The sequence below is a fragment of the Eptesicus fuscus genome, chromosome 22, assembly GCF_027574615.1.
Source record: "Eptesicus fuscus isolate TK198812 chromosome 22, DD_ASM_mEF_20220401, whole genome shotgun sequence".
Classification (NCBI taxonomy): domain Eukaryota; kingdom Metazoa; phylum Chordata; class Mammalia; order Chiroptera; family Vespertilionidae; genus Eptesicus; species Eptesicus fuscus.
The window spans coordinates 8,639,649-8,709,507 of NC_072494.1; the positions used below are offsets into that span (position 1 = coordinate 8,639,649).

The 69,859-nt window shown below is 55.6% G+C and overlaps 1 protein-coding gene across 3 annotated transcripts; it reads right to left on the bottom strand.

The window, feature by feature from the left end:
• Nucleotides 1–3,120: 3,120 nt before the first annotated feature.
• On the bottom strand, nucleotides 3,121–50,543 carry SYT6 (synaptotagmin 6). Of its 3 annotated transcripts, none has more exons than XM_028154110.2 (7): nucleotides 50,381–50,543; nucleotides 39,080–39,407; nucleotides 37,176–37,734; nucleotides 13,906–14,026; nucleotides 9,520–9,691; nucleotides 8,186–8,336; nucleotides 3,121–3,192 (listed from the first exon to the last, which is right to left on the bottom strand). In XM_028154110.2, exons 1-7 carry the CDS (start codon nucleotides 50,541–50,543, stop codon nucleotides 3,121–3,123), a joined length of 1,566 nt encoding a protein of 521 aa, XP_028009911.1. The 3 variants fall into 3 exon arrangements, with proteins under 3 accessions (XP_028009911.1, XP_054567968.1, XP_054567967.1); XM_054711993.1 differs by lacking the exon at nucleotides 3,121–3,192 and adding an exon at nucleotides 4,594–4,822 and having other exon boundaries at nucleotides 8,207–8,336; XM_054711992.1 differs by lacking the exon at nucleotides 3,121–3,192 and adding an exon at nucleotides 4,594–4,822.
• Between the last annotated feature and the right edge of the window lie 19,316 nt (nucleotides 50,544–69,859).

The following is a 69,859-nucleotide window of genomic DNA, read 5'->3' on the forward strand; positions in this document are numbered from 1 at the left end:
GGCGCTGAACAGCTGAGGAAACAGCCCTGCCCGGGCCCCAGGTGCCGAGAGCCCCCAGCCTGGCAGACACAGGTGGCTCCAGCTGAATGGGCTGTGCACGTGTCCTTGGGCAGAATCAAAGCCACCAGCCCTCTTGCTGTACCGTGAAGGGAGGTGGTCACCTCCGTGGAACAGAGATGAAAAATAAAAGCTTTGCAGCGTCCTGTGTGCGCGCTGACGGATAGACCCCAGGAACGCACAGTGACGAGAGAAATGGGCAAGAGACAGAGATTTAATTGAATAAAGACTCCAGGCTGTGACGGGTAGGGAGATGCGAGGCAGTAATTAACAACATAATTTTTTAAATGACGATGCAATTAATTAACATCCCGAGTACGGGGCGGGGGGTGAGAGGAGGCACGTTTCAGTCCAGGAACAATGCTGCAAAAGGAGCAGGCAGCTCTGCAGTTTTAAAGAAAACATCTTTGTGCCGAGGCCTCAATTATCCCAACGTCAGCAGAGCTCACGTGAGCAGCCCAAGAGGTTTCTCATGGCGGAGGAAACTAGCAAACGAATCAACCCTGTGTTTTATTTTATTCAGAAACTTGTAATTCATTTTATTCTCGTCTATGGGAGGAGATATTGGGCCAGATAATGATGTTGGCAGACGTTCAGGTTTCATTCAGGCTTCCGGTCAGAAACAGTTTCTCCTGAGGACGGGGAAGCGGGGGTGTGCTCCCAGCCTGTGGAAATCTACCAACTCACCAAGACTGCAGTTGGTTAGGCTGGTGTGGGTCTGACCATAGTCTGCTCAGGAAATGATTTTCCAAAACCATGTGTGAGAGAGCTGCTTGGACAGAAGGGGGATGGCTGAGAGCAGTAATTAGTCCAAGTTTCACGCCAATAACACTCCCTTCTCCAAAAGTTAGGAGTGGTTATCTGCAAGTTCCTACAGGTTTTAAATTTTTTCTTTTTAAATGTGTTTTTATTGATTTCAGTGAGGAAGGGAGAGGGAGAGAGAGATAGAATCATCAATGATGAGAAAATCATTGATCGGCTGCTTCCTGCACGCCCCACACTGGGGATCGAGCCCGGCAACCCAGGCTTGTGCCCTAACCGGGAATTGAACCGTGACCTCCTGGTTCTTGGGTCAACAACGGCCAATCACTGAGCCACACAACAGGCATGCCTACAAGTTGTGGAGGACAGCTGGACGTGCATGCACTTGACCTCACGTCTGGGCTCCTTCTGGCCCAGGAAACTCAAGTGTCCCCTCGTGGTTGCAGGACCCACAGCGTCTGCTCAGTGATTGACATGGCCCTCTTGATGGGGTCAGTCAAGAAAAATGAAGTTTATGGCTGGATGTGAATCTTGCCATGACCTTGGGTTTTTTTCTCGTACTCTCAAGAGAACATCCGCTGCAGAACTGCCTAACTAGGAAGGCCTATCTGTCCATCACAAGACATTTGGGAAGAAAATGTATCTTTATACCAATGACTCAATTGCCCCTAAGTTGAAGGCTCAGTACAATGGGGAGTTGGGGTTTATCTACATTTACTTTCCTAAGCTTAACATGTCTTCTGCCACCATATCCTGTTACCTCATGCCCAATCTGGTCATTTTTAGGACTAGAACACACTACCCAAAGGTATTATCAGCAGAGAAGCCTGGTAACTTGGCTTTGAAAGGAGGGTTGCTTTATTGAGTTGCAGCTCCTACAGTATGTGGCATATATAAAGAATAAGACACAGGGTGTGTGAAGAGCGTGTACGTTCTTGACCTCCCGTGGTTGAAAGAAGGGGTTCTTCAGCAGACCTGCCTTTGGGACGCCACACACGGCTCTGTCTGAGCACAAGCTGAAGGGGAAACTCCCCTCCACCATTGACGAAGGCTCCACAGACTGAGCTGAGCACGTCAACCTAGTTCTGGGGGGTCGGGGGTGGGGAGGCCAACTCAACAGAAATGTACTCTGACAATACAGAATAGTTTAAATATATTTTTCCTAAATTGAATTTGGCCTAAGGTAGATATCTAAAGGAAAAAACAAAACAAAACACCTTCATTACCACTGAAACAAACAGCAAACACAGAAGTACTCAGTAGTTTATAGAACTAAAGTTCGAGATGAAGATTGCCCCAGAGTCAAAGGGGCTGAACTAGGTTTAAGAGAAATCAAGAAGACACTCTTCATAGAAAGATGGGCTCCCACTATTACTTGGACTTCACACCTCCCCATTCAGAAAAGGACATTTTACCTAGGGTTTTCTTTGGCCTCTATAGGCTTTTTAAACAGCTGCTTGGTACCTGGTGGAATTACAAAGCCGTGTATAATACAGAAATCCTTCCAGAACACACGTACCTCCTTGACAAGGAAGGGTATTTTCAAGTCCAAAGATCCCGTTTCCAAACAAATACGGTCATTAACGGTGGGGCGCACGAAAACACAGGGCACGTTTCATTGCAGCAGAATCATTCCTAAAGAAAGTGACTAAGTTCCCAGGAGGGGTCAAGACCTTTTCAAATCATGAATGAAGCCCATGGGGAAGGGGAGTGAGGAGCCCTGTACAACCTCCTCAAGGTCCCCAGACACCGCAGGGCGCTCGTGGTTTCCACAGGGGACCAGGAGTCTGCATCTCGGCTTGTGTCACAGGGCGAAGAGCTCCAAATTGTCTCATAGAGGCTCTTGCATGGATTGGCACCTGCAGGCCACCGAGAGGGAGGACATAGCTCCATCCCATGTCCTCCTCCAGGGTAGTGGCACTTGATGGAGACACAACATTCCAGAAATTCACATCACCTTTCCCCCAAAAGACGACTATTTTACACTGTATTTTACTGAACCGACTTACGGGCTCTCCACTCTGTTTTTGCCTACTTTCTTTTTTCTCCCTTTCTTGACAGCAGATCCATAAAGAGTGAAAACCACACACACACAAAAGAAAATCACCTTGGGAGACAGAAAAGACTAAGACAGATCTGACCGCAGGACAAGTGTCTCGGCCTTGACCTACGCAGGAGCAGGTAGGACCCCGCGCGCCGCGCTGTCCCTGGTGCGCCGTCTGCAGGGCGCTGTGTGGAGACGGTTGAACAGGTGCAGAAAGAACGGTGCCGAGTCCCGTTGGTGTGGCTCGGCCGTGCGGCTCACGGTGTCGGAGGTGGCTTCGGAGAGGGGCACGAGCTCTCGCTGTCGAAGCTGGCGGCGCGGCCCTGCCACTGCTGGGAGGAGAGAAGTCGGTTATTGATTGCGGCGGAAACTGACAGCTCAGCTTCCAGAACTGGTCTGGCTCATGCACTGAATTCACTCTTGTAAGCTTTCTTGAGTGTTGCTGTCAGCCATGCAAAAAACGTAAGGGCACAGCTCTAGTTGGGAATACCTGATTTTGGAAATAGACCTACTGCAGAGATCATGAAAGCGTGCTTCAGTGTGAGTGTGTGTGTGAGTGTGTGTGTGTGTGTGTGTGTGTGTGTGTGTTGAGGAGGTGCGGTGACTGGGCCGTTTCTGAGCTTCCGCCATTTCTCACACGGAAAATCGGATTATGTTACTGAGAGAGGCAGTCTGCAGAGTATGCCCTCCCTGCCAAGAGCCCGATCATGAATTATTAGCGATTTGTCTGCGGGCTGTTAGTACAGTTAAAAGCCTGATGTTGCTCTAGCTCTGGGCGTTCTTCAGTCTTAATGCTTCCTCGGGGCATCCACGCTGACTGGTGGAGAGGTAGGAGGTGGAGGGCCGGCAGCCCCTTCCCCTTCCAGGTGCCCGCCTTTGCTCCCCTCGGCTCTCTCATCTCGGGGTTGCCTCCTCTCAGCCCGGCCCTAGCCCCGCTGTGAAAGTGGGTGATGTCCTGAGGCAGGATGGGGTGAAGGAGAGGTTGAGGCTGATGGACCCGCCCTTGAGCACCTCGCCCTTGTTTGCATGGGAAAGCCAGCCGGTCATAGCTACAGCAGTGTTCGCTGGGCCAGGAGCTGATCCTGCGGATGAATGTTCCCAGCTGCCTGGGGGCTGTGGGCTTCAAAGGGAGACAGTCCAGCCTTTCTGTGAGCTGAGGAGACCCAACACTCTGCGAGGTGCCGCAGGACCAGGCTCCGGGAGAGTCGGGGAGGGTAGGATGGTCTTTCCGAAACGGAAGTGCAGCCTGTGCTGCTGTGAGCCTCAGGGTCTCCCCGTGGAGTGACGGGGCTGAGTGGGGACTGGATATGCATTTGTGCATGTGGTGTGTGTGGGGGGGGTGGGGGGAGAGGACACAGTTCCCCGCTCAACATGGCCATTTCCAGACAAAGCCGAGCCCCCTAAGGAATAGACCACCTGCTATCAGCATCTCCTTTGGACAAGGGGGGTGGCCCTGGTGCTGAGGAGAGACCCAAGCCTACCGAACGCCTTCATGCTCCCCATTCTCAGGAAAGCCAGCTCCTTCATTCAGCTCCTCCCCCAGCTCAGCGCCTCGTGGCCCCTTCGCGCTTCCCGTCTAGGCTGAGCGGCAGCGTTACAGCCAACCACGGCTGGACAAGCAGTACTGACCACTGTGTGACCCAGCACGCCAGACCCGAGGCAGGCCTGGGAGACCATGCCATCTAACTCTCTCCTTCTTGAAGATAAGAAAACAAAGACACAGAGACGTGAAGACACAGCTAGCTCGGGGCAGAGCCAGGATCCGAAACCAGGTCTCCTAACTCCCAACTCGGCGCTCCTTCCACGCCACCCGGCTGCCATCCTGGCCTCTGGCCGCGCCAGGGGAAGGAGACAGGGAATGCAGTAAGACGCCTGACCTCTTTGGTACTTACTCCTAACTCCGGGCGGCAGTCTCTGCTCGCAGCATCCACGTGAATGCACTCACAACCGAGGGTTTCCCTGGTGAAATATTTTAGATCAATAAATGCCTGCTGTCGGACGAGCCCACTGTGACTTCTGACTCAAGGGTTCCTTAACCAAAAGGTGACATGGCGTGAGACGGTGACTAAGGCTTTCACTGAACAGACCTTCATTTTAGAAGTTCTCCTTTTTCTGTGATGACCATCAATGTTGGTACAAGGTACCTTGTAATTACTGGCTTCTCCCCTGGGTTCCCATGCCACCTAAACCACCTGACTGATGGGCCAGATCAGAGGGGGGAAATGAAATCTCTACACAGAGCGCCCATTTTTCCTTCTGTAACAGCCCACCGAGAAGGCACACGGAGCATACTTGTTTATCCAGGGCAAAGGAAGAAGGCACACGGCTCCCCGCCAGCCCCTGATTTTCCTGTGACGATAAACACAGAGGAGACGGGTTCATGGACAGTGGGCAGGCGAATGCATGACCCAGGAGGCTTGCTGGGGGTTGTGAACTGGCGGAGACCTGGTCCCCACAGGCGGGAAAATAGTCGTTCCCGGGGAGGGGCGGGGGCTGCACTCCAGGAACCTTGTACTGTTCTGAAAGGGGTCACATTCCAACAGAGACCTCAACTCTCTGGCAGGTGATCTGAACTTGGCCCTTCAGAATAGAACGCCTTGGAGAAGGTTGCTGGCCATCCCGGGCGCGGTAGGTGGTGACAGCGATGACAGGCAGCGAGGGAAGGATGCTGGCTGTGGCTTAATCACTTTGTATTCATGGGGGGAAAAATCCCAGCAGGAAAAAATGCCTTTCAGTTAATTTGCTCCCCTCGACCTTATGTAAAGACCCCAAACAAGCGAGCAAGTACTGTTCTCGTTAATAAAAAGAGAAATGATCACAGCACTCAAACTCCTCTGAGAAAAGTACAATATAAATACAGATGCTTCCCAGGTGCGATGCCATCTATCTTCCCCGGAGCTGGGGAGCAAGATTTCTTCACGGATTATACAAACGGGAGAAAGCGGTCCCGGGGCAAGATCTCTCCCTCAGTGTCCAGAACAGGACGGAAGAGAATGCAGGATGAGAGCTCCGAGGATGACTGAGATAAGCGTTCAAGTACAATGCGTCACATGAACCCAAAGAACACGGCCTTCATATTAGCCCGGTGGGCTTTGGATCCTTAAACTGGGGGTGCTCACGGTGTAGGTGGAAATTTTATACACGTTTGTACCGATGGAATCCTAGGTTGCCAAGCCGCATGTCATTTTCAGCTCCTTCATTCAGAGAACCCATCAGCTGAGCAGAAGACGGCTTGACGGTGCGTGGGGGAGGGGCGGTCTGGGGAGCTCCGTTGGTGAGGCCAAGAAAAAAGTAGAACCCAAAGGATATAAATCAATTTATTCTCTTTTCGTATCCCATATACTGTTCCTTTCCCTTTACTGTCTCATCGAATATTCATTTTCAAGGGCTTGATTCTACTTTATCTTTCTTTCTTTTGTAGTCTGAACGAGTGAGTTGGACTCACAAAAGACAGGATTTGGAATCAATTATTTGGCTTAATTAGGTTGCATTCATCTCAAAGAAGAGGGATTCTGGGTCGGACCACCTCTCCGCTGCCCTGCACCCACCCGAACCCCAGCCTGGCTGGTTACACCCAGTTTATGTGGGCAGCCCAGTTGGGTAACAGTGATGGGTTATTGCAGATTGAAGGTCAGAAGGGGGCTGCAAGATGCTGGCTCCCCTGCCCAGTCGTCATGGAGGGTCAGAGTTGCCTAGGAGGAGCCTCATTCATCAACCAGGAAACTGAAGACCTGGGTGGGAACCGTGAGCTGCCTGAGCCCATCAGAGCCTCTCAGCTCCCATCGTATGCCCCGCCCCTAAACCACGCAGATCGGTTTGCTGTATTCTTAAATATCACCAAAGGGTTTTTAAAGGGGAGGGCACGGCACAGTGAGGGGCCAGTGCTGTCCCCGAGTCGTCTGCTGTCAGTAGCTGCCTTCTGTGTAGGTGGAGGCTGGTTGTGGAACCTCACCTCCACTCTCCAGAGAGAACCTTCTGGAAAAGAGGGGGCAGAGGCTTCCCTGAGGGCTGGGAGCTGCAGAGCTGAGGAACCAGCCTCGCTCACTCAAGCTCCACAGCTGTGGTCAAACCAAGGCCACAAGACGGAAAGGCGAGGCCGCAGATGGGCAGGAACTTTGCGTCTATGTCTTACCCCTCTTGGGGGCCCCAAGGGCTGCAGGGCGGGAGCTTCACAAGGCCCTCACCTACCCGGGAGGTAAAGCAATAGCCTGGCTCCCCGAGGCGCCGCTCCCCCAGGACCGATTCCACTCCTCCAACCCTCAGCTCCCCATCTCTCTGGAGACACCTCACTGCTGGAAGCCGCTGGGAAAAGGCTTGTCCGCTGAGAAGGAGGCGGCAGGTCCTCTGGCTTGGCTGCCACACCTTCTCTGTGTCCCAGAGTGTGGCGACGAGATGACTCTGTTTTTTAGGTGACTCTGCTTTTAAGGGCCCATGTGGTGGGAGGGATGACGCTTTATTTTTTTATTAGCAGATTTTCCAATTTTATGCAGCTCCCTAGACTTGTGAAGCATGAAGTCCTTTGAGATGAGTGAATGATCACCCGGTTTTCCAGGATATGGAATGGGGTGTGAGGCATTCAGAATGAGGCTGAAAGCCTGCCTGGCTACCCCGATGTCCCAACCCACGTGAGAAAAGCAGGCTGGGACCACCAAGGCGATAAATCACAGGATCTTACTCTGGGGGAGGCCCGTGGAGGTGGGGCAGAGGAACTGTCACTGGAGAGAGAAAGGACTGGCTCAAGGTTACACAGCAAGGCAGGAGGGGCCAAGTTCGAAGCCCGAACCCTGGGAGCCCCAGGAAGTGCCCTGTCCACTGCGTCTCTGTTAGACCCGCCAGGAAGGGAGACCCTACAGCCGAGCTCGTGAGCACCCACGTGTACTAGAGCAGCGCCGATCTCTGGCGTCTCCCTCCGTGTGAAAACTGCCCCGACTGCCCGGCTGCAGCCTCGGGAACTTGCTGCTCCCAACAGAGGTCGAATTTCTTGCCAAGTTCTGATCTCACCTCCGTGGGGTTCGCTCCTCAAGGGCTGTCTTGGCCCAGGGCCTGGGTGAAAGCATTCGGGGCTTCTGGGAAGGCTTCCTCCGAGTTTTTATTTTCCAACTAAAACTCAGTGTTGCTTCTGTCTGCCCCACATCAGAGGCTCTGTCAGGCAGCTTCCCACGGTCTTCCTCCCTGCCCGTCACAATGGGGGAGAAGCACGTGGCCCCACGCCCCCTCCCCCCAGGACCCACAAAGGCGAGGCCTCGCAGCAGCCCACGGCCATTCTCCAGCGCGCGCTGCCATGCAGCAAGCATGCCAAGGGCCGAGGGCGACCTCACCCACCTCTTTGAAGGATTTCTTTACCTCCACCAAGGAGTGCCAGTGCGCGATGGGCTTCCGCGGGTACGCCAGCATCTCGTTCCAGTGGTCCCTGCCCAGGCCTTCCGCGTTGATCCCCACACGGCAGACTCCTATGATCTCATTGTGGCCCACTCTGAGGGAGAGACAAAAGGCCCGGGATGGGGGCCAGGCGCACCCTCTGAGAGGGTGGGCGGGGGCTGGGACTCTGTTGGCAGGTCTAACTCGGAGCGCTGAGCTCTGAAAACAGGTGCCCGGCAGGGCCGCAGGGTGCCAGCAACAGTGATGCTTTGCCCCGCCTCCTTGGGCGGACACTGGATACAGACAGATGAGCAAAAGGTTCTACACTCGTTTGGAGTCTCAGGAAACGATGGGCAGATGGCCTGACTTGGGGGAGTTGGAGGGTTCAGGTCTCTTCCCTTCCTGGACTCGGCTTGCACATCACCCCCACGCTTGAAATGCTATCAGCATTTGGAAATAAATCAACCTGCTCTGAGCACCATTGCTCCATTCCCCCAGCGGCTGGGAGGTGAGTTACTCACTCAGCAAGGACATCAATCATCGCTCAACTATGTTCACCGAGCACCTACTGTGCCTGAGGACTTGTGCTAAAAATCCCGGATTGAGGCTTTCCCGCCTGGTTTCCTTCTCCCTCAGCAGAGTGACAAGTGGAGAGAGGAGTGCTGGTAGTGAGAGGAGTCGGAAAATTCTTTTGAGCCAGTCTGGATGGAGGAGTGGGACTGGATAAGTGGAGGAGAAGAAATATCTCCAATAAAGGAGAAATGGAGGATGGATGTGCTGGGTCCAGATGATGGAAATCCTTGGGAGTCCAGGGGAAGAGCTGGACACCAGGAGCCATGGATGGTTCTAGAGAAGGGCGGGTCCAGAAAGAAAGTGGTCCCTTATGAGGAAGGCGTGCCTTTCGTAGGTTGGCTGGGTGGCGGAGGGAGTGATGGAGGCTGCACAGCCACCCCCGAGCGGGAGTGGTAGCGGCAGCGGAAATGGAGAGGCTAGAGAGGCTTTTTCAAGGACAGATGACAGGACTTGGTGCCAGAGGGAGGAATGGGAATAGTCAGGACTGAATGCAAGGGAACTGGTGGGGGGAGCTGCCCCAACGGAAATGGAGCAGCTGGGAAGGGAAGCTTGAGCTTCTGCTGAGGGGAAACCCAGGCTCTTCCTCAAGCTCCTGTACTCTCCGTGGCTACGGCCAGGCTTGAAGCCGGTGGACACCTGGGCTGGGAACCACAAGGTCCACGGTCAAGAAGCCCTGTGCTGCCAGGAGACGTAGGGAGTCGTGTCCCTCCGGGGCCCGTACCTACCGATCATAGTCCATCACCGAGATGAGCAGGCTGACTTGGTCCATGTTCTCTGGCGGGATGTCAAAGATGATGGCCTCGTTGTAGACAGGATTGAGCGTGTTCTTCTTTATGGTTGTTTTCTTCTTCTTCAGCCTCCGCCCGTCACAAAGCAGGGACACTTTGACATAAGGATCTGTGCCGATGGGGGCGGTGGGAAGGAAGGGAAGGCAGCGTGTTAAACAGATGTCCTCTAACACCATTTGCACCAGAGGGGACAGAAGCCCTGTTACATCTACTGTTGGTCATCAGCTGCCACCCGTGGGTTGTTAAAACAATTAAAGCACCAGTAATTTATGGAGCACGCCTGTCTCTGAGGACACTCCATGCTTCAGAGACCTCAGGATTCTTGGGAGAGCGCTTAACAGACCTGCACTAATGGGAAGGCTGGCCCCAAATCAGGACACCTGCCCGTGGGTATGCAGTCAATGCCCTAAATCTCGGCTCCGTGATGGCCAGCTGGCTCCCAAGGGTAGTGAAGAGGCACTCAATTCCTTTCACCTCGTTGGCGTCCTTTTCTCTAGGGGGCTTGTCAGCATTACTAACCAAAGAGTAAGGGGGTAAAAATAGAACTCGATGGCACCCAAAGAGAAGCAATGCTGTCAGGGTAAATGAGCAGCGACAAGCACAGTGTGTCCGTGTGCTCCACACCTGGCAGAAGGATTTGGGGTCCCGTTGTCCGAGCAGCACATTTCCATCCAGCATCAGGAAGGGGAGTGGTAGCCCCTCTCTCTGCTTCCTCTGTGGCCGGGGCAGTGAGGGCAGCCACTGGCGATTCATTTCTCAGTGGGATCTTGGATTCTCTCCATCCCGCGAGAAGATGTCCTTTTACTGAACATCCACGGGCCTCCCATCTTTGTCTCTTTACTTTTCTGAATGGGTGTTTCATGGTCATCTTTCCACCCTGAAATTTTCTACTCATCCCAGTGAAGTGACGCCTATTGTACCCGTAGCACAGGTGTCCCGGGCGGCATCGTAACTGTTATTTATGCGGCACAGCCCGAGAAGCGGGAGGGCGGCTCGCGGGTAATAGCAGCTTTGGAGACACTGATGTGCAGAGACACCCTCTTGCCCGGGTGCCAGGGCTCATGCGAATCTGTCAGGAGGTGGGGGCCGAGTAGCCGCTCCCCGACTCCTGGATTCACAGGTGTATTTCATCCCCCAGGCGCCCAGGCACCCAGCAGGCCTCACGCTTCCGGGCATTGCTCGGTGGTAGCTGAGGCACACAGCTACAGGGGAGCTAGAGCGAGCTGGGGCCCTGGTCAGAAACTCCAAGCCTTGAAGGCATTTCCATAGACAGATGAGCCACCGACTAGCCAATGTGCAGTGGCAGCTGTGCCTTAACCACAGGGACATGGAGACATGGATTCACGAGGAACTGGGAGACGATGAGGTGTTTAATCAACCCTGTTCCCCCAGTCCCCCCTCCATCGCCCATTTGAAAGGGCCCCCTCTCAGGAGGATTTTCAGTAAAAAAAAGGAAGAGGCGGCCTGGGCACCGAGCACCGCTGCGGGACAGTTTTTGGTTTCGCCAGCTCCCTCCCTATGCATATGTCCGGGACAGAGTTCAGGTCCAAGCAGAGAAGAGGGAAAGCTAGCGTCCAGACCTGTCGTTACCATGGCAACCCCGAAACTCCGAGGGGTGTACATTGCTTTGGAAAGTGTCTTCAGGCGGAGGCTGCCACACCACCTGCCATGCCTGTGTCCATGCCTTCCCATGGCAGGCCACATGTCCACGGCTCCAGGCTGGGAAAGAGCCACCTGTCCGGGGGCCGTGCCCGGAGCAAATGCCTTATGACTGGCGCCCAGCTTCCGCCTCCCTCTGTCCACCCCTACGAGGCAAACCCAAAAACCCAGGGGTGCACGTCCTTTGCCAGAACCAACCATCTCACCCGCACCCGAGACACTGAGCAGCGCGGTGACTGTTCCCTAGGGTGCTCCGAGGCCAAACTTCACGGCTCTGGTGGGACGCTGGCTCCCCACGACCTCTGAGGTCCTCTCCTCTCTGCTGTTGAAGCAGCCGAGGGCGGGGCACAAAGACCAGCAGGGTATTGCAGCCTCGTTGTCACAAGAGCCATCATGACTCAGCATTTAGTATGTGCCAGGTACTGAGCTAAGAGATCCCTATGCATCATGTCATTTACATGTCACCTTAACCTTATAAAATATTCGTCATCATTATCATCCCCATTTTACAGGTTTAGAGAGATGAAGAAACTTGCCTACGATTTGCACCCTAGCCTGTCTGACTCCAAAGCTCACTTTTTAACCACTGGATCCAAAGTAGTGCAGACCAGATGTGGCAGAGATGGGGGAGTTCACTGACTCACCACCCCTTCCTGGCAAACCGATCCTTACTATTTTGAATTATGTTCACTGTCATGGTTCCAGTAGATAGGCTTAGAGGATTGATTCACGACCAGTTTAGATCAAGGAGAATAGGAAGATCCTTGGTTTTAGACGTCAACGCCATATAAATCAAGATCAGACCATGAATAAGCTCCATTCCCTCCCTCGTTTAGTCCAACATCAAAGCAGTCTGGGCTGAAGGTAACCTCAAAGTCATCCTCAAAAAGGGGGTCTAGTTTGAGAGGCCCTTGTATGCCCCCGATGCATCACCTGGATAAGGCTCTTCAAGCTATAAATTCATTCACTCACTCATTCATTCACTCATTCATTCCATATTTATTCAATGCTTACTGTGTTCTCCACACTTGATTCTATCAGTGAACAAAGTAGGCAGAAATCCCTGACAAGAAGCGACACCTGCGTTTTCAGAATCAAGCTGAGACAGCACCAGATTCTAAGCCCAGGTGGCAAAGGGGGGCAACTGTGAGAGGGAGGTTAGGACTCAGCCCGTGGCCTCAGCCCCCAACCCTCTGATGGGGAGCAGCCTCGGCCTTGACCTCAGTGGCTCCGCCACCAGCTCTCTCCCTAGCACATCAATGTAATTACACCCCAGAAGATAGTGTGGGGACTTGGGTAGCAAAATCCCATTTGCCTCAGCAGCCTTGAGAGTCCTCCGTGAATTTCTGTCCCTGGCATGCACTTATTTTGATATTAAAATGAAATCTCCGGTGGCTGTATTTTTGGAGAAAGCTGACTATGTCTGAAAAGGTTCTTTAAGCTCTTGCCCACCTCCCGATGAGTGGCGGTAGCTTCGGTGGAAGGAGAGGCATTGAGGGGTGAGGGGGAGGCGCTAACTGGGGGAGTCTTTGGCCTGGAGGCCAGAGCGCTGCAGGGAGCGGGGTGGGGGCGGCTAGAAGCAGAGGCTCCTAGCGATTCAAAGCTGCAAACAAGACACAGTAAGTGTGTGGGCGTTTCCCTGAAACCTCATTTTCCCAGACCTCTACCGCCTCTTCTTCAAAGGGCACCACCGGGTTGCACCTGGGCCAGATGTTTTCAGCTGGACCGGCCCCTCTTTATGGCAACTGTGATTAGACGAAGGAGATGAGACTAAGGGATAGAAGGGAAAACCTTCCATACACTCCCATCCAAGTTTGGAGGCACCGCGGGAGAGGCTTTACTCTGTAATCCAAGTCATCAGAGCCTCTGAGGTGGGCTCCCGGGAAGCCAGCCAGGCCTCTTCCTGCACCTGCCCTCTGTGTGCGGCCCAGTCTGCTCCGTGTGCCCGCTCTCAGGGATGCTTCGCCCCATTTCACTTCTAGGGCTAACTTGAGCCAAGAGTGGGTGGGTGGAGGCTCCTGGGACCCAAGCTACTCCTCTGTGATATCAAAACTCAAACACCTTCTCCTCTGACAGCCTTGCAGAATCGACCCCACGTCCAGCTGCAGTCTCTACAGCTGCCCCCAAGCAGGCATTTCCTCGGGGGCGAGACTGGGACTTATTTTCTCCTGCGGCTCCCAGCAGCTTTCCCGCTGCTGAGGCTGAGGCCGGAGCCCTGCAGGGAAAACTCAAACACAAATGCACTCGGCTTTTTGGTGGCGTTGCTCCTTTCACTGGGACTGCAGAGCTGCCGCAGGCGGCGTGGACCTCCAACATGTACTCACTCCTGTGTATTCGCTTCCTATGCTCGCCCTCCTCTGGAGAAAGAACGGTGGTAATAGCTAGTATCTGCTGAGTGCTCATTATGTGCCTGGCACAATTCTAAGCATTTATGTGAGTTAACTCGTTTATCCTGAAAACAACCTGGGAAGTTATTTTTTCAGATCAGGAAACCAAAACATGACAGTGCAAGGAAGTGGCAGAACGGGGACGCGAACCCACGGCGTGTCCCTCCTGAGCGGCCGCTTTTCTGTGAATGCTGACAGTTCTTCCCCTTCTCTCTCCAAATCCTAACGCTCGGGCTGCCGGGTGGCCGCGGGCAGGCCCCTGGGGCGGGAGAGGTACCTGAGTAGCCGGTGATGTCCATGGCCTTGAGGTTCCGACACTTGATCACGGTGAGGGTGAGCCTGCCTGCTGTGGGCAGGTAGCAGAGGGAGAACATGATCTCCCCCAAATCCACGCTTTCCTGCAAAGAAGCAGATGAGAGGTTAGACGAGGGGCTCCCAAACCCTCTGCTGTTTGTGGCGGCCTCACCGGGCCTGATGGGGAGTTGGCTGCTCTTGGCTCAGTGGATCAAGGGGATGTTGCGCCTGCACACGCAGGAGGCAGAGGACTGGGTTAGTTGATAAGGAAAGTAATAGGTAGATGTTGAGTAAACAGAGAGGTGGGGAATAAGGAAACAGAGTCGGCATCTCGGGTAGCCACGTTCCTCTCTGGAAAGCCCGGTCCCACGGGTGGCCTCGCCAGGCCCTCTCCCTGCCCTGCTCTCTTTCCCCGGAGGCTCCAGCCCCAGATCTGTGTGCCTTCCTAGCCTTGATGCGCATTAGGGATGCTTGCCCCTTTGGCTTTAATAAAACCAGGAGGGACCAGGAGCTGCAGAACAGCCAGCGTGTTATTGCTTTCCTCTCTACCCACTGTCAGGGGAGCCGCCTTAGGGCCCCTGCCTGGTAATGAGCTCCCCGCTGCCGGAGAGGTCACTGCTGTCCAGAAGCTCACTTGGCCCTCCCGACTCCTAATCTAGGGGTGACAGGGTAGATCTGAGCCCAGCAGCGGCTGGCTAAACGTCTTGGCTAGTGCTTGGAGGGCGCAGGCCTGCTGCCACGGAGGAAGAGCCAGGATGTTGGCTCCTACAGAGTCTGTGCTTAAAGTGCAACCTGTCCGCCTGACGTTGCTGCCCCCAGTCACAGTGCTTTCCCTGGCTGCAGTGCCCAGGCATCTGGGCAGTCCGATTCTTAAAGGCACAGCATCACTCCCACTGGCTCCCCAGCAGCCCATCTGCAAGCGCTCACGAAAGTGCTTCTCTCTCCTGATGCGCTCACATGGCCCAGGCAGAGGAACAAATCCCTGCGGATGGCCGCCCAGGAAAGAGCCCTGACCCACAGGGGCTTTCGTCCCTCGGCCGCTAGCGAGCTTCGAGCTTCGAGACCTTGGGCCGGTCATTTCACAGCTCTGGGCTCCCGTCTGTGATATGAGGGACTTGTACTCGATGTTCTATCCTTAAGGTCCCTGCGATGTCCTAAAACCAAAGATTCAAAGTGGAACGTCCATCACCACTGAGATGGCCAAGAACGCCTGGCTGGTGTCGGGCCCACCTCAAAGCATCAAGCAACTTGGTTTTGAAACCAGATGCTCTCATTCCTCCGGTCCCCGCCGCCTCCACATGTTTTGTTCCTCCCAGGACCAGCTTTCTTTCTCCTAAAGAGGCAACGAGTGGCCGCAGTGCCTCCCGGTCCGTCTTGGGAATCGAGGCTGAGCGAAGCCAGCACGATGCTTCCCCATCTCAGAGAACACTTCCAGTCTCTTAATCATTAAGTGGCTTGTCTGAACCTCTCAGCATCAGCGGAGAAGCATCCGCTGTGCTTTCAGGAAAGCCACAGGAGACAGGAGCTCTGCGGCCCTGGGCAGGGCGCGCCAAGTCACCCGGGGGCAGGGCCCGGAGGAGAGACGGGTGGAAGCCAATTTGGCTCCATTGGGTAAAGCAACCTCCACAGCAATGCTCCGTGTGGGCCTGGGGCTGGGAGTTGGGGGTGGAGATGGGTCAGGTGTGGAGGCGGGACACTGGGGCGAGACCGCCCTGCCCTGGTATCTGCCGCACAGCATCGTGACCCCCTCTTCATAGCCTGTGCCATGACCACAACTTCTAAGTTGATTGTGGGGATTACTGTGAACTCTGTGTTCTCACTAGATTGTGGGCTCTTAGCACAGGGATGGGGGCCGGTTTGACCCATCTTTATAGCTTTCATGCCTAGCCCACTGCCTGCTGCATAGTAAGTGCTCAGTAAGCACTGGTGACGAAGGAGTGGTTGTGAATATGGGTTGGGGGTCAGGCAGCTCTGGGGCAAGCTCCACCTCTGACATTTATGAGTAGTACGGCTTATTTAACAGAATGGAGTGGCATGCCGGTTTGAGATTTAGCCCTTGCCTTTCCTGCTGGCCATTCTGTTTGAGGTGCCCTGCACACCGGCGGTGATACCCACTAACATTTATTGAGTGTTTACTATGTGCCATTCAGTCCTAAGTGCTTATACATAGAAGCCACACAATCTTCACAAGAGCTTAATGAGGTGGGTACTATCATTATCCGCATCTTCTACATGGGGACACTGAAGTACAGAGAGGTTAGGCACCTGGCCCAAGGACACACAGCTGCAACATGGCAGAGCTGGGACGGGAGGCCCTGCAGCCAGTGGCGTGGCCGGAGAGCCCACAGTTTGGGCCACACCCTCCGGCCTCTCTGATGCTCTGCCCCCGCAGCCCTCCAGGTTACTTTGCACGGCCATGCCTCCGCCCTGTTCTCTCCGCCCTGAAATAGCCTCTCCCTGCCTGACCGTCCTGGTCAGCACTGTCCCTTCCAGCCAGCTGTCCTGCTCCCTCCTCCTGGGTCACCTCCCCTCCCTCCCCTGGTCTGACTTGGGGGATGTGCCCATGGTCCCTGGGTCCAAAGGCCTAGGGACAGATGTTACAAGTGCCCTGGAGCAAGGCCAAGGCCCACCTGGGACCACATCTGTAGGATGGGGAGACCCACTGATGAGGGGGCTGCAGTGGAGGAGAGAGACTCGCTCCACCCGCCCCAAGCCCCCAAGCTGGCTCAGGACTCTGCTGGGAGGGCGCCCGGGGTGGGCGTTCCTTCCTGTGCTGAGAGGGCTCCTGCTGTGAGCGCTGGTCTGATGACGATAGTGGGTGGGTGGGTGGGTTCCTCCCTGGAGGGGTGGGTTCCTCCCTGGAGGGGTGGGTTCCTCCCTGGGTGGGTGGGTCCCTCCCTGGGTGGGTGGTTGTAGGGCGGGAAGTGAGAGATGCTCGGGCTCCCTGCGGGGTTCTGTTTGTTCTGAGCTCCAAGCCTGGTTTCTCTCTCAAGTGCTTTCTGCCCCAAGGGCTTTGCAGCTTTATGAATAAATAATGGGGCAGAATTGAGGCGCCTTAAACGAACTCCATATACTCCAGCTGCAGCCTGTGGTGTGGACACCAGGAGCTCAGACCCCATGGAGAAGAGGGGACCCTCCAGCTCACGTGGAGCCCGGGGGTGCGGGAGGAAGTGGGGGAGATCCTGGAGGCTGTGTTTGGTCCCCAGGGATCCAGAGAGGCTCAAGCACAGCAGGAGGCCAATGTTACTGTATCTGAGCATCTTCAGGGAAACAGCCCGTTTTATTTAGGAAACTTTTTCTCCCATTCGTGAATTTGCCCTTGGAAAGAGGTTCAGTGTTTCACACGCACCATTACTTTTGGGCAGGTATCTGTGACTCAGAATCGCACGGGGAGGTGCAGTTCTCTTCCTAATGGCATTTGGGAAGGTGGGCGCAGAGCGGGTGGAAGGAGCCAGGGGGGAGCGGAGTTAGGAAAGTTCCAGAAAAGATGGAGGCAATGCCTGGGCAAGCTGGAGAGTCTGCACCCCAGGCTCTTGGCCACGAGAGGCCAGAGCCCAGGACCTCACCTCCGCCCTGGCCCGCCCACCGGCGTCATCATTAATGACGGAGCAGCAGGAGGCACACTAACAAAGTTGGCGATGAGAATCTGTCTTCCTTTCCCGACTCAAGCTGTCCGTCTGCCCGTGGCTGTCAAATAGCCGTCAGCTTCCCCAGGGAGAGGGTGGGCATCTTGGGGTGGTGAGCACCCCTCTCTGTGCCGGCAGGGCTGTGGCAGGAGGGGGGAGTCCTGGTCCCAGTGGGTGGTCTCCTGTGGCAACTGAGTGGTGCTGCCAACAGGTGCCCGGGGACACCAAACAGGCAGGGCTTTGGGCTCAGCCAAAGGCATACACTTGAACTGCCGGTGATGGTGGCTTGGGCTTCCTTCTCTTTGCTGACCTGAAGCTTTGGGCCTTCCCCCTGCCCACCCCCCAGCATGTCTCGGTCCTACTGTGTGAGGCTGCTCTGTGAAGCCTTTCATGGAGATGACCGTCTGCTCTTGAAGCATCCACTTCCCCACTCCGCCTTCCCCCCCGCCCCCCGCCCCCGCTGGCTGCCCCTTCCCAGTCTCTGCTGGGTCCTCCTTTCCTCTCTGCCTCAACTAGCACAGTTCCTCAGAACTCGGGTCTGTGCCTCTCCCTCCTTCTCATCCACATCAATGCCCATCTCCATGGTCACGACTCCGGACTTAGGGCCCCTTCAGAGGCCTGTCTTCTAGACTCCAGCCTCCTGGAGCCAACACTTCTCATGGTGGACGTCTCACAGACATCGAACACGTCTCAGACGCTCAGAGGTGAACTCTCATGTTCCATTTACATTCTCCTTTTCTTCCTCAACTCAGGGAGCGGCCCCTCCACCCACCTAGTTGCTCAAGTCAGAAATGAGACATCACCGCCGACTCCTGCCTTCCTCTCCCCTTTGCATTTAGTTCCTCACAAGCCCTGGGTCAGTTCTGTCTCCAAATCCCATCTCCAGTCTACCCACTTCTCCCACCTTCAATGCCACCCAGAGGGCCAGGCCACCTCTCACCTGGCCACAGGTAACTCCCTGGTTCCTTTGGTCCTGCCTCATTCCCCCACGGCAGCCAGAGTGCTCTTTCAGGTTGTAAGATGGACCGCACCACTCCTCTCTTTCAAACCCTCCATGGCTTCCCCTGGCGCTAGGCATGAAAACCCAAACCCTTACCGCGACCGGCCAGGCCTACATCACAGGCCCCTGCCACGGCCCTCCTTCCTCGCTTTAAGCTCCAGAGTCCCAGGTTCTTCCCGCCCCAGGACTTTGCACATCTCACTCCCTCTGATCACTTTCCCTAACTCTTCATAAGGCAGGTGTCCGCTCATCCCCGGGATCACTTCCTCCAAAGCCACAGTCCCTGCCCTAGACTGTGAGTTCCCGAAGGACAGGGGCGGGTCTGTTTTACCAGGACTAGTGTGAAGCAGGGCCCAGTGTGACAGAGGCCCTCTGGGGCTCATGCATGCCTCCACGAGTGGGTGTCTCCTCCCATTGCGCCCCCTAGGCCTTGCTTTCCTTACCCTAGTTCCGGCCCCACATTGTCCTTAGCACTGTCTTTCTGGGCTTGAGCACAGTACCTGGTATGCAACACGTGCTCAATACATACTTGCTGACTTAATGAGCAACTCAGCCTTGTGGGGTTTAACTGATTGAGAAGGTGGCAAAAAGGATGGGTGACAAGAGTGTCCCTGTGGGTAACAGGATGGCTTCAGGGTGTGTTCCTCAGGGTGTGGTTTGGGAGGCAGGGATGTGATTCTTGAGCTGCACCCAAGATCTGCTGAGTCAGAGGCTCCGAAGATGGGGCCTGGATGTGGATGATTAACAAGCTCCCAGGTGATTCTTATGTATCCTCAGTTTGCAACTTTAGGCAAATGAGACTGTAGGCTGCCCTGGATCAGACCCTACTAGCCTCTCTGTGACATGGAGCATGTCCTCAGGGAGCACGACCAAAGCCATTCAGTCCCCATGCTGCTGAGCAAAAGTTATGATCCTAAAAGGGCATCTTCTCCTTTGTTAGGTGACAGGGTCCTGATGGATCAAAGCCACATGGGATCCTCAGGGGGGGCCTGGTCGCTATTGCCCTTCACCTTCTCCCTACATGCCAGCGGTACCCTGGATAGCTAAGCTGTAGCCAGAAACCATCTCAGCCCAGTCAGAGGGTTTAAGAAAACTGGGTAGTGTTTTAAAGACATCTGGCCCCATTCTGTAACACTGCTCAAAATGTGGTGCCCAGACCTACAGCTCCAGCATCACAGGGAACTTACCAGAAATGCAAATTATTGGGCCCACCTTCACCCGGGGTGGGGTCCAACAATCTGTTTTAACAAGCCCTCTCGGGAAGTCTTAGCAAGTGAGAACGGTTGCCTTATCGAGTTAAAAGAACCAATTGAGCATGTCCACCTGGCCGGGATTTAGAAGTTTCTTCCACTCCGTTTAGCCTACTTCTTCTGGCGATCAAAGCCAAAGTCAACAGAGAAGGGAACTATCAGCTAAAGAGTGTCTAATGGTTGCCGGAGACCCTGCTGGGTGCTTCACTTGTATTTAATTCATTTCGTTGGTGCAGCTTTGCTCGGAGGAGGTCATAATGACAGCCGCATTGAGGTTCACAGAGGCTAACCTTTGCCTGAGGTCTCAGAGCGATCAACCAAGTCTAGATGTGGACTCATGTGCTGACTCTGAAGGCTTTGCTCTCCCCCATCCCTCCCTCCTCCTGCTGTAGCCTGCTTCCTCTGGAAGGGAGACACATGGGTGGTTTTACAGCCTGCATCACAGGTTTCTGGGGGAGCCATCTCCTGCTAGCTTACAGCAGCCAGTGTGGTGTCCTGGCCGCAGCCTGTCGTTGGTCTCGAAAAACACCTGTATGGCATCATCTTGCGAGGTGCTAAGTTGCTGTGGACACTGCTTTGCGGGAGAGGTTGGGAGAGGAGGAAGCTGGGCAGCGGTGGGCAGGACCCCTGGGCAGAAGCTCTTGTTCCCATGTGGAAGCTCAGTGGAAGGACCCTGGGCTCTCTGCCTGGACCCTCCCACCTGAGCTCCCCCGGGTGCAGCCACTGGCACTGGGAGGAGGAAGCCGGGGGGAGATGTTGGGAGAGTCTCCCTCTGTCTCTTGCAGAGTTGGAGTTATTTTCTTGCTTCCTGAAGTCCTGAGGTGGGGGAGGGGATGGTTTGCAGCCCCTGTGGGCTTCCTAGGAGAGCTGAAGGTGTCGTATCTCAGGGTGCATTCCCTTGGTGGGATCTTGGTGGGTTGGAGGAAGGCAACTCCCATCTCACATCACTAGGCATCAAGAGACCGGGTGACTGGTCAACTCATCCAGTCCCAGCTTCCAAGCAGGGCCACCCTACACTAAGGTGACCAGATCATCCCGCTTTTGGCGGGATGATCTGGTCACCTTACCCTACACCCAACACCGAGGCCTCTTTTTAAAACACCTCACTCACACGTTTTCACGTTCCATCACCTGGACCTCAGGAAACTCTCCATGTCCAGCCCGGTGCCTCCCTCCTCCTCCCCTCCTTCCCATCTGCTACTTCATCATGAAACGCAGACACTGCGCCTTCACACACTGGGAGAATGTATCAGATTTTACTCCATCTCCCCTTTGCCAAAGCTGAGAAACTGTTTTCTTGGCCATCTAATGTTTCAAGGCATATTGGCCTCAACTAGACCCACGTTAGTCATCAGCGAAGAACTTCCGGGTGGGGGCTCTGGTGGGAAGCTGGGGTTTTGGTTCTTCATCCAAAGAGGGGAGGGATCACAAGTCTGAGAATCAGTACAAACAGCCCCAATGGGGTTTGGGGTTCGAATCCCTGCCTGACTGCTTTCCAGCTGCATGGTTGTGAAAGGCATTGATTGAACCTGTGGGCAATGAGCATCAGCTGCCCTCGAGGTAGTCCCTATCAGGTAGCTTCTCCAAGCCCTGGATTGGCAGGCATGAGAAGAAGCCACTAGGAAGACTTTACCGGCTGCTAGGAGAAAAATCAAAATTGGCACGCAGCAAGCATATGGTCTGTTGGTAAACCTCCCATCGTCCTGCCTGCTGGGCCAGGCCCTGGTCCTGCACCACGGGCTGTGCTATCAGAGCCCACCTGGTGGGCTGAGGGGCCAGGTGTGGCCCGTGGACGGCGGAGTCAGCGAGAGGAGGAGGAGGGGCAGCTGCCTTGGGTACGTCGCTGGGTGGAGGATGGGAGTGAGGACCTCTGCCAGCCGGGGTGTCAGAGGCCACAGCTCCTGGCTTTCGGGCCCAGGGAGGATGCCCTAGCTTGTGGGTTGCCTCTTTCTTCCTTCTCAGCCCTGGGCTTCCCCACCCATCAGCACCTTCAGCAAGTGGACTTAGGGAAGGCATCTTGTGGGTCTTCTGAGGCTCCAGCAACAGGATAAACTTAGGACTCACATTGATCTTGGAGCCAGAAGGTCTGGGTTCAAACCCCAGCTCTGCTAACCAGCGGAATGATCTAGGCCAGTGATCGGCAAACCGCGGCTCGAGAGACACATGCGGCTCTTTGGCCCCTTGAGTGTGGCTCTTCCACAAAATACCACGTGCGGGCGCGCACGTACAGTGCGATTGAAACTTCGTGGCCCATGCACAGAAGTCGGTTTTCGGCCTGGGCGAGTCTATTTTGAAGAAATGGCGTTAGAACACTTAAGGGGCCAAAGAGCCGCATGTGGCTCGCGAGCCGCAGTTTGCCGACCACTGATCCAGGGCAAGTCACTGTGCCTCCGAGCTGTGGCTTCCCCAGCTGTAAAGTGAAAGCACTGCACAGATGACCCTCCCTTCTCTGCAGTAAAACGGGTTGGCCGTGAGAATGCGTGACCAGGTGTGGGTGCACAGCACACTCTTAGACACGTCCTGCCCTGGCCTGTCCTGTGGAGCTGCGTCTGGGCCCCAGGGGTTGGCTCCAGCCACCGCCACGCTGCTGTGTTGTGACAGTGCACCACTGGAGGGAGGGGGACGTGGGAGCGGGGAGCGGCCTCCACCACCCCTGGGAGAGCCAGGCAAGTACAGAGCTCTGTGCCGGGGGTGGTTTTGAGCCAGGTCCCGGCCTCTCTTCCCCCTTCGCTCACCCAGGAGCGCAGTGATGAGACACCAAAATAGCCCCATTATTGTAACTACTCCAAAAATCGTAGGGCGCATGTTCTGCCAGAGTCAGTAACGCCTCCCATTGGCGAGCAGGTGACACTCATGGCTACTTCCTCTCTTCCAGGCACCAAGTGCAGGGGGCAGACACAGAGATGGGGCTCGGGCTGGGGCAGCCTTGGGGGATGGGGAACATGGAGCCCAGGCCCCGGCCTGTCCCCGTACCAGAGCCACAGCCAGCAGTTGTCTGAGCTCCACAGCAGAAGCTCTTGAATTAATGAACAGCTCTTTTGGAGGGACTGCCTTTGGGCACCGAATGGGCCCCCCAGAAAGGCCCAGGCTGGCATCAAGGCCAGGCCATGCCCGGCGGCCCCTCCCATGCCTCACATCCCAGGGAACTCAGGGACCCCCTGATAACAGAGACGCGGTTGTCTGGTCTTCGCTACCCCACCTCTGAGCCTTGGCCCTGCGCGCCTGACACTGCTACTTCCTGTTCTCCACACGCATCCTTCCTTTCTTCCCAGCATCCGTCCAGAATGGGAAAGCTTAGTCCTGGAAATTTCCAGGCCCGACCTCGCCGTGCATCAGCTCTTTCTGTCTCCAGCGCATTCCCGCATTCACATGGTTTTTCTAAGCAATGGGAGGATTCTGGATTTCATAAAAACGTTAGCGGTGGTTACCTCAGGATAATTAGCTTACCGTGAGCAGTGTTTTGTTTCTGTGTGGCTTTCTGTTTTTTCCAAACGACCTCAAACAGGAATGTAATACTTGCCTTGGGGCAAGGAAGGGTGAAATATATTACAGTCACCTAGCTTTAAAGAAAAGGATCGCAGTGTTGCATCTCCGCTCCATCGCTCTAAAAGTGTGTTACTCTGGGGAATTGCATCAGGTTGCCTCATCTACAAAATAAGAATTCCGATTTCTTACGGTGTTGAGAGGGTTACATGGGATAATGTATTTGGCAAGTGCTTTAGAAACACGCTATGTATTACTGTTCTTAGGATCAGGATCGATAGACTGTGGCAAGAGCCTCAGAAGGCCCTTCCTCATTGATATTTTATTATATCCTCACCGCAACTTTGTGCCATACAGGTGATTTCCCACAGTTTACTAATGGCTCCCTTATGCGAACAGAGGAAACAGAGAGGTGATGTGATTTGTCTGAGGCCACACAGCACAGGCAGGATTCTAGCCGTGGCTTCCGGACTCCAAGTCCTGCTCACCTGCAGGTTTGGGGAGCTGGCACCCTGTCTACCAAACACATCTCAGAGGCCTCCTGACGGGCAGACCAGAGCTGACCATGGCCTGGAACATACTACTCCCGCATCAGTGCCTCGTCTTCCCCATGAGGGACACGAGCAGCTATCTTTCTCCTTTTTTCTCAGTGCATGGGAGACGAAGTGGAAGCAGTCGTGGGCTTATCCCAACCACTTACGTGGATAGCGAATAAGTTGCATAATCTTCAGAATGCAAGGTCTCCCCGAAATTCTCCTTTTCCCAATGAGGTTTCTTAGGGAAACCAAAAAGCATCCCACACTGGGGGACTGGAGTCCTCGGCGACGGGGGTGGGGGGGAGTGACAAACAGCCAGTCGGACAAGCTTGTGTCCAGGCCCCGTGCGCGTGGGTGCACGAGTGTGCGCAGGGCTGCCTGGGTCTGGCCCGGGGGCCCAGGCTGATGCCAGCTGGCCAACCCGCAGGCAGGGGCCCTGCTGAGATCCCCCCGCTGTCTCCTGGAAGAGGCAGCCATCACTCAGCCAGAACTGCTCCGGCAGAAAACATCGCCCAAATAGAGTTGGGAAATAATTTTCCCTGAAGAGAGCTGGGTGTCTGCCCAGTCTCGGATAGGATTTACTAATACCAAGAAAGTAAACAAAAAGAGCGCTGTCAGCAGGAACGGGAATTGGAGTTACAGAGGCACTCGCTGCCTGCCTTTCCCTGGCCTCTTCCCCGCCCCCCCCCACCCCCAACCTGCCAAAAGGGCTGAAGCAAGAAGAAAGCTTGGCCCCCATGTTCCTCCCATCCCCTTAAAAGCCACCTGAGAGCCTTCAAAATACCCATCCATCCCGGCTGCCTCCCGGGACCGCCCGCCAGCTCCAAGGTTCTCCCCAGTGGCAGGTCCCTCTCCCCTCAGCCCTCCAGGCCCTCAAAACCGAGTTGCTCTCGGCCCCTCCCTCGTGCTTTCTTGCTTCCGCTAACTCTCAGTTAATGCCACATACTCATCTGGGGCGGGGGGGATGGCAAGGAGGGCCCCTCCAAGTGTTACTGCAGAGGGCCCTGGGGAGTGACTCCGCTGGAGGTGGTTGCTGACAGCGTGGAGAGGCCTTTTCAAGCAGGTGCCTCAGTCACAAAGCCAGCCTGTCCCCGACCTCCCGAGAAGGGAGATGCTGCTGGCGGCTACGTGACTCACCAGCGCTGTTTCTCTCTCTGGAGCTGGACTGCTCCGAGCACAGGGCTCAGGGTGTCACTCCAGAGATGCAGTCAGCCCCCCAGGGAAGGAGCCCATGACAGCCTGCTCTGGGTGGGGGCCGCCTCCCCCATCGCTCCCCACGGGGACAGGGCTCCTTCCTGCAAGTGGCCGCCTCCCTGGGAGCAGCAGGGAAGGGCCTAGAGAGGGCCTGCAGGGTGGGGGCGGAGCAGTGGCTCCCTTCTCTCCCCACTGAGTTCCCCTCTTTTCTTCGGGGTTTTCTCTTTGGGCCCCATCACCTCTGCCCGCCCCCCTGCACCTGCACTCTCTCAGCTCTGACCGCCTGCAGACCCAAATCTGGTCCCTCGGAGTTCCCACGGCTTCCCTGACGCAGCCTGGCGAGGGAAAAGGGCTTTCCAAACACTAAGGTGACAGAGGAACCAGCAGAGACCACTCGAATGACACTCAGGCGAGGGCCTTGGGCGCCTCCATCACTGCCCCGCCCCCAAGGGGCTGGGACAACTCACAGCCCCTCCCCGGCATTTCCCAGGCAGCTCCCTGCTGCTTTCTGGGGAGTGGCGCCCTCTCCCTCCTCCATGTCCACCTGGGGTGTCCCAGCAGCCTGCGTCCTTCCTTCCTGAGACCCCATCCAGTCCTCCCACGGGTCTGGGGGCTCCCTCTGAGGCCTTTTCCTCCTCGGCCCACTGGCAGGACCGGGAGGTGGAGAGGGAACCCCCTTCCCATCTCAGGCGGCAACTCCACCTGCCCCCTGGGGCTGGGCTGCCTCAGGGTACACGCGATGGCCACGGGCCCTTCTGGGCTCACAGAATGTGAGGAGACAAAGCAAGCCACAGCGGCCTTCCCCGGAGGGCAGAGCCCAGCACCTGCTATGCCACAGCCTCAGGGTCCGAGGCTCCCGGAGCGGCTAGGGTTCTGACTGTTCAAAGATGGGCTGGAACTGAGCGGGGCCCAGGGCCGGAGGATGAAGCGCCCTGGGCAGTGTAAAGAGCAGTCCTGCTAGTCGGCTGTGACCGAGCGTGGAACCTGGGGGACTGGAGAGGAGCCAGTAGGGATGGGACCCGGCCTTCTGGGGGGGGGGGGCATGGTGGGAGGACCCCTTGGGCAGGTGCCCACCAGCAGCCCTGGGCTAGGTGGGGCAGTTCACTGGGCAATGGGAAGGCCAATGCCCAGTTCCCATGACAACCAACCTCCCACTGGAGCATGCGACTCACTTCACGTTGCTTGGGGTGCGATGGGCTGGGCTCGTGTCCCATGACAGGGCAATGGAGGAACAGCCACTGGGCCCCGAGGAGAGCATTTCGGAAAAGGCAGAAACAAAGAGCCAGGGAGACCTGCTGTCCCCAGCCCAGGCAGGCCGGCCGTGCGGACAGCCCCTTCGCCAGCCCTGGGCGGCAGCCGTGGGCAGAGGCAGGAGCAGATGGAGGGCAGCCAGCTCCCCCGGTCTGACTCCAGCTCTGCCTCACTGGCTACGTGACCTTGAGCGAGTTGCCTGAGTTTCCTCACCTGGACCCTGGGGATAATAACGGCCTCACCCTGCAGGGTGGTGGTGAGGATTCAATGTAAGCTAATGGCACCTACAGCCTGGCTCGTAGGCGGCAGGGGAGCCCCAGTGATGCCCCAATTATACCTACAATCGGAATTCTGCCAGTAGACAATGATCCGAGTCTTATTCTCCCATCTGTTCCTCACCCCACCTCGACTTCCTCACCACTATGCGCTCAGACCCGTGATTTCAGATCACAGTATAAAACAGCCCCCGGAGAAACCAGTTTCATGGTCAAGGATGCTGGTGCCCTCCCTGAATTCCAAGCTGTGCCCAGGCCAGCCATCAGCAGGGTGGAGCTCTAACATGGCCGTCTTCTGACACAATTACTGGTATTTCTCAGGCCACCGAGACTGAGGGCAATACCAGTCTCCACTGGCCAGAGAGGTGGGCATATGCAAACATCTCGCCTCAGCCCCCCAGCCCACGATCTGTCTCCTGACTCTAATCCCCTCACCCCGCGGCCAAGTGGAAAGTGGGCTCCATGGAGAACCCTCCATCCCAAGTTTGGCTGCAGCCCTGGGGAGACCCTCAAGGTCGTTCTTTGTCCAGAAAGGAAGGCATTGCATATTCATGGAGCATGAGTAGGTGTCAGTTCAGACACAGGAGGGAAATGTGGCTACAGGGGACGAGTGATGAGGATGAATGAGGGCCAGATGGGCACAGGGCTGGCAGGGGAGTGGTGCGGAGGAGGCTCCCTGCTGGAGCGGCTACAGCTTTCTACATTGTTGTTGACATCAAAACCCCATAAAAAATATGCCAGCAACTGGACAAGGGCGACCTAGCCTCTAAGGCCAGCCTGGTCTCCTTCCTCCTCCGAGGCATAAATATTTATGTGTGATGGGAGGGGTTGGCTGGCTTAGGGTCGGGGCACTTTGACCAAGCCTCTCTCTCCTCCTCGGTTTTCTGGCTGATGCTTCCTGTCCGTTTGCCTGTTTGCAGTCTTGGTAGAGACGGGAAGTCCCTTTCATGGAAGAGACCGACTGTTGGCCGAGAAAATGCCATCTCTGCTCTGTGCCTTTTAGGACACTTCATACCTTAGACCCCGGGTCTCCCCTTGGCCTCTTCCCTGTGAGACAGAGAGGCTCACAGGCCCAGAGTGAAGACAGCGAGTGGGCAGTGGCCTTGGAGTGGAAGCGGGGAGGAGTGAGTAAAAAAAAACCAGGGCAAGAGTTGCCTATAAAAACCTGGAGACAAGAAAGGCAATGGGCAGAGCTTAGGCCTGAGTTTCATGAGACCTGGGCTCAGGGTCCAGATCTGCATGGACTCACTGAGCCACCCCAGACAGGTGTGACTTCTCTGGCCTAAACTTGCTCATCTGAGGCAGGAGGACATTGGGCCAAATCATCCCCAAGGTCATTTCTAGCTCTGACCTTCCCCAAGTCCAGGAGAACATGGACGCATAACACCGTGGTCTGCTGGAAATCAGAAGCCCCTCGGGACTGTCCCAATTCTCCCAAGGCCGTTGGTATTCTCTGGTCATAGTTACACCCAGTCTCCCCCAACTGCTGCTGATCCAGGGGACACAATGCACCCCTTCCCCTTCCTCCGGAGTGAACCCTGGACTTGGAACATCTTCGAGGGATGCTAGGTGGTTGCTTCCCTGGGGACCAAATCCTCTCCCTCCAGGAGAAATGTCACTGTGGGTTATCAGGCGACAGAAGCCATAAGGCGGGGAAGCACATAGCGTGCCCAATGTTAGGGGACACATTTCTGTCGATGCATGAGCCTGTCCACTAATGATTTCCCATTCATTCTAATGTAAGGGGGAGATGAGACACACCGCACGCTAACGAGGGGCATGCATGTCCGGGCCGGGGAGGGTGGGCTGGCCTGTCACCCCCAGCTGTAGCATGCCGCAGAGCTGGGTTCTGCAGGAGGCCAGGGGAGTGGGCGGTCGGGCTGTCTGGATGCTGGGGGTTGAGTAACAGAGAGAAGGGAACTGTCTCCACTGTTCTGAGCCTCCGGCAGCCTCTTAGGCCCTGTCCTCTGAAGCTGCAGGGAAGGACCTGTTGTGTTTAGAAACGACTTCAAAGAGAACACCCAAGGCCAGCCGGTGGGTTATTGAGCAACTCAGCTTACAGCCAGGTCAGGGCCCTGTCTGGACCAATTAGCTTTGTTTTCCAGCATCACCCAGGAAACCTTTAACCCATGTTCCCAACCACGGCCACCGGCCCCAGCCGGCCCGAGAGGAAGGGTAGGAAGGGCCAGTGCCCATCCATCGCCTCTGCTAAGGGATGCAGGCTCGGCACGCCCACCAGGGTGCTGCCCGTGGGACGGGGCCCACACCCCCTCGCCCCCTTCTGGGTTCTTGCTGGCTTTTCAGCTATTGCTGTCTAGAGGAGCCTTAGCTCTCTGGGGAGTCCTAGGAAGGTCAGGGTCCTCTTGGCTTCGGAACATGGCACCTGGCAGGGTGAGCTCCACTCTCAGGACCTGAGATCTGAGCATGGGGGCGGGGGGACCCCTTGGTGCACCCCGAGCTCTGAAGGTAGGGCTGCAGTTCTTATTTGGAAGCTGAAAGCGTTGTTCCCGGCTTCGATGTTTCCATCTCTTCAGGGAGAAGAAAGGAAAGATCCCACCCAGCTGCCCTCCGCACGGCCAAGGGCCAGAGGGATACACAGCGGGGCTTGATGGACATTCCCACCCACTAGAAGGAAGGAGGAGGAGGAAAGCTGGGTATTCCGGAGAATGAGGAGAACGAGGCTGGCCTGAGGGAGTGCGGTGGTAAAGGAATATTAGCCGAGACAAGCGGGCCAGAGGCAGCTTCCGCTGGGCAGCCCCAGGCGGCTTCTGACTCGGGCAGCGGGCCAGGCAGCCGGGAGGGCACAGCCGGGGCTCGCTGGGGCTAGGCCGCTCACGGCAGGGCTGGCCAGCTTCATACATTATTCAGAGCAGCTCTGGCTGACCAGCTTGGGGAGCAGTCTTCATGGGTCCGGGCCGGCAGCCCAGGCCCAGCCTCGCTCCCTTCACACCTCCTGGGGCTTCTGTGTGACCGGGACCCGCCCTGCGGGCCCCTCTGGAAAGCTCTCCCTGTCTGCTTCCATCCCGGCTTGGTGCTGCCTGCAAGAGTCCAGACTCTCAGGAATTCAGGCAGGTTTCCAGGGATACTGAGGCTGGATGGAACGTCAGCTACAGTGAACCTTTCAAACTTAGGATTGGGGAGTCCCATGAACCTCTCCTGCCCCTTTACCTCCCCCATTTCATCTTGTACCCTCTCCCTAGGAGGGCAGAGCTGCTTCCCTGCCCCCCCCCCCCCCCCCCCCGCACTAGACTGGGAGGCCTGGGGGCAGGCAGGACTGGGGTTGAAGTCCTTGTATTCCTGGTACGTAGCAATTACACCACAAATAGCTGCTACGTGCAGACAAGAAAGCCTGTCTTACGTGCGAGAAGTTCTTTCTAGATCCTTCCCCCAATCCAAGGAAAATAGAGAGCAATTACACCACAAATAGCGCTGCATGCAGACAAGAAAGCCCGTCTTACGCGAGAAGTTCTTTCTAGACCCTTCCCCCACCCCAAGGAAACAGAGAAACACACACTCTCCCCTCGGAGCCTCTTGGAGCACTCTCCACCTCCACTGCCGCCACAGCCAGGCCTGGAACCTCCCTCTTCTAGAAACTGTCTCAGACACATCGCACCCGACCCCGATTTCCTTTCTCCATCTCTCCTCCACTTCTGCACCTGGCTTGTCGCGCAGCAGCTGGTGACGTGGTAGTAAGCTTCCTGAACCGGCCTGTCCCCAACTGTGTGTGAGGGGCTCAAGGGTTTGGGGGCCACTGGGCATGCTCTGCGGTCCCCGTCGGCCGGGGCACGCTGTGGAGGGTTCACTCTTGGCCCCTGTTTCCACGGCCCAGCTCTACAGGTGCCCAGCGAAGCCCCTGAGCAGCACAGAGCCGACACCGGGTGTGGGTTTGTTGAGTGAAAGGACGCCAAGGTCCATGCCCACAGGAAGAATACTGGGAAGTGGCAGAGGAATCCCAGTGGCAGCACAGAGCTGCCCCTGAGAGAGGAATGAGAGAGCCTAACCAGGCCACATGGGAAAACCGAACAGTCCGGGGATCCCCTGACGCGCGGCCCAGTTTCAGGAGCAGAGTCACCACGCCCCTCGGGCCGTGCGAGGGCTGTGCTCTGCGCAGGAACTGGGTCAGAATCTTGGCTCCCACCGCTGTCTCTGGGTGGCTGGGTGAACCCCGTAGCCTACAGCCTTGTCTCTATTTCTGTGCGGGGGTGATAATAAGGACTGTGTGAGGATGCAATGTGATAAAGCTGGCTGTGCTCTTGGCTCCTAGTAGGCGCTCAAGTACTAACCGGCATATCCCCAGCAAAGGCGCCAGGTGGGGAGCGGACTCAGCCCGGCATAGGCTGTGCCACGTGGGGAAGAGGAAGACAGCTTGTTGGCGCAGCCGTCCCTGCGGCAGGAGTACCTCCTAGAGGACATTTTCCAGGAGCTTAAACCAGTGGTCGGCAAACTCATTAGTCAACAGAGCCAAATATCAACAGCCCAACGATTGAAATTTCTTTTGAGAGCCTAAAACCAACTTCTGCGCACGGGCCACGAAGTTTCGATCGCACTGTACGTGCGCGCCCGCACGTGGTATTTTGTGGAAGAGCCACACTCGGGCCAAAGATCCACATGTGGCTCGCGAGCCGCGGTTTGCCGACCACTGGCTTAAGGGAAGGCCTGATTCCTCCTGACATTCAAGGGAGGTGGGGAGGTCTGACATTCTGCTCAGTGGCCTGTTATCTTGGGGGTTAGGCCTCGCCTGTGGAGACTGCACTCCAAAGACGGGCCACCTCCATTCTGTGTCGGCGAAAGAGCCGAGCGCTTCTCTGTGGGAGAAATCCAGAATCTCAGCATCTCAGCACATTACAGCTGGTTTCCCACTGAGAAACCACAGCCCAGAGAGGGCAAGTCACTTTTCCAAGGTCACACAGGAACACGTGGTATAGCGAGGACAAGAAGTAAAATAGGAGTAATAATAGCCAGCGACCAGTCAGAACAGGTGGTCTGGACCAACATGGGGGGGCAGGCCTGGGAGTGGTCAGTGCCCCTCAGGCCGAGCTAGAAGGAAAGGCTCGGTGAGGAGGGCTCAGAAGGCTGCTCCGTGACAGCGTTCTCCTAGGCATCTTCCTTGTGTGTTTTATTTAATTTCCTGCTTATGCTACCACTATGAGCTACACACCATTATAATCATCCCCATTTTGTGGATGTGGAAACTGAGGCACAGTTTAGGTAATGTCCCCAAGGTCTGCAGGCTAAAAAGGGCAGAAGCTAGAATGCAGCACGGGTTTGTTTGGCACCAAAGCCTGAGCTCTTTGCACACACATGCACGCACATGTTGTGTGTAGACACACACACATGTATACACAAACACACATGCTCACTCTGACCTGGAGGGGACCTGGTAAGGCAGGAAGATGGCCGAGTCCATTAGCACCAAGCACAACACATATTTATGGCCCCAATTATAGCCTTCACCCTCCCACCCCTCCCCGCCACCGCGAGGAGCTGGAATAGCGACAGGAATAGTGTGCGCACTGAGGTCTGAGGCCTCGGTAGCAATAAGTACAAGATTACAGAGATGTTAGCAAACGCGGTGACGGCGGCTCTATTATAATGATAAATCTACAGCTTTATGTAGAAATAATGAGCCTGGGAGCAGAAGGGAGGGGGAGGGAAGAGCAGGGTGACTCCAGCCAATCAAAGTTCTGGGTGGGGAGAAACATGGCAAGGCGCTGGGAAAGCCCAGGAGACCATCAGGGGCCTTAGCCAAGCCAGGCAGGACGGGGGTATCGGGGCAGCCCTGCTGGGGATGGATTTAATGAACTCCCCCAATTCCTTCCCACGCATGGGCTTCTTGATGGGATGGGACAGCAGAGGCCTCCCACTGCCCTGGCGCGATTGGTTCGCTCGCTTCTCACCCTGCAGCCTGGAGCGGGGATAGCAGCTAGGCTTGTCGTTGCCTAGGCTTCCCTCCAGAACAACCTGGGGTGGTGAGGCAATTGTCTGTCCCTGGTGGCTTAAGGTTTGCAATTAACAGAGCTGGACTCCTCTGACGTACACCCCCTTCACTAGCCTTGAAGCTCCATGCCCTGTGGTTGTGGGAAACAACACCAATGCTCCAGGCTTGGCTGCTGCAAACCACCCGGAGTGCTGGGGTGGGGCCCAAACTGGGGCCCACGTGGGCCCGCCGGCCAGGGCTGGGGCTGATTCTCTGATAGAAGCAGGAGGAGCAATAAGGGGACGACATTCACGGACCCGTGTGACCTCAGAGAACCCTCCTGAGCCCCCTCTCCTTCCACCCAGCCTGTGGGTCACTGACCCCTGACTTCAGTGCAGACGACCTGACCCCACTGGTTAATCCCTTTGCCACTCTGGACACAAACCATCTGCCTGAACCATACCTGAAGGAACACAGGCTTCGTCTCTCCCCACCAACCCCTGCTCCACCCATTTTCCAAATGGCTGCCTTCTCCAGGAAGCCTTCCCGGGTTGCCCGAACCCAACGGTGTTCTTTAATAATCTGCCTCTTTAATAATCCTCTCCTTTGCACACCAATACAGACGGTCCCCGACTTTCAACGGTTCGACTTTATGATGGTGTCAAAGCTGCATATTCAGTAGAAACCGAACTTCGAATGCCGAATGTTGGTCTTCCCCTGGGCTGGCAATCTGTGGTCTGATGTTCTCATGATTCTGGCAAGCGGCAGGGAGCCTCAGCTCCTGGTCAGCCACGCGCTCACAAGGGAAAACCACCGGCACAATACAGTGTGTTAACTGTGTCAGGTGATCTGTGCACAGCTGTAGGCTCAGTGAGGTCGGAGCATGTGTCAGGTGGGCTTGGCTAGGATGTGATGCAGGTGTATTACATGCATGTTGAGTTACTATGTTTTCAACTTACAGTGGGTTTATTGAGGCCTAATCCCATGGTCAGTCAAGGCGCATCTGTGCATAGTTGTGATTGAGCGAACTAAGCCATTGGTCATTCAACTAGAATGTGCTGAGTTCCTGATGACATGCTGAGCCCCGAGGGACACTCCAAGAGAAAGCCAAGTGTGGGACACAGCCATTCCCGAGCCACTGGGAGCACATGGCAAGACAGAATACGATTCGGGGTGTAACTGAGGGATAACGGGCAGAGTAAATCCAGAGGAGTGGTGGCTGACTCCAGGGATGCTGTGAAGGCGGTTGCTTTGGGTCAGGTAGAGAGGTGGGGGAAAGGCCTGCCCCACAGGGGGGAGGGGGGACACCTTGTGAGCAAAGGCCAGAGGCAGGGATGTCCGCATGTTCAGGGACCAGCCTGCGGGGCACAGGTGCTGCGGGAGTTCTGAGCTCAGGGCCAAAGTGCAGCTCTAGGAAGGGAACGGGCAGGCGGGAGACGGGAGCGGCTGCGCTCTGCTCCACCCGCACCGCGCGGGCCGCAGGGCTTCACGTGCACCGAGTGCTCCATCATTCCTGGGAACTGTGACCTGGCCTTCTCTGGCCTCAAAATTACTACAACTTAGAGTCAGCACCAAAAATTAAACAAAACGAACATCCCTCCAAACGGATAAAAGCACCAGCCTTCTTTATTTCCCTCCCCTCTCCTTTGCCTGGTTCTTTGCCTGCAGGAGAGGTCCCCAAGGGCCTCACCGAGGCAGGACATCCAGCTCCGGTAGACAGCATGTGTGAGTCTGGCCACAGGCTCCTCAGCATCGGAAACTCCTGGCCTGGGCCCCCTCTGCTCCTGGCCCCTCTGCTCCTGGCCCCTCTGCTCCTGGGCCCCCTCTGCTCCTGGGCCCTCTGCTCCTGGCCCCTCTGCTCCTGGGCCCCCTCTGCTCCTGGGCCCCCTCTGCTCCTGGGCCCTCTGCTCCTGGGCCCTCTGCTCCTGGGTCCTCTGCTCCTGGGCCCCCTCTGCTCCTGGGCCCCCTCTGCTCCTGGGCCCCCTCTGCTCCTGGGCCCTCTGCTCCTGGGCCCCCTCTGCTCCTGGGCCCTCTGCTCCTGGGTCCTCTGCTCCTGGGTCCTCTGCTCCTGCCCACTCTGCTCCTAGCCCCTCTGCTCCTGGGCCCCCTCTGCTCCTGGGCCCTCTGCTCCTGGCCCCCTCTGCTCCTGGGCCCCCTCTGCTCCTGGGCCCCCTCTGCTCCTGGCCCCTCTGCTCCTGGGCCCCCTGCTCCTGGGCCCCCTCTGCTCCTGGGCCCCCTGCTCCTGGGCCCCCTCTGCTTCTGGCCCCTCTGCTCCTGGGCCCCCTCTGCTCCTGGCCCCTCTGCTCCTGGGCCCCCTCTGCTCCTAGGCCCCCTGCTCCTGGCGAAAATACTTCCCCTTCCTCTTTGCCTATCAAGTCCCTCCCCACCTAGCTTAACCCCCATCATCTGGGAAAACTTTCCTGCTGTACAAATTCTCAAATCCAACCTCACAGTGTATAGTACTTGCTATCGTGCATCGCTAGCTGCCGCATGGACAGTTCCTGTCTCTGTAACTGGATTCTGCGTGTCTGTGGGGTGCAGAGGCCGGCGTCTGTCCTGGCCCCTAGGGCCCGGCACGGTGTTCTGCTGGAGGAGGTGGGGGAGGACTGTCATGGTACTGATGGGCATGATAGGGTGCTGCTGATGTGGCCAGCACCTCTTGGACGCTCTGCCTTTTTCTGAAGCTGGGCTGCGGAAGGGAATGGGATGAGAGCAGGGACAGCCACCAGTTCTAGGGCCTAGGACCTTATCCAGGTGCGGGTGTGCTTGGGTGGACTGCCTCCTCCAGGACTGGGGGCTCCACTCAGGCCCGGAAGGGGGCTCCTTAGAGGGCTGGCCCTTGCGTCTCCCTCTCTGAGCCCCTGGGTCTCAGACGCAGCGGGGGAGGCTGAGCTGCTTGTCTCCACCTGCACAGTCACCATATGAAGCCGCTGCCTTAGGAGGCCACCAGGGGAGGGCTGCACCCCATGTGAACTTCCGAGTGATTGATGGGCAGAGCTGCTGTGGCATCCGCCCCGTCTGCCCACCCCGCTCTGGGTGCTGTTCTTGGGGTGACATTTCAGGCAAGTAAGGGTGGGGAGGTCAGAGTCAGCACCAGCTATGAGAATGGGGTGTCCCAGAGACAATGCCCCGGCCCAGGAACGGAGCCCACCAAGCTTTCTCTAGCTCTTAGAACACACCCAGGTGCTTGCCCTTTCTCACCAGAGCGCCCCCTACAAGTCCAACACAGAGATATCGCATATTGTCTGTCCAAAGGGAGGGCCCGCAGACAGAGTGGGGTCCCGCCTGCTCCAGAGAAAGATCTGGGAGACAGTCAAGCAGTTCGCACCCAAGACACCAGATGAGAGGCCACCGCTGCCATGTGGGAATACCCTGCTGGGCCCTCGGCGGCCTGGGCGGGCTTCCGGGGAGACACACCACCGACCCGCGATCACACCGCTCCCTCAGCACCCACCAGTGCCTGCAGCATTCCGTCTACACCAGACCCAAGAGCCCGCGACGTGGCCTCTCCAGTTCTGTGCCAGAGCTGCCCTCCCGCCTCTTAAAAGCGAACTGAGCCTCAGCTCCTCGAATCCTCTGGGTTAATTCCAGTTGAGTGTGAACAGCCCAGACACTCTCCCACGTGGGGCTTAGCCAGGTGCCCTTCGAGGCCACCCTCCCACACACACCCCCTCCCAGCCTGGCCTGGGCAGGCAGTGCCTACGAGAAGGGGCTCTGCCGTGTGGTGGTCACTGGGGTTGGTCATTAAGAACACCCGGTTCTCCTGGGCACACGGTAGGATGGCCCTGCCCAGCTCCCTGATATTAGGAGCGGCCTGTGTCTTGCTTTGGCTGATGAAATGTGAGTGGAAGTGACATGTGTCACTTCTGCGTGGAAGCTTTGAGAGACAGTCACAGTTTGCCACCTCCCCCTCCTCCTCCATGGTCACGGGAGCACGTGTGGAGAGGGAGCTGTGGGCTTGGATCCCTGGGTAACGAGGAGGAGCACACCCGGGCCAGGCTTCAGAACACGGGTACCATGAATAAGAACTCGCGCTTGGGGGCTTTAAGCCAGCGATTTTCAACCTTTTTCATCTCATCACACATATACACTAGTGACTAAAATTCTGCAGCACACCAAACAAATATATGTTTGCCCATCTGACAAAATAATAGGATAATTTTCATTCATTTATACCAGATGGCTATTGTGTTGGCTGTTGTCATTTTTTTATTTGACAGCTAAGGGAAAAGAGGTCAGTGCCCCTGACTAAATAGACAGGTATTGCATGTTTTAAAAATTCTCAAGGCACAGCGGGTGAAAATCGCTGCTTTAAGTCACCAGATCCTGATTGTTTGTTGCTGGGGCATTACCTGGCTCATCCTAGCTAATGTAGCCTGTTCTTGATTGCCTTTGATTCAGTCTATGGGCCTGGCCCCCTCCTTACCCACGGTCAGAGAGACATATGCCATTATCCTATAGGTGGTAAACATGAGGCCCAGCAGGTAGAGAGAATCACCTAGAACTTGTGATCAGACGCAATCGATAAACATTCCCTTCCCTTCTCACCAACCACAGGGCGAGTGCAAGGACTCCCTCAGGGTAGGCGGGGCTACTGGTCAGTTCCCAAGTCCCTCTTCACAGCCTTGGCCCACCTGACCCCAGGGTGAGGGGGCTGGGACACGTCCCACTCCACCTAGAACTAGGGATCCTCGAGAAGCGGGGGGCGGGGCTGTACTCACGCTCGTGGCGTACTGGATGTCCTTCCAGATGGAGGTTTCCCGGGACAGGTCGGAGGCCTCAAAGAGGTTGTCCAGGATCACCTCCCCGATCATGTCGTGGCGGGAGAAGCGGTCGAAGTCGAAGACACTGAGGTGCAGCTTGCGGTCGGCCAGCTCCTCGTAGGGCACGGGGAAGTGGAAGCTCTCGTCGAAGGTGGGGTTCAGGGTCTTGCGGTGCACCCGCGTCTGCTGCTTGCACTTGCGGTCGGGCAGGAGGTAGATCTTGACGTAAGGGTCAGAGCTGCCGCAGAAGTCCTTGGCAGGGAGGTCGAAGGCCTTCAGGATGCGCACGATCAGGGTCTCCGTCTCGTAGTCGTAGCGCAGGGTGAAGTTGATCTTCCCGCAGCTCTTGGCGGCCTCGGACTTGGCATCGTCCCCGTCCACCGACTTCTGCTTGTACAGCTCAGGCTTGATGCGGCCGATGCTGGTGGGCTGCTCTGTGGCCGGCGGCAGCTCGTGGCCGTAGTCCACGCTGGAGACGTGCATCTGCCGGGGCAGGTGGCGCTTGAAGGACGTGTGCCTGGCGGAGGGCGGGAGGGGGCAGAGGGCATGGTCAGAGCTCAGGGGGAGGGGATGTAGGCCGGCACCCCCTTGCACCCCTCCCTGGCCCTGGCTCGTCCTCCCCGCCATGGGGGCCCCTTTCCTTGTGCACACACTTTGTGTGCGGTACATCTTAATACATGTAAAGTAGTTGCAGTGGGGCCTGGTATAGAGTAAGCCCAATACACATGAGCCATTGCTTGCATTCGCATTCTCCCTGCTTTTCTACCACCTACCTGCTTTCTAGGTTTCTTTCCTAGTAGATGTGCCTCCAGTTCCCACATTAAACCATGAGATCCCTTACGAGCAGGGCCATCCTTTCCTCTCCTGGAGGTGGCTGGTGGCTGGTGGCTGTCCCTCCACCACGGCCCCATCACCATAGCTAACGTTACTGGGCTTTACAGCCCGGCTGTACACGTTCATCCTGGCCCTGCCTCTGTCTCGCTATGCGACCTTGGGCCAGTTCCTTAACTTCTCATTGCTATAAAATGAGGGTGATAAGAGGAGCAATTGCATAGGGTTGCTGTGAGGATGAAATGAATTCATACATATAGAGTACCTGATAGAACAGGGCCAGTGAATACCAAGTGACATGTCACTATCACAAGGATTCTTTCATGGGCTCCTCACAGCAACCCAGGAGTCATTAGCTCTGTTGTTTACAGTGGGGAGGAGGGAGGCTGAGGAACGGTGAGCGACTTGCTCGAGGCCATGCGATGAACTCTGTCAGCGTGACCCCAGCCCTGTCATTCAGGCCTCCTTCCTTCCGGCTGGTCCCCTGGGAGCTGGGGGAGACACTGCAGGGACCAGGAACCCACAGAGCCCTGCGTTTGGAAGAAACACAATGCCTCACGCCTGCATGCATCACTTCTGCTAAAAGTGTTTCTGGATTTAGAGCAGATTTGTGTGATTATGTGGCGGTTGTTGGTTTGGGTTTTTCAGTTGAAGAATGCCCTGTATACAACCGCTGTCGTGTGGGGAACTCTGCCAACGGCTACCAAGAAATCCTCATTCTCCAAACGCTCCTGCCCGCCCTCCCGGGCACTGCAGACTCCAGCCCCAAGGCTTTGTTGACATATCCCTAGCCGCCCACGAACGTTCATGCCTCTGGGCCTTTGCATATTTTCTTCCCTCTGCCTGATGTCTTTCCTTCCCTCCACACACCCAACACCTCCTAGCTGATCACCCACCATGGAGCACATCCTCCGAAATGTTCTCCAATCAGTTCACTTGTTATTACCTCTGGCCTCTGCCCCTCGCAGAATCTCTTTATTGAATACGGGAATGTGGGGGTGTGGGGTGAGGGCAGGGAGGGCACCCCTCACCTGGTGGATGACGCTGGCTCTGTGGTCTGTCGCTGCAGTCGCGTGTGGCGCACGATGTGCTCTCTGACCGACATCTGCACCTCGGCCGGGATGTCCGGGGACGTGTGGCTGATCTTCACGGCCGCCTCCAGGAAGCCCAGGGTGCTGGGGTCCTTCAGCTTGTCCGCCATGGCGCCTCTGGAGCTGGGGGCCTTAGCAGAAGAGGGACTGGAGGTCTCCTTGTTCCTCCAGGGCGTCCAGCGCAGCTTCCAAAAGAGAAAGAGAAAAACTGCCACCAGGGCCACGCCACACACGGTCACCACCACTGCGAGGAGGCCGACAGAGGTGCCTGCCCTCGGCGTGCGCCAGGCAGGGAGGGACAGGCGGACAGAGGCGGGAGAAGCGGGCAGGGCCGTGGAAGAGGGAGCACACACAGGGACAAAGACGGAAGAAGAGAAAAGAATGGCCGTGAGAAAGCTGCCCAGGCGGAGGGGACATGGCTTTAGGGTAGACGCTCCACAGTCCACTGGCCTTCACCCGCGTCTGATTTTACAGCTCCCCCTCCCCCACTGCCAGCTTGGGGAGCACCTTACTGCTTGTTGGCTTGTGCACGGGGAAGGGAAAGTAATTTCAATAACAGCCTAAGCAAATGTGCAGACTCGTGAAGCATTCACATTCGGATGCCGTTTGAATTTCTATTAGAGCTGTTACGATGGCCGGGCATGTGGCAGGGTCATTTTGGGGCACAGCTCTCTTCCTCCACAGGCTGAGCGGCCTTGGAGATCGGAGGCTCCAGGATCTCACCCTCTGCCCTCCCCCTGCCCCCCACGGAGCCCAGAGCGGGAGCTCAGTAAGTAGTTATTGATTTGACTTGCAATGAATGAAATCCTGCATCATGGCTTTGAGGGCCGATATTAGGTCTAATACTTCTTCTATACTTAGAACTCTGCGCGTAGTAGGCTCCATAAAGACTTGTATTAAGTTGGAATCCGATGCACACCGTGTATTTCAAAGCTAAATACAAATGATCCCTATAAGCTGTCTCTTCTTTTTTCCTCATTCCTGTGGCTATTTGAGAGTGCTACTGTAAAACTGGTATTTTTGAATGTTGGTTCAGAGGTGGGCGCTCACTGCCCGACCCCCAGTCCACCCCTGTCCCCAGTAGGATGGCCGTTATCCCCAGAGAGCTGTGGGGATGCCTCCCTCTGGGAGAAAGGATTGAGCAGACCTCTCGTCCCACCTGTAGGAAAGGCCTCTTGAGCCCAAGACCTCTTCTGACTCTGAGTAGAGAGGTCAGAGGCTCTGAAGCAATGGTGCCCGGCAGGTGTGCACAAAGGTCACCTGTGGACAGGCCAGCAGGGAAGTCCTGTATGCTTACATGATGACTGGAAGATTGAGATCCCACTGCCATCACCACCAGATTTTTAAAATATATTTTATTGATTTTTTACAGAGAGGAAGGGAGAGGGAGAGAGAGTTAGAAACATCGATGAGAGAGAAACATAGATCAGCTGCCTCCTGCACACCCCCTACTGGGGATGTGCCTGCAACCAAGGTACATGCCCTTGACCAGAATCGAACCTGAGACCCTTCAGTCCGCAGGCCGACGCTCTATCCACTGAGCCAAACCGGCCAGGGCACCACCAGATTTTTTGCTACTCTGGCAAAGGACAGATGACTTGGTGCCTAGCCTTTTCCTCATGCCTGGTGGGAACATTTGGAAGGGTGTGTCCTCACCAGTTCCACCCCCGGTTCCCTGCCTGGCCCCTGCAGCAGGCCTGTGAGTTTGCAGCCCCTGGATTATCTTGTTCCGATGCCTTAAGAATCTTATGAAGATGAGAAACGACCCTACAAGTACGAGGCCAGGCTGTGTTTCTCTGCAGGTGGGAGGAGTGGTCTAGAGAAGGGACTAGCCTGGGGTCACAGGTCAGACACAGAGCCTGGACCAGGGTCCAGAATGTCCACTGCCCAGCCTGAGGCTCTTTCCACCGTCCCAGCCTGTTTGTCCCTGATTAAGCTGTCGGCTACTGGAACCCTGTGTTTTTTTATGTTCCTCTGACTCAGGGCCTAGCACAGAAACTGGCCCATGAGAATAAATGAGTGAATGAATGAATGGCACAGAAAGGAGCTGTAATTATCTCTCAACCAACTTTGCTGAGCATCTGCCTTGGGCCAGGTGCTAAGCTCTGCTTGGAGCACAGAGATGCTAGGTCCCTCCTGGGGGGACCCAGTGTTCTCTCACTGCATGCAGGCCCCAGGGAAAGCGGTCCCCCATCCAGAGGGGCCTGACAAGGAGGCGAGGACACCAGCCACCCTCTCTGGGAGCCACCACTGCCTTCCGACTCCCTCGCTTGGAGTACTGGCCTTGACCAGCTACCGCTTTATGAATAGGGAGTAACAGCAGAGAACCCTCAAGTCCTCGGTCACCTGCACCAACCCCCAGGCCCCTGCACAGAGACTCTGGAGCCTTTCTGGGCCAGAGGAGCCGGAGTCAGTCCTTCCCCGGAGACGGAAGGTCTCCAATGGGGTGTCGCATGCATCCAGGGGGTACAAGAGAAGAAATATCAGATTGTTTTAATATCTATTTACTATCTTAAAAATAAGACATCAAGCTCTGGCCAGTGTGGCTCAGTTGGTTGAGCGTTGTCCCGTGCACTGAAAGATTGCCGATTCAGTTCTCAGCCAGGGCACATGCCCAGGTTGTGGGCTCAATCCCCAGTGTGATCCCTGGTTGGGGTGTGTATGGGAGGCAGCCGATCGATGATCCTCTCTCGCATCAATGTTTTTCTCTCTCTCTCTCTCTCTCCCCCTTCTTCTCTCTCTAAAATCAATAAAAACAATTAAGAAAATAAGACAAAAACTTGAACATACATACAGGTTGATAGTAATAGAAATGATGGCATGTTATTATTGTAATTAGGTCAAGTTATCGAACATTACCATGTCCAAAGTACAAAGTGCTTTTTATCTGTATTACTCATACTCCCCAGGGAAATGGGCCTGGCTATTATCCCCTTTTTTCAGATGAGGAAACGGAGGCACAGAGGACTGAATTCACTGCCCAGAGTCACACAGCTCGAGTGGTGGCGCTGAGATACAACCCAGGCTATTCGGCTCTGCAGTTCTCTCTGTTGATGTGTGGTATACATCACGGGGACCATAAACACACGGTTTCCTTAGGCCCTCAGCCCCTGGGGTGCTCGAGAGCAACCATAGACAGATGCCTCCTCCTTCTGAGTATCTGCCAGCTCTAGCCCTTGACCTCTGCTCTCTGTTACAGCTGTGCTGGCTGCCTTCTCTGCAGTGAGTCATTTTAAAACAAAAGGTATTTCTAGGACTTGGCTTTCTTTTGATCATACATCTTACTTGCTCTGGTAGTAATTCGAATTTTAATGAGGAAGGGGGAGAGATGGGGGGACCCAGAGAGCATGGAGTGCATTTAAATGCTCAGCCTGACAAAATACTGAATTCCTAAATGAAAAGAGAGGTGGGGCAGGGGGCGGGCCAAGGGAATCAATTCTTCCTCCGTGTGGTTGCTATTTTGAACGCTTCTCCGCATGACCCCCTGCTGTTGTTCCCTCGAAGCTGTGATTAAAGGAGGCAGGGGTATGGGTTCCTGGGAATCAGCGCCCAGCGCTCCATGCTGGTTATGTAAGGCCAGCAGGCCTTCCGCTGCCCACCGGATCTTCTCCCTGGACACCTCCCAGGCAGGCACTGTGAGGAGATCCGGGTCCTGGTGCTGAGTGGGTTCACCCTCACAGGGGATGGATGCAAGGAGGTGAGCAAGGCTGGTAAGAGCAGAATTAGGCCAGGGCAGGGGATAATTGTACAGGACTTAGCCCCCTTCAAATCACTACATATGGCCTTGAACTCAGCCAGCCCGCGTAGCCTGGTTAAAGGTGCATCGAGGCCGGGAAGGGTAGGCTCTCAGAGGCCTGAGGACCGTGCAGAGGCCCAGATCACCGAAGCCAGTGGTCGCCGACCTTTCAGACCTCACAGATCACCAGTGGACCGCGGACCACCGGTTGGCGACTGCTGACCTAAGCTATGTGCCTCTCTACCCTGCCTGCTGGGGCCAATGGGCCAGGACGTGCTGCCCTCACAGGTGCACAAGTAGCCTTCAGAGCCTTTTTCCCACCCGTGTCTTGTTTGAATCACAGCTCTGTGAGGCAGATAAGATTTGATGGGCAGCTCAGCCACTGTTTGAGTCCTGATCCAGTGCACTTCATATGGATACCAGGCACCGCTTCATGACCAGACAGAGGCAGCCCTCTCATAAGGGCAAAGGCCCTGTCACAGTACCGGAAACAGAAAATGCTTCCTAAGTATTGGTATTCTTCCCCCATCTTCCTTCTTTATTTCCCCTGCAGCCGGAGAGAAAGAAGCATGGTCCAGAGTCAGATTGGGCTCATTCAGTGTCCCTCTCCACTGGCTTTAAACTGTGTGGCTTTCACAAGCTACTTAATCTCTCAGCCTCGGTTTCCTCATCTGTACAATGGGTATAAAGATAGTATCTACCTCAGAGGGGCATTGTGGGATTTCAGTGAGATCAAAAGTATATCAGAAATGCTAAGGACAGTGCTTGGAAGGTAGTAAGCAACATAATAAATATTAGCTGTTCTTTAAAATATATTTTTTTATTGATTTCCGAGAGGAAGGGAGAGGGAGAGAGAGATAGAAACACCAGTGATGAAAGAGAATAACTGATCGGCTGCCTCCTGCAGGTTCCACACTGGGGATCAAGCCCAAAACCCAGGCATGTTCCCTGACCGGGAATCGAACTGTGACCTCCTGGTCAGCACTCAACCACTGAGCCATGCTGGCCGGGCAGCTATTTTTATTGGAAGTACCTGCTTCAGGTTTTAAATATCCCCTCATTTTGAAATTTATTTTGTTGGCAGAACACTTGCAAGCCATGAACTCTAATACACAGAGATCGCTCTAACTTTATCATTACCAACCAGCAACACACTCACTAGCAGAAATACTGCATTTCATACACAGCCAGGTCTCTCTCTAGCTCAAGACATATGGGCACCACAGGAAAGCGCTCACATCTCCAAGTCTCTCAGTCAATACTCATGTGCTTGCTCCTTGTCCCGTTGTTTTGCTGTTGCCCTCACCTGCCAGCTGGTGAGCAGGAGGGAGCTCCAAAGGAAAATCATAAAGAAAAGTCAACAACTGAGATTGTGCAAGGCTTTCGCAACGCTTTTCTTGGAAACTGGAGGAAAGAAGTCCTTTGCTCAATGTGAGGCATGAAACATCTTCATCGGGGCGTCAGAGGAGCCGGACTGCACAGGCACCTGCTTCGGGGAACCATTCTGGCCAGTTACCCAGCAGCAAAGAGCTTTGGAACTAGGCGTGGGAAACACACCCAGGGACCTGGCGCTGTGCGAGGACGAGTGGCTTCTAGGCCCGGCTGGGGAAGCGGGTTTCACTGGGGCTCAGATGTGGGAGGACATCTCCCGTGAGCACCAGCGCCAGAATGACCACAGAGCATGTCCACCCACATGTCCGATTGTGTGACCTTGAACAACTTACTTCACCAAACCTGGGTCTCTTATTTAATGGGGACTCTAACTATCCCTACTTCACAGACTCGCTGTGAACATTAAAGAAACAAAGACTTTCAGCACAGCGGCCAGGACATGGCGAATGCTCCCCAAATGTACACTGTTATTGTTCTTCATGCTTTGCTTTTTTTGGTGGAGGATAATCATTTCCTGTGTACGGACTGGACCCAAAGCTGGGCCCTCTGAGGCAGAAGAGGGGGACACCAGCCCAGAGGCGGAGCATCTGAGTGACCCTCAGGCCTCTCTCCTGTCCCGGGAAGTTAAGATCTTCCTGAGGGACCTGCCTGTCACCTTAAGTGAGGCTGTCTGGCACGGGTGATGGCTCCTGGCCTCCCTCTCTGGCCGGGAAATGCTGGGTTATTAATTAGCAACCAGGGCTTTCTTATCTCCACGACTGACACTTCTTTCTCCAGACACAGAGCCCCGGTGCCCCCGCCCTCTCTCCACCCATAGTGTTAGGATTCATCTGTGGCTCTTATCGCTTGCTATTGTCCCCGCTTTTCCAATGGGCTTCCATGTCAGGAAAGTCCATTTTGTAACAGTAACAGGCATTTTCGTTAACAGATTGTAATTGAAAAGATAAACTGGGGAGAGGAAGTGAAAAGAAAGGACCATTTTCCCCTGCTCCCCTCAAATCTGGAGAAGGCTGCAGGGCGAGGGGCTGTCATTCAGACGCAGACAGAGACAACGCGACTCAGAGACCCAGAGCCGGAAAGCAAAAACCACAGAGGCTCAAGCCTGGAAGGAAAGGGCCTGGTCTGGGACTGGAAATGCCTCTGGGCATTATTACTCCAATATTAATACCAGTCATGTTATTTGTTACTTCCTTCTATGTGGTCAGCACTGTCCCCCCTTACACGATCTCACTTCATCTTTAAAGCCTCCCTAAGAAATTAGCATTCACCTCTCAAAGACAAATCAATTAAGTTTGGAGACCTTAACTAAGTAACTTGTTCTGGAGAACATCTCATTAAGTGGAAAAACTGGGATTTGAACCTGGGACTTTCTGATGCCCAAGTCCAGGCTCTTGAGCCAGGCCCCTGAGGGAACCGGAGGCTGAGCTGAAGAACTGAGCTGGGGGCCATCCTCTCCTCTATGACCTGGCCCTGCAAACCTGGGCAGAACCTGGAGAGCAGGCTTATGGCCAACCTCCTCATCCCCATCCTGTCTTCCCGAAAAGAGCAGACACTGCGGGTTACCCACCAGCCATCAGGCAAATCACCTACGGCCCCTGGAAAGTCTCACTGCCGAGATGTACCTGAGAGATACCTGTGTGTGTGTGTGAGAGAGAGAGTGTGTGTGTGTGTGTGTGTGTGTGTGAGAGTGTGTGTGTCTGTGAGGTGGGGGGAGGGGGAACAGGGGCTCTTCTGTTCCGAGGCGCACGGACGTGATCCATTCATAATGAGCTCTGCCGAGGCTTGTAAATTTATTAGGAGAACCTGGTGTAATTAAAATTCCGGGTTAGCAGGAGGGGGAGCGGAGAGACTTTGCTTTCAGAGATCCAGGCCAAAGTACCGATGGGGATAATTAGCAGAGTCCAAACAGAAAAGGAATTAATGCTCCCGAAAAGGCCGTGATGGGGAGAGACAGTGCTGAGCTAATTACGGCCGCACCACGCTTTCTGACTGGCCGCGCTTCCACCTTCATTAAGGGCTTCAGAGATAAGACGGGCTGATGTGGAGTGTCACAGCTAGCAGCGCATTGGCATTCATTTAGCAGTTCTTAGTGTTATTTTGGCAGATGGTGACTGGACCTCTCTGCCTGGTTGGTCAGGGCATGTGGTCCCTCTGAATGTGGGGTGATGGGGGGCGGGGGGGTGGCAGACAGAGAGCCAGAAGATTCTTTACCCTCCACCCCACTCTCCTGTTTATACCTGCAACTCGTCAGGGGAAAGGTCTGCCTGGGCCCATGTGGAGCAAGAAAAACAGATCCGCAATAGAGAGAGAGAAGAAAGGGATGAGGTGGTGCCACATCCCTAAAGCGTCCCGAGCTGGAGGCCCCCCTGACTTCAGTTCCTACGTGTGGCCCAGGCCTTCAGTCCCAAGAGGCCACTTTTTCTAAGCAGGACCATTGGGGGTGCCACCAAGCTCGGTGGGTCTTTCCTTCCCCCTTTTATCCTCCACTTCAGACAGCCCCACACAGACCCTCCAGAAGCCTGGCCTGATCCTACGCCTCCATCTTCGTCCTCATTATCTGCAGCCACATGTTATCTGCAGCCCAACTCTGAGGACAGGGAGCACAGAGCGACGCTACCACAGTTAGAAGAGAACACGTCTTGTACAGGGCCGGAGGGAGGGAGCATTCTGGATCCACCTCCCCACTCTTGATGTCCCCGCAGTCGGGAGAAAACCTCTAGAACTCTGTCCAAGGCTCTACCGCTCCAGCGTGCTGGAGCCTGGTTCTAGAATCCTGACGCTCAAGGCACACCAGAGGATGAGAATGCCACCAGGCCAGGTGAAATGCCGGGATTCTCAAAGGAAGGCAAAACCTGCAGACGGCCTTCCTCCCAGCATGGAGGGAGGGAGGGGCTGATCATAACAGAAACAGGACTTCTGTGTTTGGATGACACGCTGTGCATTTAATGTGGCATCACAAGCAGGGACAATATTATCTGTGCTGCAAACAGACAACTTCAAAGCCGGTGGCTGAATCAAAGTACATCTCCAGAGTCATTAGAGACGTGAACAAACATCGCATACATCTCATGGCCATAGGTGAGCAAGAGAATAACCATTCCTGGCTGTCAGCTGCAACAGGGCCGGCAGCTCAGGGTCTCCCCGCAGGCTCCCGCATTTGCTGGAACACCTCCAACCCCCTACTAGCTTCCTCCAATCCAGAGCCCAAGCTACCCACACCCATCGCTTTAAAACTTGGCCTATGGGAAAAGTTGAAAGATGGAGATGGCCCACCCGTGTCCCCTGGTGGGGGTGGGAGGCGTGTATCTAGGAGGAAACAGACCCTTTGCCTTTAGAGCTTTTAAAGAAAAGGGCAACTTGCTTTTAGCTGGGACAGTTTGCGTCAAGGTGTGAGGTCTGGTTGAGACTTGCTGTGCAATTCCTAGCACAGACCCTGGCTTAGAATGGGTCCCGGTAAATGACAGTAGAGTCTGAATCGCCATTGTTGGATCTCAGGGTGTTACTAGAAACCCCACGAGGTAGAGACTTAGAGCAGGAGGAAAGCAGGAGAAACGTACAATGATAAAGTGGACTGGGCATGCGCTAGCCACTTGCATTTTTCATGTAACTGCAAATGGAAAAAACAAAACACACAGCATTCTCTGACTGGAGACTCTGGACCCAGGCAGTGGCTCTGGGATGCAGGAAGCAGGCTGGGAGGTGGGATCCCCAGAGGTCTGGTCCTGAATGCTACAGCATCTCCCCAGACCTGTGCTCACCTAAACGGCTAGATCCCAAGCAGCTCTCAACCTCTTTCTTTCTTTTGCTGGGAGCCAGGACCCCCTGCTGCCTCCCCCATCCCTTTCAGCCCCCCAGCTTGGCCCCCAGGGTTCCTGAGGCTTGTGGCTCAGCAGGGAAAGTTAAAGCCTCTGAGGGTTGCAACTCAAGCTCGCTTTCGGAGCAGCCTGTGGGGCAGACACTGGTTCGTCTGGGCCCGCTGGCTCACTGTGCAGCCTTCGCTCACCCTCAGCCTGGTGGTCAGGTACCTGTCATTCCAGACGACAGGGTGTTCCTCTAGTCAGAACACCAGTGCCTCCTGGGATCAGGATGTCACACACACACACACACACACACACACACACACACACCCAACTACCCCCAGCCCCAGCATTTCTGCCCTGGACAGACAGGAGGGGCAGCCTCCATTCCAGATGGAACTCGACAGGTGTTCCCCCACCTTGTATTATCCCCTTTAGGGTTGGAGGGCTCAGGACTAGCATTGAGGGCCCCACGGGGGTGTTCATTGGAGGAAGGATGGAAGGGAGCCCGAGGCAGGCAGGAAGAGCCTCCCTGACTTGGGGAAAGTTGTGCATCCGGTGGGTATGGATGGATGGGGAGTTGGGTGGTGTAGGGGGAGATGGCACCGGAGAACCAAAGTCTAATAACACTTGCTGGGTCTAATCTAATCTGAGATTCTTCAAGAAGGAGAATCAAACCCTCCCACCTCCATCACCGCACCGTCCTCTAAAAGTTCCTCGTGTCTAACCTGAGTCCCTTCTGCTGTCGCAATGAAGCCCTCGATTAAACATTGCCAAGGCCAGAGAGAGAGCAGCGCCTCCTACACCCGCTCGCAGAGCTGAGATGGGCCCCACCTCAGGCTGGACACGGACCCTCACACACAGGGTCCACGAGGCCCCTACCTCCTCCCTCTCCCCGACTCCCCGGGGCCGTTCCTAACCCAGGACCTACCTATGGGCCTGACCTTTAACCTCAAATGAAGACAGGACCCTGGACCCGCGGCCTCTGGGGAGCTTACCCCACCGGTCCCCGCTCGGGAACCGCAGCTCGGGTCTCGGGTGGTCCCGGGAGAAGTGCGAGGAGACGAAATTCCCGCCTCTCGCACGCAGCCCCTTCCTCCCTTTCCCGCGCCGCTGGCACGGAGCCTGGGGCAATCTCTGCGCACCCCAGGCCCGGCGCCACTGGGGTCAGGGTGGGGGACAAGGAGGACTGGAGTCTGCGGAGCGAAGGGAACCTGGGCGCTCTGGTCCCCGCAGGACCTCCCCACCCCCACCCCGCATTCTCCGAGGCCTCGCGCGCCCCAGCTCCTCCCCGCCGGAGGGGCCGCGACCCCTTCCTCCCTCCCGACGTCGGTTTCGGGACAAAGAGGCTCGGCTGCAGCGGGCGCGCGTGGCCGCGCGGCTCTGGGGCCCGCGGGCCACCACCTGCCCACCTCCCGCGCTCCCGCCGCCGGGGCGCGACGCGCCATCCCCGCTGTCGCGACTCGGGGAGACGCTGCCGCCCCAGCCCTGACCCCGCGGGGCCCGAGCGCCGGACTCACCAGCTCGGGCGAGCTCGACTCGGCGTGGGCTCCCGGCCGGGCTCGGCGGCCACCCGGGCTGCGTCGGGCGCAGGGTCCGCGCCGTTCGGGCGGGAGGCGCCCGCTTGGCAAAGTCGGCGAGAGGCACCGGCTCAGTCGCGCCCCGGCCCCGAGTCCGAGTGAGTCAGAGAGGCCGCGGGAGCGAGTTATAGGCGGTGGGGGAGGATGCTGCGACACCTCCCACCCCGCCCCCCAGCGGAGGCGCGGGGAGCCGCTCGCAGCCGAGACGCCGGGACACAAAGACCGCGTGCCGGCCTCAGACCCAAGTTTCTCCCAGGGAGACCCAGGGGGCTCGGGCCGCGCTCCCCGAGAGAGCAGACAAACGGACGGACAGACCGACAGGCGGGCCCTGGGACCTCGACATCCCGAGGAGACGAGTTATGTCCTCAGCCGGGATGTCCGTGGTCCGCTCGCTGCACAGACCCTTCCCCTGGCACACCGCCCCAGGGCGAGCGCAGAGACGGAAGGGAAACTGAGGCCCCAGGGGGCGCCGCATCGCGGGGGCCCAGCTTTCCACGGTGTCCCCGCGGGGTCACACAGGAGGGGGGAGGGGTTCCTCTCCTACGGGGCCCCTTCCCGCCGCGCCGCCTGCCCTGCGGGCCACGGGCCAGGGCACTGGCGGAGACTGGTTGCCAATCCAGGATCTGGAGCCTGAGTTCTCTTGGTCCCGGGCTCCCGGGGCCAGCGGGTTGGGGGCTGGGGGGTGGACAGTCAGGGTGACGATCCAGGAAAGGAGGGGCCTCGGGTTTCGCGTTACCTGCGTTGGCCGCGCTCGGACTCCGCTCTGGGGTCTGTAGCTCGAAGCTCTGACAAGTCTCCACGTCCAGCCCGAGAGGGGGCGGCCGGGCCCGGCACAGCGAGGCCAGGACCGCGAGCGCCGCCTGGCACCGAGCCCCCTCGACCCCCCACGCCCCGCTCATGCCCGGGACACCCAGGCCCTCGGTGCAGCCGCGGGATCGCGCGCCCGGCCGGACTGGGGCAGGGCAGTGGGGCAGGGCAGGCGGCCCCAAGAAGTCCCTCCCAGCAGCGGCCCCCTGCAGCTCCCTTGGGCTTTTAATCACTTCCCCGCAGGGTCTCCGCCCCTCACGTGGCATCCCGCGCCCATCCCGTGGCAGCTGGCACGTCTGGCGCCTCTTGGCCGCCCCCTCTACACTTGGGGACCCGCCTGAGTCCCGGCGGGCTCCAGGAGATGGCACCCGGCTGTCCCGCACCCGGGAGGATGCAAGGCCCGGCGAGGGCCGGGGATCTGGCTCCGCGTTCACTGCCTGCGGTGACCTTGGGCCGCTCTGGGTCTCGATTTCCCTCTCCATACGGGAGTATAATGATAACCAGTGTTTCACGAGCTGCCTGGGGATATAAAGATAGTGTTTGTGAAACGCTGGGTAAACTGCCACATGCCACACAAGTGGTGACGAAATAGAAAAAGCTGTAACAGAGGATGCGACCGGCGGGTTTGGGGGACCTTGGCCAAGGCTCCTGACGGGAAAAGTTAGACTTGCCCTAAGTCCCAGCTTCGCGGCAGAAAACCCTCAGACTGCGGGGCAATGCAAACTGCAAAAAGTCTTCACGAGCCCCGCAATCCTGCGGTCCGCGGTACCGCATGTTGCTATGGCGACGGGAGGCAGCGGCCGTCTCTCTCCATGGCAACGGGAGGGGAAAGTTTCTGGAGAATAGGAATGGTGGGGGCCTTTCAAGAGGGCGCTGGGTTCCCACTAGACCCACCTCCCTGCATCCATACACCACCACGGTGTTGTATGTTGCAATTAAGCATCGTGGGGGCCAGAAAGACCAAAATTAAATGGGAGGATGGAGGCTAGACTTGAGGCACAACTCCACTAGGGGAACTGTGGCGTGAGGTCCAGGAGCAGGCTGGCGGAGGGGCTCCCAGGAGCTTCACTCAGCCCTGCAGAGGTCTGAGCCGCCACGGGGGCGCGCCCGCGGCCTTGGGGCGGGGCGGGGGGGGGGGGTGCTTTCACAGAAGTCTCCTCGCCTCGTTGGCAGGTGGGCCCCTTCCTATGTGGTCCTCACCCGAAGCTCCGGGCGCGGGTCCCTTTGCCTTCCTAGAGCTGGGAAGGAAACTTTAGCTGGAGCCTCCAGAAGCCGCGGGGCTGGTGTGTACCCACCCGGGTGGCGGGTGGGGGAGGAAGGTCTTTCCTCCTCATTAACACGCTAATTGGAAGTGGCTCTGGTGGTGACTCACGTTTGGGCGGGAGGAGATTCTCGGAGCCCAGTTCCCGCAGGTCTGCACCATCTGCGCCAGCCGCGTGTGGACTGGGGACTGCAGGCAGCTGGTGCCCCGGGGACAAAGGGCCTGCGAGGCCTGAGAGGACCCGGGCCTAACCCAACGGGCTTTCCCGGCCGGACCACTCCCTGGCTCTGTCCACGGTGCTGAAGGACCGGTGGGCGAGGGAACTGGGTTAGGGAAGAGGTAGGGCGGGCAATTGCCGCGGGTTGGCAGCTTCCGCCCTGACCTCTGCAGTAGGAGAGGGCTGGAAGCCCTCTGCAGGTAGGAGGAACTCAGCGGGCGTGACCGGGGCGACTCTAGGCAATCCAGGCCGCCTTCCTGCGGGAGGTGTTGAGTTGCTGTCCCAAGAACAGTGGAGGCTGTGGAGTCCCCATTCGCCTCCAGTGCTCCAGAACCCACCTGAGGAGCCCAGAGGCTCTGCCACCTCCACCCACCACCGAATGCAAAGCTCAGCACCTGGGGGAGACGGAGCGCAGAGGCCCCTTGTTACCGGCTCATTAGCAGGTTCCCAGGTGGCAGGTTTGTGTTTATGTAAAATACAAATGGGGAAGAACTGCCCTCCGCTGGTGTTTATGGCAACTCTGTCACTCCGCGGTGATCTCTCTCTCCCCATCTCGAGTTCCCGGGAAATTCGCAGAACAAAGCGCCTTGTTTTGCCTTTGCAGAGAATGAAAACAAAACAAAAAAAACCCCACACAGGATTCCAAGGGCCCCGACCTGTGATGCAGAGAAATCAATATTTTGCTTAACAATGAGGGGGAGGGGGGAGAGGTATTTACATCTAAACGGAAGGTAAGGGAGCCTGTTAGGAGTAGAGCAGGTGGCAGGAGCCGAGAATGAACAGATAATTTCTCATTGTTCCCGGATTCAGCCTCCACACTCGGCAGGCAGGCAGCTCTGCAGCAGCTCTGGCGCCGGCAGCTGCTTTGGACCTGGCACTTGTCAGCCGAACAGGGAGAAGGTCCTGCTCGGACAGGGCTGTGGGGAGGGCCGGGGCTCTGGTCAGGCAATAACCACTGAATTTGGAGTGTGTGTGTGTGTGTGTGTGTGTGTGTGTGAGAGAGAGAGAGAGAGAGAGAGAGAGAGAGAGACTGGGGAAAGAGACAGAGAGGCCGAGGATGAGACAGAGAACAGAGAGAGACAGGGACTGACACACATGGAGAATGAGAGGTGAGAGAGCATGTTTTGTTTTGTTTCGAGTTGTACATTAAGAAAAAGAGTCACCCTAGCTGTCCTCCTCATGCCCTCTCCCCCAGGTCAGCTACTGATCTCTAGAGTCGCATCACCAGCCACAAAGCAGAAAACAAATCCTCATGGACAGACGGGGCCTTTTCCTCTCTAGACCCTCTTCCTCCCCAGCCTGCTCTCAGAACACATCTGTGCTCCTTCCTCTATGAAGAAACCAAATGCACACGCGCAGGGTCCTCCCCAGGCCCGGGAGGGAGGGGACAGACGTGGGACGTTGCCCCTCAGCGCTGTGTCTCAGAGGAAAACCATCCCTGGCTTAGGGGTGGGGAAGAGAGGGAGGAGCAGAGACGGTCAGCATGGCATAGCGGCAAACAAGGGCGCTGGGCAGGGCCCCAGCAGGCTGGGTTCCAGGGCTGGTGCACCAAACCAGCCATGGGGCCGTCACCTCCCATGGCAGGGCATCATTTTCCTTATTTGCAAGATGATGAGCTTGAGTGAGGACCTCTTTGGGGCTCCTTCCAGCAGCAGCATTCTAGAATTTTACATGAAGGGAAGGGAGGAGACTGAGGGGGGCAAGAGGGGAGCTGGACCACGGAAAGGCAGCTTTTCCTGGCTCTGAAGAAGAGGGTGGTGGTACAGATGTCCAGGCTCACTTAGGGCTTCCCCTCCCCCATTGCTCTTGCTTTTACCTCTTCTGCAGCCATGGCTGGAGCATCCGGAGTCTGGGACCCCCCCCCACACACACACACACCCCTCCCCTACCACTGGCCAGACTGCTCAGAAGCAGGGAGGGGACTTGGAGGTGGGGGGGCAAGGCCGAATGAGAGGAGGTTTGAGACAGAAACCAGCACTCTCCCACTCCTTTGCCTCCTCTCCTTAGAAATAGCCAAAATGCACACCCTCTGCCCCATGCCCAAGTCTCTTAGGCAGTGACTTGAACAACCTGGAGACTTGAACAGGTTCCTACCCTGCTCTGAGCAGCAGTGCCCTGTTGAGTTCTGCTACAAATAAAAGAAACGAAAACAAAATAATAATTTCTTTTAAAAATCTCAGCCTCAGTAGGAAATTGCTAATGCTGTAGGCGGGAAGAAGGAGCTCCTTTGACATGAGCTGATGTGTCATATTGTCTTTCCATCTCAATGCAATTTCTAAATAAGGAGCCCTCTCCTCGCTCCCTCCTCCTCCCGAGCCCCCAGCGGAGATGTGAAGGGAGCAGTCTGACATTCCTTCGTAGCTGGGTTGTCTGACGTGCAGGGGCAGGCAGAGAAAGAGACACAGCGGACCCCTTGCTTTGTCACATACGGGGGCTCTAACCCAACTTGGAGGGCCTCTGACCTTCCCCCATCTCCTGCTTACTGAGGCACTTTCTGCAAAGGTTTTAAATTTACTCTAGGAAAACAGATATCTGTTGAACCTGTTGTACTGCTGGTGGAGAATTAAGTTGATGTCCTGCATTGGGCAGTGGGAATAACTGTACACCATTATTTGTACACATAACTCTGCTATGGCATCTCTATGGGGTTTGGGCCAGAACAGCTTTATCAATATTTCCAGTAGATGTCACTCTTTGCTCCCCCATCCCCCACACCAACATAGCCACTCTAGCCCACGCTGGGTGACGAAGGCAAACTATGGCCTTCCACGCCATCCTCAGAGTTTTCAGGCATTCCTCCTGGCCGGGAAAGATGCAGACGGCGTTGCAGAGGCCTGAGTCAGCGGCCAGCCTTGCTGTTATTCTAGGAAAGATGCTGGGCAGTTCACACCTCCCGAGCCAGGGCTAGATTTACCGCTTTCTCATTCCTTCCCCAGTTCAGAGGTTTCATCTCTGTTCTGAGCTCTCTGCTCAAGCAGACAGTATTCCAGGTCAGACTTGAGAAGACTGGACAGGGTTCAAGCTCCCAGCAGTCTGGGGTCTGGGGAAGCAAGATACAGGTTCAAGGTCAGAAGGCAACATCATCCCTGGACCAGTTTTAAAGCTGGACCTGACCACGATGGGTCCAAGGCTCTAGTACTAAAGAAGTAAGGATGATCTAGGAGGAGAAGGGCGAGGAAGGAAGAGCGCAGGTTTTGGCGTCAGACAGACCGGTGTTCAAATCCTGGCTCTATCACTTACCAACTGTATCACGTTAAGCACCGTAACTTTAGTTTTCTGAACCTCAACTTCCTCATCTGTAAAATGGGACCTGTAAGGCCTGGTTTATAGTATACAAGGATTTGGTGAGTTAGGTTGACTACCTAATATACTGTGACAGATTGATGGCAGGTGTTCAATAACAGTTCCTATCCTCTTCCATCTCTCAGAGGGTTAACCCTTACTCTTCCACCGGGCGAGTCCCTGAGGATTACCAAAAGGGAATTGATCTCATTGAGTCCTATAACAAACCCAAGGGGCAGAATGGGTGGCTGTTGAGGTCCATTTGGTCAAAGAGGAAATTAAGTGACTGGTCACACAAGCGAGGGGGTGACAGAGAATTGGAATGTAGGACTTCTGAACCCTGGTGAGTGCCATTTCCATACACTGGGGAGGAGGGTGAGGGCGTGAAGAATTGTACTTCTTTTACCAAAAAGGTTATAATATTTAAAATGGACTTTTTAATTAAAATATTTGGAAATAAATGACAAAGCAGTGAAAGATTTACTCCTGAGTCTCTCTGCAAAGCCCTTGGCCCTCTGATCCGAACTGCTCCAATGCCTGTTGGAGCCAGTTGCTGGTCTAGAGAAAAGATAGTGTCCCTGATGAAACGCAGGACTGGAGCAGACAGCTTCATGGCTCAGGATGCGTGTGGCTGCTTCCCTCGCAACACAGACAGGACTCCTCAGAGGACAGCCTGGGCGTCTCTGGGTTGCGTGTCCTGAGGTCAGAGCCCAGCTTCCAGGAAAGGGCCATAGCCAAGCTTCTTGTAAGGCCAGCACCCCAAAGACTGGCACGCTCCCAAGGAGCCCTGGGAGAGTGTTGCTGTCTCAGGACTCCGGCTGTTCCCCTAATGAAAAGAAACCAGATAAAATGCCAAAACTGGTTAAAGTGACAAATCCGAAAAGGCCCTGTCAAAACTAGGAAGTCTTACTGCTTGATTTCAGCAGAACCCAAGCAGGAAGAATCAACAGAGCCTGTTTGGGGTCAGGGGCCAGTAGCCCCTGTGGAACTGAGGGGTTGAACCTCCTGAAGACAATAAATCTGCTCCCCAAACTTTGGCCTCCATCCATTTGGCGGAATAAAAATCCTTTTCCGCCCCAGCCACAACCTCAGCTACGTTCCTGCTGTGCGTACAGTAGTGGTTTTAATGAGTCAGTCCCCAAGCTTTATTAATGCTCCTGTACATTTGTAAAGCGTGGTACAGTTTACACAACAGTCTCCCATATGTTATCTCATTTCATACTCACAACAACCCTGAGAAGTGGGTATTGTTTTCTTCGTGTCACTGGCGAGGTCTGAGGGAGGCTAAACATAACTGACTTGGGATGGCAGCTGGCGGGTGGCAGAGCCAGAACTTGAGCTTGCCTGTCACTCGTTTGTTCATTCATTCAGCACTTCCTGAGGTCCTGTGAAGGCCCAGTTCTGCCCCCGGCAGGTGAGGCACGGTCTGGGTCGTTCCCATACACGCCGGCCTTCAGTCACACACGTGTCAGAGCCCTAAGCACCCGGGCCTTGTCCAGGGGGAGTGCACATAATCGGTTGTGGAGAGAGGCCACATGTGAAATTGGTTTAAAATGAGTTCTTTAACCTCTTTGCAGCAGCGTTGCCTGCGCCCACATCAACTGTGAAATTTTCTTCCGTGACATGATTCTCTCTGGATTTCCCTCCCTTCCCGATTCCCCCCTCTCTCCTTTGGCTCCTCCCAAACCTCTCCTTTTCTCCAGGATTCAGCGCTCATCCCTTCTCTCTTCTGTCTCTCTGGGTGATCTCCACCCCTCGAGTTTCATGTGAAGGGGGAGTGAGCAGAGTTTCGTGGCTGGAGCCCAGATGACAGACCAGGGGAGAGAGAGGACTGGCAGACCCCAAGTACCCCCACATTCACCGCCCCCACTCAGTCCCACCCAGCTGGACTTTCATGGGGAGCCCAGGTCATTCCAGTCAGAAGGCCAGTGGGGGAGGACCCAGTCCCTGCCCCCGAGGAGATTGGGGTGAAGCCATAGGACTCAGGGAGGAACCACTGAGTCTGGGTCCTGAAAAGTTTCCTTAGGAGAAGAAATTGCTCATTTTTCTCAAGTGCCAAGCCATCGCTGTGAAGCGAGTGCATGTCTGCTGGGACAGCTGACTGTTTTCCAGGATAAATTTCTGGTAATAACACAGAGTCATTACTGTGCAATTAGCGCTGCTAATGGGGAATGTTCCGTTCCCTTCCCATCACCTCCCCTCCCTCTTTACCTCTCTCTGCTCTTTCTCACGCCTGCCCGCATCCTCGCTGCCCTCTCCCTCCCAGGGCAGAGCTGCTGGGGTGGAAGGGAGGGCCCAGCCTGGGTGCCGGAGTTTGGATTTTGCCTCTCAGGCTTCACTCATTAACCAAATGCCTGCGGAGCTGGGAGGGGGCAGGCAGAGAGAGGCTGAGATCTGCCAACTGGAAAGGGAGGCGCCCAGGGGCCCGTGAGAGCAACTTGCCCTTCAGGGTGTGGAGTGATGGTCTGCCACGCCAGGGGCCCTGTCTGATGCCAAGGAGATGGGGGTTTGCCCCAGCCGTGGGGAGACAACCCCAAGCCGCGGCCAAGTCCCGGCTGTGCGAGGGCGGCACTGTGCTTGTTGAGGCTGCTGGAAGGAACAGCAGCTGAGCTTGATGGGAATGTATTCTGCTGCATTCTGGGTAGTTATTACCCTTGCACACGCACACACTCAGCCACACAGACGTACATGCAGAGGCCACATTCCGACCCGCGGCCCCAGGGGGACTGTGGGCCAGGCTCCTGAAGGCACCGACAGCGTGTCTGACATGCTTTCCCGCTGGGAGGCTCTTGCGTTTTCAGAAAACCGCAGCAATCTTTGTAGTTTGGAGACGGGCAAGTTTTGAAACTGCCGAGAAAATCGTGGAGGGGAGGCCCGGGGCCCACGGAGGCCTCTGTTCTGCGGGGGCTTCCCCCGGAGGGCTGGAGAGTCGCCCGCTGACTTGGCCAGCAGAAATCCACCCTGGCTGATGGAGCCAACCCACCGCCCAGAGGCCGAGGGTGGGCCGGAGGGGAAGGAGAAAAGGGAGGAAGGGAGAGGGAAGTGGGTAAGCCTGTTCCTTAAAGAGGAGGAATGGGGCAGGAGGTTGCTGAAGTGAGGCCTGGATGCAGTGGAAACTTCCAGATAGAGCAGGCGTGGGGGCGGCAGCCTAGCCACAGCTCCGCAGCTCGGGGAAGCCACAGAGAGCCGGCAGGAGGCCAACTGGATGGCCTGGCTTGTCTCATATCCAAGTCTTTATGATTCTTGTGCATGAAAATTGCCAAACCCTCATAGCTGTGCTCACCTGGGCAGGGGTGGGTGGGGAGGGTGGCTGGGGCTTTTCATTGCTCATGGGATCAAATCGTTAGAGCAAACAGCCCACCGCAGGGAGGTCGGCTGCTTTCTCTGAAAGAGTCCTGTCAGCTGAGCTGTGAGTGAGGTGTCCTGGCTCATCAGGTAGAACCCCCAGAGCCCCCCAGGTCTGCTGTCTTAACTGCCCCCAGACTTTCCGGTAATTACTTAGTCAATGATCTGTCTCCTCGGCCGGGCAGGGGCTAGACGATGCGGGCAGCAAAGGAGCAAAGTTGTGTATCTGTTTTGCTCACTTCGGCATTCCCAGCCCTGGTTTACCGTCTGTTACCTAGCAGGTGCTCAATCAGTTTTAATGGAATGAATTAACTGAGGCGTTTCAAATCGGTGATGGCGGGGAGTTGTTTATAATTTGATCGATTCCTCCTGGCCAGGGAGGGAAGGAGTCATCAGGAAGTCTAAGGGCACGGGGGAGGTTTGCAGACCATGGATGGGAGAGGGCATGTCCTCCATCGGAAATTCCTAAAGCCACCCGCATGGACAGCCCAGCTGCTTTTCTATTGTTGTTGTTAATCCTCATCCGGAGGATATTTTTCCATTGATTTTTAGGGAGAGTAGAAGACAGAAGGAAAGACACAGGGAGAAATCGACGTGAGAGAAACACATTGATTGGTTGCCTCCTATAGGAGCCCTGACCAGGGCCGGGGCTGGGGAGGAGCCTGCAACCAAGGTACATGCCCTTGACCGGAATAGAACCCGGGACCCTTTGGTCCACAGGCCAATGCTCTATCCACTGAGCCAAACCGGCTAGGGCAGAGCCCAGCTGCTTTGAAGATCTTCCAGGTAAAGCTCTGAGGTCTTCCAGGACCGTGAAGGAAGGAACCACAGATCCTCGGCAGTCATTGTGGACAGTTAGATTCCCAAAGCACAGCCTCTGACCAGAGAGTCACCACACTCCAGCCGGAAAGAGCAGGCGCCCGTCACAACCCTGGAGCTGGGTTCTCAGGAGTCACCAATTAAGTGGCCGGAACGAGGGGCCCTGGCATTCACCATACGCTCTGTAGCAGCCGCTGAGTGGTCGCCTGTGCAAGACCAAAGGGAAACGCCACCAAGACTGGAAGTGTCCCAGCTGCAGGCACGGGATGCCAGAGGCTAGCAGGGATGGGGTCCCAGAGCAAGTGCCGCGGACACTTGTGAATACGCACAGCTTGCCTTGTGGGTTGGCGGTGCTGTGTGGCCAGCGGCGTGAGCAAGATCAAATAATTGGGGGCAGAGCAGAAAGCCTCCTTTCCTCCCGGCCACTGCCAGTCTTCAGATGAGCTGGAGCGGTCAGGCCACGCCCACTTCTCTGGTAAAAGTATGAACTAAGACCCCAGTGGACTGCCACCCAGAGCGATGGATGCCCCTCATTTTCAGCCCCAGACCATCGTCGAGGGGCAAGACCCAATGGAAGTGAAGAGCATGGGCCTTGGGGCTAGTCAGTGATGGACATGAACCTGGGGATCTGATGAATTCAATGTATATACCACCCCCCAGTCTCCATTTCTTTATCTATAGAAGGTGGAGCATAGGACCACTTGTTAGAGGTATCAGGAGGATGAAATAGGGTCATGCCTGAAAAGAAAAAAAAAAAAAAACGCCTAGTATACAGTAAGTGTTTAATAAACGGTAGCTCTGTGATTATTATGTGGACTCGGTAACTGAGTACTGAGTGACCTCGAAGACGAGGTAAAGGCCCCCAGTGGAACACCTTAACCACAAGAGAACAGTCATTCCCCCACAACAGGTTGTCCTCAGCTCCAGCAGGAGTGGTCTGCCCCCAGGTGAGGTAGGCAGGTGTCTTTGCTGGCCTAGAAGTATCCAGAAGGCCCTTTTCCCTCAGTGCCAAGGTGGGCTCCAGGGGAGGAGGGGGCTGCTGGTCAGATGGAGCCATCTAGACATGCATTATGAATCCGTGACCTTTTCCAGCTTAATTACTCCCACTGCTGGGTGGTCTGGGCTCTGGCAAGAGGCCCCAGGGGGGCAAATTCTGCTCACAGCCAGCAGAGCCCAGGCCTGGAGTGTCTGCTTTCATCCGTCCTGGTTTGTGGCTATTTCTGGGGCAGGAAGGTTCCCTCACTGTGATGAAGGGCACGCCCTACACCAGGGCTGGCCCCCTTTGGGTTCTCCTAATCCCTGTGACCTTTGCAGAATCACCTTATCCTTCTTTTGAGCTTGATATCATTGCCAGCTCATTTATGTGCAAAATTTTGATCCTGAGGGTCATTAATAAAGCTATTATACGAATAGATCTGTGGGCTCTTGAACTAGTTCATAGAAATAAACACATTCAGACACAGGGCCCTCCATGCCGGGGACCACCCTCCGGGGTGTGAGGGGGAGTCTTTAGTTTGCAGCCTCCAAAGGGGAGAATCCAACTTTTTATGAATAAAAACTTTCAAATGTATATAAAAGCAGAGAGAGGACAATGAAACCCCATGTACATATCACCTCGCTTCAAAAATCATCAGCAGCCTCCCGGTCTGATTTCCACTCTTCCCCCATCCCGTTATTTTCCTAAAGTAGCTGAAGCAGATCTCAGATATGATATCATTTCACCTGCCAAGTCTTCTGCATGCACTTCTAACTGGTAAAAACTTCCCAAATACATGAGATCTTCCATACATATTTATCACCCTCACTCCCACCCCCCAATAAAAGTAACAAAATGGTAACTCTCTAGTATTACCCAGTCCATATTCACATTAACCCAGTTGTCCGGAAAATGTCTTCTTATAATTGGCCGTTTCAATTAGGATCCAAATTGGTTGGTTTTGAATAGTAGCTTCTGGCTCTCCATCCAGAGTTGGGGACTCAATGGAATGACCTAGAGAGCAGCCAGACATGGGTGGTCATCAGTGCAGGGGACATGGGAAAAAAGCATTTTCTAAAGACAAGGCTTGAGCCCCAGAAAATCATCTGAAGCTTGGGCTTTGGGGGGATGTGTCTTGGAGCCTTGGGGACAGAGAGACCCCCTTCGCGTAGTCTCATGGCCACTCTGGGATGGTCCCTCTCGGTCACTGCAGAGCTGGGCGTGGGGCTTTGCCGGGACCTGTGTGCTGCCCTGTCTCAGACGCTGTGGCCGTCTCTTTCATTCATGGACCTCAAGACGGTTCCTGGGCATCTGTGCTGAGCTGAGAGCTGGGGAACAGATAGGGTGCAGACCCAGGAATCTAAACTAAGTAAGGAGGGAGGGAGGGCATGAGAGGGGAGTGGAGTGGAGAGTGAGGGGTGATCAGGTCAATGGTTTGGAGATCCTGATGTGTGCAGAATGGCGTCACAGCAAGAGGCTAGTGATGGGAGCAGGTGGCTGAGGAGGAGGAGGAGGTGGGCAGGATTGGGGCCATGAGCAAGTCAAGGAAAGAAAAAGCCAGGGACGTCTGTACGGCTGCGGAAGGCACCGCGAAGGATGACAGGTGGAGAAACAGTGAACCAGGTGACAAGCGAGTCAGTGAGTGGGCGTCTTTAGGGAGCAAGGAGGCAACTGCAAACACAATTCTGGGCGGCATCATCTGACAGCCGGTGCTTCAGAGCAGCTGAGGGATTCTAGGCGGGAAGATCAGGAAATCGTCTAAAGATGACAGAGGAGTGAGGACCCGGCCCTGGTCCCGGCCCAGGCCCAGGAGGGGACGTGGTGTGGGGCTCCTGGTGCTGAGATGAGCCAGACGGACAAGGATGAGTTTGTGGAGATTGTATTTCATGTGAGGACGGCAGGTAACATACAGGCAAATAAAGAAACATGCAAGGTAACATCAGATCAGGAGGCGTGTTATGGGGAACATGAAAGGGGGATGTTATTGCAGCGTCTGGCCGTGAGGGTGGGGGTGCAGCTGTTGTTAGCACAGGTGGTCTCAAGGAGTTAGATGGGGATCAGACATCCCAGGCAGAGGGGAGAGCAAGTGCAAAGACAAGTTCAAGTGCATGGAAGCAAGATCAGGAAAGATCAGGATTCCTCCAGACTTAGGGGCTTGGCCTCCAAGTCTGTGAGAGGAACTGGGCTGAACAAAGCCCCCGAAAAACAAGGATCTGAGCTGAAATGGTTCGTCCACAGCACCTCGGGCTATATTAGAACTGAAAACAACATTCTAGATGAACCTGTTTGCGGCTCAGAAAAGGGACAGTACTCCCAACACCCGGTTTTTGTAAAGTTCCACAGGGGCTTCTTGCCCTTAGCCAAATTCCTCCCTTTTGTCTAAAATCGAAGAACATTTTTATTCTGTTTGCATTGTTGGCTGAACACTGCGTCGTTGGTTTTCTCTCTCACTTGTCCTCATTTTTTATTTTATTGTTATTCAGTGCAAAACAAAAAGCAGTACTCAGAAAAAGACACTTGGCGAGGGCTGGGGGAAGTTGGTGGAAATAACCTCCTGGTTAGTAGTTTTGCTTCTGCTCATCCCTGAGACTTTCACACGCATTAAAAAGTCCAGGGATGTATCCCACGTGTCAGAAAATGGCATTCCCTTCATTTCAGAGCCTTTGGCACCGACAGCTCAATCTTCAAGAGCACTTGCGCCTAAGATGCTCAGGAAAACAGAGCACATCGGAATAAAAGCTATTTTGCTTATCAGTTTCCTACTTTAGAAGAATGTATTTCAGTACATTATCCAGAGCAATTTTGCTCAGAATCTCAATGGTTTATTTAGAGCCGTTTTGCCTTGCACCAGCCCTTGACTTCAACTTGAAGACAAAGCTTAGAAACTGTGGATGAGGCTGGTGAAAGGGAAGCTCTTACAGGAACCAAATGAAGAAAAGTGAAATCCCTTTTCCAAAGGAATGAACTTACTTCATAAGCAGATGAAAAGAAAGCTCAAAACCTTAGAATTATCACCCACTGTATCCCTGATGTTTGTTTATTCGGCCTTTGCTTGAATTTCTCCAGTGACCAGGAACTCACCACCTCCGAAGACTGTTCCTTTCTAAGCAGTTTTAACTGGGAAAAAGTCGCCCAGCCAGTGTGGTTCAGTGGTTGAGTGCCGACCTATAAACCAGGAGGTCACGGTTCTATTCCCAGTCAGGGCACATGCCTGAGTTGGGGGCTCCACCCCAGTGTGGGGCATGCAGGAGGCAGCCAATCAATGATTCTCATCATTGATGTTTCTCTCTCTCTCCCTCTCCCTTCTTCTCTGTGAAATCAATAAAAACATATTTAAAAGGAAAAAAGAGCAGAAGTTGGTTCTCTGAACCATTCACCTGTTGATCCCAGAACCTCCTGCACACAGTGGGTCTTCATGTGTCACCAGGCAACCTTCCCATCTCCTTGGAATCAACACCCATCTCTGATTCCTTCTCTTTGGGGTCACCACTTCTCTTTGGGGTCACCCACTACTCTTCTGCTGCCCGAGGCCTTCTAAAATCTACAACAGTAGAACTCCAAGACTGCAACTCTAATTCAGACATGTGTTTATCTTGTTGTCTGGGACATTTTGGTCAGAGTGACAAACCACTGCAGATAAGGCCGGGAAGTGACTGCCCACCACTCAGTATCTCAGCAGACGGCTGGTGCTGCCCTGTGAAACCAGAACTTTCTCCCATCCCTCCTCTCCTGTTAGGGCTGAGGCCAAACATTACACAAGCACATGGGTTTCTCATACTCTTGGGGAGTCGTGAATCACTTTGAAAAGCTGATAAAGAGCTCTGGTCACCCTCTCCAGAAAAATGAACATGCACATAAAATACTGCATTCAATTTCATCAGACTCACCCCCCTCCCGCCCCCCGAATCCCACGCATGAGCTGCGCTCCTCCCATGGGGTGCATAGACTCTAAGCTAAATGCATGGACTCAGCTATGAACAAAGCCTACGCAGCCCAGCGCTGGGTCCTCCACGGATTTCAATTGAGGGTTTTCAATTGAGGGCTGGAATGAATCACCCCGTCCTCCCATCCTCCCAATCAAATATAGCAAATGTGTGCTGTGTGTCACATCAGGGGATGGCACTGCGCAAGACGCAGGCCCCGTTCTCAGGAAGCTCGCCTCCAGTGGGCAAGAGAGCAAGGAAGTAATTGCACTTACACAATCATGCCGTTACAATGACAGCCTCTATTCGGGACAAGGACGTGGCCTGCGCAGAAGAGAGTCACTAACCCAGAGGGTTTTCCAGGAAGACTTTCCAGGAGAGATGGCTGAGTCTTGAAGAAGTTTTGTATTTAGATAATATTCTTAAACATCTCAGCTTTGGCCTGGCCAGCGTGGCTCAGTGATTGAGCATCAACCTATGAACCAGGAGGTCACAGTTTGATTCCCAGTCAGGGCACATGCTTGGGTTCCTGGCTCAATCCCCAGTGGGGGGCATGCAGGGAGCAGCTGATCACTGATTCTCTCTCATCATTGATGTTTCTATCTCTCTCTCTCTCCCTCTCTCTTCCTTTCTGGAACCAATAAAAATTATTTTAACAAATTTCAGCTTTGCTACTAACTCAGTCGGCCAAACTCTCCCCACTCAGCACAGCAAAAGCTCCCTTGTTTGTCTGCTGCAAGGCTGCCACCCCCTCACCTCACAGCAAATACTCCCAGAGCCACTTCTCCTTGCCTGCCATGCTCTCTCCTCCCGGGGACACATGGCGGTGACTTCCCACAGCTGCCGTTCCTCCCCGGTGTCGCTGGCCCCTGGGCAGGGACAGTTGGGGCCGACTCCAGCCACCAGTGCAGAGATGTTCCCCTGATGGAAACGGGGCATGGTGCGGGGAGCTGCTCCTAATTAAGCCCTGCCGTTGGTTTCCCACGCGTTTATTCAGCGTGAGATGTGAATGAAGCTGCCTTCATGCACGACTCCGCTCTGACACATTCCTATGGAGTCACCAGAAGCGATTTCTCCCCTGGTGCTTATTACACTGCCGGTGCGCTCTTTAAAAATCATGACGCATATAGAACCTTTGCGGGCGGCAAACTTGCCCGTAACTCAGACAGCTGAGGTGCCCTGGGATTTTTTTTTTCCGAAAGAGCCTTGCTCCCAGGTTCTCCTCGGCGGCGTGCCCTCCACTGACTAAATCCAGCCTTCCGTGTGATGATGGCCAGCGGCGTTCACTCTTGTGGGAGGGGAGGGGAGGAAAGACATCCTCAGCGCAGTCCTTGGTAAAGAGCTGAGAGCGGGCTGCAGCCATTGCCTGGCCCGGATGAGGGTGACTTGGGAGCGTTAAGCACATTTTCAAGGCCCGGTAGGTTCTTTCTTCATGGTTTAACCTTATCATCTGCTCAGAAGCTTTGCAATTGCTCCGAATATCAGATATCTTCATCTTCAAATACATTTCAAAGCCCAGGCAGGATTTTTCTGCGCTAAACAGGCTTATCTGGGCAGCCTCCTCTGGCACAGAACATCACAGCATCCTTGTTTTGCAAGGATCGTGACCCCAGATGGGCCGGAGACAGCGCTGCTGGTGAAGAGAAAGGCATTCAGCCTCACGCAGTCGTTCGTTCTGCCTGTCAGCTGCCACTTCCTGGTCTCCTTGGGTTTGGGCCCACATGATTGTTTTGGGGAGAAGGGAGGCAGCAGGGCGGGGCCAGCACTGCCGGGTACCCCTGCTGATCTAGGGGCTGCTGCCCTCTGCTCCTGGTTTAAGCACCTGTACCAGTTTCCCAGGGCTCCATAGCAAAGTCCGCAGGCTGGGTGGCTTACACAACAGGAGCTCATTGTGGTTTGGGAGGCAGGAGTCCAGAGTCAAGGTCGGTACGGGCTGCGAGGGAAGGATCTGGCCCAGCCTCTCCCCTTGGCTTGTAGATGGCTGGCTTCTCCCTGTGTCTCTCTTCACTGTCCTCCCTTTATGAGCATCTCTGTGTCCAAATTTCCCCTCTTTATGGGGACATCAGTCATCTTGGATTAGGGCCCACCCTAATGTCCTCATTTTAACTTAATTGCCTCCATAAAGACCCTATTTTCAAATAAGGTCGCATCCTGAGGTACGGGGGTTATTTGGATCTCCGGATATGAATCTGAGTAGGACGCAGTTCAACCCATCCCAGCCCCTTTCCTTGGCTCCAGACGAAAATGACTGCTGGCGTCTGCTCTTCCTTGACTTGGGCCCAGACTGCTCCCGGGGCATGTGATTCCCAGGAGCTCTGGAACATCGGCCGTGTGCCTGGCAGTGAATCCCAGCCCTCGCAGAACTCGCCGGCTGGGGACGAGGACTTGTAAATGGGCTGTTTGCTCCACAAGGCACGGGGTGGCTTGGGAGGTGCAATTTAAGAGTGATGAAGAGCCCAGAATCTGCGACCAGACTGCCTAGGAATTCTGGCCCCGCCACTTACAAGCTGTGTGATCGATCTCGAGCTAGTAGCCCAGGCTTTCTGTGCCTCTGTTTTCTCATCTATAAAATAGGCATGTTAGCCACTACCCTATTGGTGGTTTTGAGGATTCCATGCGTAAATATTCCTAAAAGTGCTGGCAAGCACTATGTACGTGTTCGTTAAGTAAAACCATTAAGAGTGAACCCGGGGTGCTACGGAGACATGGAGGAGAGATCCCTAACTGGGATTTAGAAGCTGAAGGGACAGCCAGGGATGCTTCCTGCCATCTGTGCTTGTGACGTGATGGAGGCTGTAAACTGGCGGGGGTGGCTCAGCTGGCTGGGCATCGTCCTGTGCACTGAGAGGTTGCTGGTTCGATTCCCGGTCCAAACACATGCCCAGGTTTGGGGCTCCGTCCCCGGTGAGAGGCATAAAGGCAGCCTTTGGATGTTTCCCTTTCACGTCAATGTTTCTCTCTCTTCCTCTCCCTCTAGAAATCTATAAAAATGTCTTGGTGTTTTTTAAACTGTGCATGCCCTATGGACTGCACCCCCGAGGTCATGGATTATTAAAGGCAGCCTGATTCCTACAAATTGCAACCAGAGCCTCCTGTGATGCGAGCCTCGCAAGCTTTAATGAGCTCCTTGCTGGCAGGTGGGGAGAGGGCCACAGACACAGGAGTCGCAGGCGCTGTTTGCAAAATGGGGGTGGAGGTGGGGGCAGGCGGTCTTTAAAAGGCTTTTCTCTGGGGTCTGCCATCAGAAATCCAAGCCAGGGGCTCACAAGTGACCGAGCCCCTCCCAGATCTCATGGTCCATGCAGAGCCATTGCTGCCTCGAGGAGTATCGATCTGTTTCTGAGATCTCTCATCGTTTCCTTTTCTCGGCTTGTTTATAATTTGTTCCTTGGTTGCGTGGCCAGGGGAATCGAGATGTGGGTTGGGAGGGAGAACAGCCCCTACTGAGCACCTGCCCATTATTCCCCAGGAGGTGACACGTGGAGAAAGGTCTCCCAGCCGGGAGGTGGGCTCCTCTTGAGATGTCACACGCGTTACAGGCCTTAATGAGGCCCGTGTGCAGTGATTGAGAAAATTAGTTTCTTGCCACGTGTCATTATTGGCAAACGCTGGCCTATTGATACCTCGAAACTGCGACAGAGCAGCCCATTAAGTGGCTTAGATCAGAGGTACCCACACTCTGGAGGGGGGCACAGGGGTGGGCAGTCGCCAGCCCACTGGACTCCCCAAACGTGTGGCTCCTCGAAAGCGCCTTGCCTTGTGCCCCAGGGAGGAGTGGCAGTGCTCAAAAGTGGGGTGGCCTTGCGTTAAAGCGACGATGCAGACACGACTGGGCTTGGTCCTCTCTCTCTCTGCGCAGGCTTCTGGGCGCCATGTGAGTGTTGGTCCTGAAGCCGGTCTCCCCTGGTGCCCTGCCCACCTCCATTCCCACTGAAGTGGGTTCAGGGCTGGGGCAGACACTTCTGATGGAGAAGGGAGAGAGGGGGGAGGATCCCAGCTTCAGCCAAGGTCCCTGAGGCCGAGGGGGAAGCAGAGGTGGCACAGGTGGCAGTGATGGGCATGATACCGTCACTTCTGCTTATGGAGCCCTGATGGCGTGGGGTGGGGACACTGTGTTAAGCAAAGCCCCCTGGGGAAGGCAATTCTTCGAGAATCCCAGGCCTGGCTGGTGTGGCTCAGTGGTTTAGTGTTGACCAGATCACTGTTGGATTCCTGGCCAGGGCACAGGCCCAGGTTTCTGGCTCGATCCCCAGTAGGGGGCGTGCAGGAGGCAGCTGATCAATGATTCTCTCTCATTATTGATGTTTCTATCTCACTCTCCTTTCCTCTCTAAAATCAATAATAATTTTTTTAAAAAAGAAGAAAAAAAAGAATCCTGGCCATGAGGGTCTTTCCTCATCAGAGTGGGGAAGGGAACAAGCCACGCAGCGATGCCCGGGGTCCTGCCCAGGGAGCCGCAGACCCTCCCTCCCGTTCATTTCATTCCGATTGTGTACATCAGGATGTTTTCATTTCATCTCCACAGCAACCCTGAGGGGCAGGAACTCGTATTCCCAATGTACACACGAGAAAACGGAAACTGCCAGAAGATGGGGACTTGATGCCTAGCCCATACAGGGTAGAGGGCTGCCTGTCCCCAGAGCTGGTGCCCCCTGATCTCCTCCGTGGCCAGAAGATAGACCATTCAGGTCCTCAGAAGGGATTCTATGCAGGGGAAGCTCTTGGGGGGCGCAGAGGCCCCGATTCCCCTTGCTGGCACTAACCCCGTGTCCTTTCCTGACTCCCATCATGTCTTTGGGATCAGAGCCAGCCCCTCCCCCCCAAACAAGGGTCTGGGGTTAGAGTGGTGCCAGGGCCCCTCTCCTCTGGGGTCTGATGGCCTTGAGGCAGCCTCCTTCCCTCCCTGCGGAAGCCTGTCTTGTAGCTCCCATCACAGGCGCCCGCTGCCAAGGAGGATGAGGAGGGGGGAGGATGGGCCAAGGAGGATGAGGAGGGGGGAGGCCGCCACAGCCTCGGTTCTCTACAAATACAACGTCTAAGCGCAGAATCTCCTCTTGCACCTCTGCACGCGCTCCAAATTAATGCGCCCTTGCTACTCGACAGCCAGCTCCCAGCACCGCTGCCCAAATCGCTTTGCTCCCGAAACAACGTCAGGAGGGGGCGAGCACAACCAGCTGTGCTGCGAAATGGCTTCCCGGTGGAAGCAAAATCCGCTCCCCAGGGCCATTCATCCGGGCTGCAGAGGAACGGAGGGGACATGAACATGGAGGGAGCTCCTCTCACCTTGGTTCCCAGGTCTTGCCCCTTCCCCGGCCCCTCAGCCAGATGTGGAGGGGCGGAGGGCCCAGTGGGAGCTGTGCTGCGTGGGGTGTCTGCACAGGGTCCTGTCCTGTCTCCTCTGAGCCCTGCCTGTCAGCCTGCAGCGCTGGGGACAGGAGCCCGGAGGCAGCAGGGGCTGTGGGAGGGCCACGCCCTGTGCTGAGTGCAGAGATGCAGAAACATGAAACCAGGCCCCGTGGGAGCTGCCAGGACCTTAGGGCCTGTGTGAAGCTCCAGGCTCGCAGCCCCTCCCCAGCTCAGCTCCC

Excerpts from the sequence above, each read along its gene's own strand:
- SYT6 (XM_028154110.2), bottom strand. The coding sequence starts at position 50,543 with ATGAGCGGGGCGTGGGGGGTCGAGGGGGCTCGGTGCCAGGCGGCGCTC. Across the intron at positions 39,408-50,380 it reads TCCGAGCGCGGCCAACGCAG|GCACCTCTGTCGGCCTCCTC; the intron begins GTAACGCGAAAC and ends CGCCGAGGGCAG. Across the intron at positions 14,027-37,175 it reads ACATCCAGTACGCCACGAGC|GAAAGCGTGGATTTGGGGGA; the intron begins GTGAGTACAGCC and ends GCTTCTTTGCAG.